Source organism: Hesperophylax consimilis, chromosome 19 (genome assembly GCF_061612785.1).
Source record: "Hesperophylax consimilis isolate HC1 chromosome 19, BYU_Hcon_1.0, whole genome shotgun sequence".
NCBI lineage: Eukaryota > Metazoa > Arthropoda > Insecta > Trichoptera > Limnephilidae > Hesperophylax > Hesperophylax consimilis.
The window spans coordinates 3,344,038-3,416,126 of NC_142854.1; the positions used below are offsets into that span (position 1 = coordinate 3,344,038).

Below are 72,089 nucleotides of genomic sequence, written 5' to 3' on the forward strand. Positions count from 1 at the left end.
AATTAGGTGAAATATGGAGGGTGGGAAGACGAAATTGAATGAAATTGACAAATTTCATAATTATGTGGAAGATTGAAGTCAAGTTCAGACTTACCAGAGATTAGATGTTGAATGGAGGGGAGGCAAAACTGTATAAGAATTTTTCTATCAGTCGCTCAATATGTTTGAATATGTATTTATTTTACTTGTATAAATTGCTATAGGAAAGTTTTTCAGGGGTACAATAATAAGTGTGTAGAACACAGCACAATGAAGTGAGAACAAATGATATAAGCGGGCACAATTCAAGTTATCACAGAGAGTTCTATTGAACAAAGGAGTTCAATAATTGTAATAATAGGATTGATAGAAGAGAGGATATTGGTTTAGAGAAGAACAACAATTTTTTGTTCCCACTTCTAGACCACAGAAATATAATGTCCTATTCTTATTCGAATAAGCGGGGTAATTTCTTAGCCTGGAAAAAATGGGAAATTTTTGGAACCATGGTTTTATTTATTTATTTTCAACGCCCTACTGGGCTTTTACACAAAGATCACAACATAAATTTAAAACCACAGTATAACACAAATAATAAAGCATAAAATACAGTAAACTTAAGTTAAGTTTTTATCACAATTAACTTTAAAAGAAACTCTTTAAATTTAAATACGTGTAATACAAAATAAAAAGGTATTATGTAGATTTAAATAAGCATATTATGGTTAAATTATGATTACCTACTCGTTATTTACATGATCCGAAAATTGCTGAACTGATTTGGATTTGTACGGGTCTATTAGAAAAAAAATATCAGCGACATCCATAAACTCATTGCCCAACCTATGTACCATCTCGATAACTGAATTGAATACAAAGTTATTGTTGTGAAATAAAATATTCAATCTAGTATGTTTTGGAGGTTCATGTAGTGACAGCAAACTTATAATTTCAGGGATGATGATTTTGATGGGATTTTGTAAAAATATTGTGTTTCGAGTTCCACAAAAGTCGGAGCGTATTAATGATTCAGTTCCACGAGTTGTATTATTCAGATTTAGTGGACTGATAATTCCACACAATTTATATCATAATAATATAATTTAATTTAATCAAATTGGCCCAGCAACCTTACAAAATGTTTCTTACAAATTGTATTTGTGGTTCCGCAAAAGTTGGAGGATATAAATGATTCAGTTCCATGAAGTGTATTATTCAGATTTGTGGAACTGCTGCAGTTAAAGAATCGACACAAATTCGACGTAATTTATATCGTGATAATATAATTTAATTTGATCAAATTGGCCCAATAACTTCACTTTACCTTACAAAATATTGTATTTGGATTCCACAAGAGTCAGAGCGCATTAATGATTCAGTTCCACAAGGTGCTATTATTCAGATTTAGTGGAACCGCCGCAATGTCCACACTCGGCACTCCATACATTCCGGGTAATTGTTTCAGGGCGTTCTGTGTCACGGTGGAGCGGGTCTCGGCATTTCAATAACTTGTGGAAGTGCGTGCTTCCACTTGCGGGCAATTAGGGGAATTGGCGGAATTTCGTGGAACTGCGCTTCTCAAAGGGTTAACCAAGAGAAATAAATAAATTTGATAAATCTATCTAACCATCACGCCGTTTCTGAAGGGTTAGGCTGATGGGATGGATCACTCCTCAATCCTTACTTCACTTACATTAATAAATCCTCTCAAACAGGCATTCAATTTCGTGTCTACACTCCTTTCTTTGTTGTTGTTTTTTGTTTTGTAATTTTGTACGACAAAATCATTAATTTACATTCATTGTCGTGCTATGCTTGTAACGGGATAAATTAAGTACCCGTTGATTTACATTATTTGGTGTGGATGTCCGACAACTGGCGACACCATGAGAGAAGGTTCGGTGTTTGGCTGACAGAACAAAAGGAGCTTCGTCTTCAGTATTCGGGTGGCGGATCCAGCAATCACACGTACGGGGAAGAAAGGACTCTTCGCGGATGGCGGTCAACACGAAATCGGGAAGTTTTTAGTTTATCATTATGCATTTCAATTTTCAATATTCATTTCAATATTCATTTCAAATATTCAATATTTAGTTTCTTTCTGTTTGCAATATTGGTTTACTATAAATTAATAAATTTTGTTCTATCGTTATATGGAACTGGCGCCCTTGATATTTATAGTAATGATATTTAAAATTATAATTCATTTTACTACCTACAATGTAGCATAACTTTCAATCACCATGTTAATTATTTTTACGTAATAATATACCGACCTACTAACGTTTCTTCGAGGTTAGTCGCACCCTGAGATTATTATATTGAAATTATTCTTTGAGTCTCTTGCTATGTTTTTGTTTTACAATAAATTATATTCTCTAAGTATGAATCTTTTTATTTAAGATTTTCATCTCCTTATTATAACATATATTCTTATTAATTCTCATACGTTACATTTGGCGCCCAACGTGGGGCCCGGGTTTTTTTTGTTGTTTTATGGTGATTTAATGTGCTGTTGTGGGTAGTTTGAATAGTTTCATGTTAATTTCATGTATTTTTTTAAATTTTTGAGTAATGAAATGCATAAATGAAGCTTCACGAGTTCGTGTTGATTCGCGAGAGTTTTTTGTTCTTCCGTCGTTATCATTGCAATCGGGGGTTTAATTTTAATTTGAACATTTTTTTGCAGTCCGCCACCCGAATACTTTTTGCAGTCCGCCACCAAATACTCAGAACGCCAAGCGTTCATTTTATTTCTTTGTGACGTAAAATTCTAAATCGTCATATATTTTATTTTAATTGTTACCGTTTTGAATCCGTGACGTATTTAGTAAGGCGTCATCGCATTATTTAAAACATTCTGAATCAGAATACTTGATTCACTGGCAAATATTATTATTTAAATATGTATAATGATTGTGTGTGGGTAAACTAATTATTATTTTATTTCCTCAGTGCACCGGTAGTTTATTTTTTTCACAATATTCGTGAACAACATGCGTCGCAATTTTGGTGACTATTTATTGCAACAAAACTAATTGATCAAACGAAGTAAGTTACATTCTTATTGTTATAATGGATTTTTTTCTTCTCACAAATGTATAATAATAATGATTATTACTTTTATTATTTCATTTATATAGCGCCGTTTTGTGCTAAATTCCCTCAAGATATATTAATATTCCTTTTCAGGTTATGTTGAATTACATTTGCATACCATTTCACATCCTGTATAATTGGAATAATAACATTATAATATGATACTTCTTTGTCATTTTCATTTCAATTGACATAGACTTAAATCTTCCTGTTATAAGGCATACATAGAAATTATTTTTAAATTAATAATTTATTTATTTTTGAAATATATTTTCCTGTTATAGGAAATAATTAAACTTTCCATCAATGACAAAAGGGAGTTATTTTTATTTATTTTTCGATAAGATAATGAAATATATAAATGTGAATTTCAGATTTCTACATCAATGCAGTCAAGTATCACGGGATCGCTTGCTGGTAGTTTTGGAGGAGACGTCTTTCATCACTGCGGCAGACGACTCCTGTATATTGCGGTTTGCCTGTATAAGCATTGCATAAAGAGGTTATATTGTTTGTTTATTTTGTTGATTTTCTTTGGGGCTATGCGAGGTGATATAATGATATCTTCTAGGAAGGATTTAAAGTCATTTTATCGGTTCAATTGGTTTCGTTGGAGTTGACTCAAGTAAAAACAAAAACAAAAATTTTTCTCAATAATTATTTTTTTAACTGTGAAACCTTTAATTTTTATTGTGGGTACTTTAAATTTATAATTGGTATTGCATCATCTGGGATTAATTGATAGTCAATGTTACATGCTTAATTTAGATCATGACATGGAAGTCCATTAGAATTTCGATATAATTAACTTATTGCTATATTGTGGATGTAACACATAGTTTGCCTAGTTTGATATTTTGAATTTTCTGAAGAATTTTTTTCTTGAAGTCAGACATTTAATTTTGCGTTATTTTATTTCTAAAGGAGATTATTAAATGATTAATATAAAATCACTTTTTTAATTAGAATGGTTCTTTTAACATTTTACATACAGAACAATGTTTCATATTTATTCGAGGAAAGATTTATAATGTCAATATTATCTATAAAAAAAAAAAAGTAACGTCACACACACACACAATTATTATTTCATGCATATTTTTTTTTCTTTCACAACACATATTTGATGTTGATGATTTTTTTCAAGTAAAATTTACTAAAATACACTTGAATATTTTACTACAACATGGTAAAATAATGTTGTCTATCTAACTATAAATATTTATATTATTCGTTCTTAACAAGTTCTCGTAATCGTTTGAACGCCACAAACGAGAAATGACAATTTGATCGCTTACATTTGATGCGTAAACGTAACGCGTATGTTTACACATTAAATGTATGTTTTGTTTTAGTCTTGTTCAGTGTCTTGTCATAATGTCAAGTTTTGTTTGGGTAGGTCTTAACGTTTGATTTTCAATTTAAAAAAAAAATATATATATATAAATATATAAAAATATTAGCCTGTATCTTACAGTGGGAATGTCACTTCATGCTTGGGTAGCCTCTGAAAGTGAATTTTTCTTTTACATTGCACATGTTTTTTAAATAAAACCGCTGAGGCTTTGTACAGCTCGTAAGGGTTGACTGTAAGGGTGGGGATGATGTACATATTTACATCTTATGTCCACAGGGCATAGAGGGCCTGTAGCGTGTAGATGTTTTGCCTACATGAGACAGGAGTACTATGTGCTATGTGATATAGTGAAAGCAATTGGCTTTTGTTGCAATTTTTCTCGGGAGAAATGTACTACATGCTTTTTAGCCTCTGAGAGTACATTTTCTTTAATGCCGCCATGCTTTTATAAGCCTCTGAGTGTGCACCTGATGAAATAGTAGATAGTGTTTTGGGCACTTTTTTTTGGAAGGTGATAATTTTTAAAAATGGAAAATCATAACGTTAATTTCCTTGTGAGAGCGTGTTTTTGTTTTGTGTTTTCTTTTTGTTTTTTTTTTAAATTAAAGGATTAAATTGTTCAAATGCTAATTTCCATCTCTATTGCAGAGGATATGTTGGTTATTATTTGACAATTTTATTTTTTTTATTGCTGTAAATTCAGTAAATCTTAGACAATTCTTGCTATTTTCCATCTCTATTACAGAGGATATATAAGATATTATTTGGCAATTTCTTTTTCAATTGCTGTAAATTCAGTAATTCATACTATTTCCATCTCTTATAGAGGATTTGTTGGAAACTCATAAACAGTGTTTTTATGTTTAATTGTCCATTGTTTTGAATTTTTTTTATAAATTCGGACTATTTTGGTCATTTTTCTTCTCCATTATAGAGGATTTATCGGAAACTTTGTTTTTGGATTTCAAAAGTAATTAATAACGTAATATGGTTATTATTATTTACATAATAATATTCCTGAGATATTCATATCAGGTAGAAACAAATACAATCGAATTTGTTATTTTAAAATAAGTTCAATTTGATGGCAATCGAAGTACAATTTTATACAATCTATCAGTAATTTTGAGTTCTTGAGCTCGTGCAGTTTATTTAAAATAAAATTAAATTTAATATTCAACTTACATTTTCATTCATCGATAATAATTAATGATGATTTAAATAGTAATTTTAAATTCATACATAAATGATCTCGTATTCGAATTTTACAGGGTAGCTCAAATATGACAACATTTATCGCTTGACTTAACAGTAAAGTTATTTTGGTCTTTATTTCAACTTATAGATACATAATATAGGAACTTATGATGTAATCTTTACACATTTTCACACTTTAGATTTGTGATTTTCATAATTATTATTTTGAAATTTAATAATATTAACTGCCATCTTTTGGAAATTGTTCTAAACTTCGAGCTCACTTTTAACTAAAAGGTTCGCATCTTGGATAGGATGTTGACATTAATTGATATTAATATTGGTTATATATTTTTTTTAGAAAATACCATTGAATTTTAAATAGGTGTTTAATTCTATTTTACACTGTTTACCTAATTTTTTTAAATGTTCGTACATAAGTAGAACTAATTGACACATTTAGTTTTTCTATAATAACTGGCATTGCAGTTTGATCGCTTCAGATGCTCATAAATTTTCTATTTTTTTTTTGGAAATTTAGGAAATTCCATATAATTGGTTATGACAATTTCATTATATCATGATTATTGGGGCCAGTATGTTTCAATCAAAATTATAACTTTTGGTTAGTGTTTATCATCACTTCTATTTTTTATGATTATATTATTAATATGATTAATTATAATTTCTTTTGCCTTTCTTTGTAAAGTAAACCAATTAGTTAGGGGTTAGATAATAGGGGACTTTAAGAAGACTTGAAAAAAAGAAGCGGAACCAAGGATCTCAACATAGAAGCAATTGACTACTACAGAGGCTATGAACATCGCATGGCTTTACTTCGCATCTCCTACGGGCAATCTCATCATCAAGACGTAAACTACTTGGATTCTTCTCAACCCCACATTCAACGACTATCAGCCTTCTACTTCATAAGGAACTATATACCCTTTGGCATTCATCTCAGAAGAAATTATGGAATAGCCTGGCTCTAAAGGCTTCATGCGGAGTTGGATCTTCTCTACAAACTTCTTATAACCGGAGTGCTGCACTATACCCAAAATGGACTTTAAGGAAGTGCCAGGAGGCACTACAAAAAAAAAAAAAAATTATAATACAACATAAACATAATTTTTTTTCTCAACGGAAAGGGGTAATGTAACGGGATAAATTAAGTACCCGTTGATTTACATTATTTGGTGTGGATGTCCGACAACTGGCGACACCATGAGAGAAGGTTCGGTGTTTGGCTGACAGAACAAAAGGAGCTTCGTCTTCAGTATTCGGGTGGCGGATCCAGCAATCACACGTACGGGGAAGAAAGGACTCTTCGCGGATGGCGGTCAACACGAAATCGGGAAGTTTTTAGTTTATCATTATGCATTTCAATTTTCAATATTCATTTCAATATTCATTTCAAATATTCAATATTTAGTTTCTTTCTGTTTGCAATATTGGTTTACTATAAATTAATAAATTTTGTTCTATCGTTATATGGAACTGGCGCCCTTGATATTTATAGTAATGATATTTAAAATTATAATTCATTTTACTACCTACAATGTAGCATAACTTTCAATCACCATGTTAATTATTTTTACGTAATAATATACCGACCTACTAACGTTTCTTCGAGGTTAGTCGCACCCTGAGATTATTATATTGAAATTATTCTTTGAGTCTCTTGCTATGTTTTTGTTTTACAATAAATTATATTCTCTAAGTATGAATCTTTTTATTTAAGATTTTCATCTCCTTATTATAACATATATTCTTATTAATTCTCATACGTTACATGCTGCGCTAGAACATTGTTCTGCCGAGTGGTATCTTAAACAAGTTGGAGTAAGGATTTCGACAGAAGTTTTCAGGCACGTATAATTCATAGAATTCCTTTTATTGCATTCCTTATGTCTCACTGCCTCCATACATCAGGGTTGGACTCGGGACTCTATTGTGGACTGTTAGCCACGCTTCTCAGGACAACTATTGATTAACGAATCCATTTGGAGTTTTCTGCATTCATTAAAGTTTCGTTATGTGTGTTAAAACTAGTTGTTCTGTGAACAAATATATTTTTTCTAACATCTTCAGGCAGCTAGGCAGGTATGCGAATAAGAAATTCCACTTAAACACAACGATTTCACACTTAAATTATCTTTACTGAACCTTTAAAATGTCCACCATCTTGAAACGGAACCGGAACGTACGGAAAATTTTACATAGGGACGAAATTCAATACTCAGTCAGGGCTCGCTGTGTGCAGATCCGATTGGAGCAGTCCGCTCCGGGCGCCGACTTGATATCGCACTGATAATACCCAACAATAAAACTGTGGGAAGAAACGCAAAACACAGATTTAAGGGTGCACAGTTTGAGAATCGTGCAAATGGTTATTTGTTAACAAAACCGTAACATTAGGGCCGATTTTTCCGTTTTTATTGCGACTAGAGCGAAATGACTTTCCGCCCCGATCGCACGCGATATATAAATTAGCAACGCGTTCACATTATAGTCTTTCTCCTAAACATACCATTTTTAAAACCAAAACACGCCATAATAACCCTAATGCGTACTATAAATAAGTAGTATTTTTTTTGCGACGAATTTCACGCAGATAAGACGTTTTGGTTTTGTGGGGGTGTGTGTGCGCATGCGCTTTGTATGAAAATATGGCGGAAATCACATCCTGTATTTTTTTTTTATTATTACCCTCAAAAGGTTATTGTAGTAAAATAGTTTAATATGAGACGTTATACATGTTTAAATATCTTTGTTTGGGTACTTCAAATCATTGCGCATTGCCAGGCAAAACTACTTTCATAATGTATATCCACTGGAGAGCCAATATATTTACGATAAGTTTGTAAGTTTTATAAAAAAAATCGTTAAATTCTCAAAAGCGTGAAATTCGGGGTTTGCAAATTGGCCAAAATGTGGCCAAATAAGCTCCAATAGATAATAATCTGTAATCTAACTCTGTCTATTTCTAAATAAATACAAAATAGAGGATGCAATGAAATATTTCAATAGACACAAAACAGCTAAATGTCTGATTGTACCAAGAAATTAAAGCTCTCGAAATGAGATTTGTTATCATCTGGGATTTATTTTAAATTATAGAAACAAACAGTAAATTGGTTGAGTATACCTACAATGTTTCCCTGTATTGTATTATTATGTGTATTGTATAGGTTTGTGTATGTATGTGTATATGCATGGAACATTTTATATCATTAAAATGAAACTCCTTTTAAATATGCGCAGTGAATCCGAAAAAATGTCGATGTTAGAGTTTAGAGAAATATAATTGAAGAGCTCGATTAATTGGCGAGTTAGATTCTGCATTTGTTTTGTAATTAAGCGTGTGGAATAGCACTGTATGTCGTGTACGTCTCAAAAGTATGTTAAAATTAATTAGGGACAGAATATAATAAGTTATTGTTTAAAATTTATGAATGTATGAATGTTAAATCAGTCGCTGCTCGCCTTGTGTGCCTTGAATGTGTGTAAGGTCTATGTGAGATATCATATATCATCGTTCGTAAACTTTAGGGTGTGCTTCACAAAAAAGATCGCTTATTTACAAGCCTAGCTAAATTTAAAATACTTAAAATCAAAGCTTAGAGCGATTACGCAAAAATTAAGGTATGTGTATATTTGTACCGTTTAATAGCCCAGTGGCTATTTATAATAACCCAGCCGTCTCGGGTTCAATTCAACAACCAACAACAGAAATTTTTTCATCAACCAATTTTCCGCTTGTAATACGATTTTCCGGGCACCGCGTACAATATAATATGATTTATGTGAAGGTACAAGTAAGTAGGTAGGTATATTATATGGGCGACATATAACCGATGGCATTTACACAGAAGTAGATAATATAAGGCTTTATGTAAATGTTTTACAAACTTGTATGATTGCTGACTGTGCAATATGAGATTATTTTAAGTCTAAGTAAACAGGGTCGCACTCTATTTCATTATTATTTTATTTAGACTTGGTTTATATTTAGAGGTAAACAAACAGAACACGCTTGATATAACGGATCACTGAAAAAACATAACAGTGATAATAATACATAACAATGAAAGAAACAAACAGTTTTATAAAGTTTTTTTTTTTAAAGTAAATAAAAACATTATTTTTATAATCGAATAATAAGATTCTATTAATTTGATAGCTAAGAACCAAGTTCAAAGAATCAAATTTCACCGTTAATATTGAAGTACCTATTGCAAAATTCCCTTTCAAGTTCTGTTATTATAACATTATGGCTTGTTGCTTATTGCCTGTTATTACATATATCGTTATTAGTTGCTCCACATAACTGAAATAATAACAGAACTTGAATAGAATTTTCAAAAAATTTGAAACTCAAGGAATTCGAGGAAATGTTAAAATCCTGTGAAACAACCCATCCTTAATATTGTGTTCATTTATTAATGAAATTATTAATTAAAATTTGTGTTTTGTTATTTTTCTTCAGTGCTCTATGATATTTATATTGATTTATCACTGATCCATATTTATACAGGATGTAAAAAAGACGATAATCTGTTTTCGAAATTTTTTTCGCATAACAAATATTTTTCCATAGAAGACATTTATTTTTTTCTTGCAAACAATTTAAGTTTTGAAACTAAAAATTACCTTAAAACGTTGAAATTTCGAAACTTTAATTTAAATTGCATAATTGTATTGTCATGTAAAATCACTTCCCGAAGGCTGTGCACTTACCCCTTCGACACCCTGTATATATTTACGTTACCCGCTTCACTGATCAAAACATACACTGTCTAGTGTATGTTTTGATACCATAGAATAAATAAAAAACTAGAAGTTACTTCAATACAAATTTGCTTGAAAATTATTCAAAATCACTTACATTTGCACGAGATTGTAGAACTTCAACCCATTTGAATTTCATGAACAGTTTTGTATAGGAAATTGGCCTGATTTGAAAAATATTTGCACCACGAAACACTTTCACAAGACATTTATTGTGTTTCTACATATGTCTGAGACTAATCATTCTGTTATTTGAACATGTTTTATTGAAGTAGTTACGTAAGGTAGAATGGAGAATGTTAAATAAATAAGAGGCCGATTTTCTCGAGTGTCCTGGCCTGGGTTGAGGTGGCTCTGCTTGGATATGCGAAGGTTAATAAAAATAAATTAAATTATATTCCCGCCCTCAGTCCAACCCTGTAAAACTATTCACATTATTATATTGTAAATATAACCTGGTAGCAATACAACTACATTGTTCACTTGGTTGTCTTTGTAAACTCTAATTACCTTCAGTTAACTCCGGTCAGTACCTAGGTAGGTACCTACCTAATCTACCTATTCCTCGGAGGTATCACCAACCCACACTTAGCGAAGACGTAAAAGATACGTGAACAATCTGCTGTAAAGGTTTTTGAACGTCAAAAAGTTTACTAATATACCTACCTAACTTTTAATAAATATATTTGTTTTTATTTCGTCTTTTATTGACGTATTGCTTGATACCCTAATATGAATGACATTATATAATTGACAGTATTTCAATATATACATATTTGGTATCAATAATAAATATTATATATATTCATCGACGTTAACGGGTACGACAAAAAGGAACTAGAGTTCCTTTTTTTATCAATTATGAACTTCTAACTTAAACACAAGGATATATTTTTTAATTGTTAAAAATAATTAAAATTATTTTTAATAGTTAATTTAATTTGGGTCTACCAAAGTCAACTTTTTTTTGAGTTGAAACATTTTTTTTCTTAATATTCTCGTCATTAATTCTATTGTATTGAACCAACGTGAAAAAATACATTCATACAAAATACGAAAGAAAAATATATCGTAGACCATAGATATATCACTTACGTAGACTGGTTGTGATGTCAAAATAATCAAATTCAGTCTTACCAACCAATTGTTTCAATTCAGTCTTACTAACGGTGTTTCCAATGGTGTTTTATTCGTTTTGAAATTACGATTTATAAATTCTACGTATAATAAAACTTATATATTCAGGATTAACATTTATTGATCTACAATATATTTTTAAGCGTATTATTTTTCACTGGAGTTTCTTAATAAAATGTCGTTAGTTTATCGAGCCCCTAGCTTCATAGATAGGCTTATTTAAATATTAAAAAAAACATTGCAGGTGAAATTTGGCGCGGATGTTAACTTACACATGCGACTTTTTAATTGACAGATTTGAACTTAGAGAAACAAAGTTTTAATCGTAAGTTATTCTTGATATCACGAGTAATGTAAGTATTGAGGACACAAACTTTTTAATAACCTTTTGAAAGCCGTAAAGGAAGCCGCAAGTCTCCGCACTTTTCCTAGGATATCTACTGAATATGTTAAAACATATTTATGATTAGCATACTTACCACGATTATTTTTAACTAAATAACTAACAAACCATTACGCCGTTTCACCGCAGTGGTAGGCAGAGAAGACGGACCCCCAAGCAACTCGGTCTTGGCACACACTCCTTGCCTCAACAACATTCATACCAGAGATGTGCAAAATGGGTACCCAAAACCATTTGAAATGCAAAATGGAAATGGGTCAAAACTTTTCCATTTGAAAATGCAAAATGCCAAATGGTTTTTAGAAAAGCATTTCAAATGCAAAATGCAAAATACATATTTTCAAAATGCATTGAAAATGCAAAATGGTTTCTCAGGTCAAACAATTAAAAAAATAATAGAATTTTTAAATAATTTTGTCATTTAATAATGGACATCAATGTAGAACAAACATTATACATGATGGTAAATCCAAAAACACCACGACTACAGATTATGAAACCACAAATAATTTGCGCGGGACTAATGTTGCCAACGTAAAAACATAGAAACTATATCTAACATTTAATATTACAGCGTCATGGCCCCATGTTCAGTATTTGAATCAGTATTTTTTGTAATGGTTTCACTCAATTGCCAGGGCTCCTACCAGGGAGCAACTTGACAGATGGAAATTATCTCTCATAGCGAGGTTGAGGACCGACTGATATTTGGGGCTTATGAAAAAAATATGAGTAGAGATAGTAGGAAGAATGTTGCAAAAAGCATTTAAAATGGAAAATGCATTGAGAAAAGCATTTAAAATGCAAAATGGTTTTTAGAAAAGCATTTAAAATGCAAAATGGAAAATACCCATTTTGCATTTTGCATTTCCATTTGAAATGGATTTATTTGAAATAAAGCACATCTCTGATTCATACATCTTCTAAGATCTGGTTCACTTGATCGTGTCATGTTTTCCAGGGATCCACGACTTCTTCGATCATTCACATTCGCGTCATATATTCTCTTACATGCCAAAACCATTTAAGCATCTTTGCTGATTATCCACATTTCTCAAACGACCATAGATACATGTTTTATCGCCTCAGGTATCTCATTTCTACAGCATTCAGTCTACTTCCATCCTTCCTCTGCCAGTTCCATACCACACTGCCACACATCAGGGTTGATACCAGCACTCCATTGTGGACTGCTATCTTCGCTATTATTTTTAATGACTTTATATCTGATTTTTATTGCAATGACTTATGTTAATAACTTTTGAAGGCTATATATATGTTATATTTAGCCGAGTGGTTAGAAGCGTTCTCCCGGTAAGACAGAAATCCTGGGTTCGATTCCCTTTTTATTTTTCTGTTTTTTGTTCTGTTTCATATTTCGTATCGATTTATTAGTATTATTTTCTTCTTTAATTATGTTTACACCTATTTATCTGTATCTTAAAATACATGAAATCAACCTACTTCCCGACATCCGATTGAGCTGAAACTCGTCGGTCAGGCTCGGGACATCGATAATCAAACATCAACAGATCATTTTATCTTACCGATAGTGCCTAGTTATCGATATAGCAGTGTTAGGTTAGGTTCAGTTATAAATCAAACGATAAACATAAATGTAGCTAAGCAAGCTTATCCGGCTCGGTACACTCGCAGTATTTTAGTCGATCGCAACTGTCAAACGTCGACAAATAACACAAAAGTGTCCATGTTGATTTTCATGGAAACCAAATCGGGTTGGCAATGTATTCATCTCACTGTAGCTATTTACTTGAATCACCTATTCAATAACTTGAGGAATTCACACACGAAGCACACACAGACACACAGTAGGTACTCACACACGGTGTGGGCAAAGCAGCCATGGGTAATATATAATATCCTATGGTAGATTATACCACAACGTTCGTGTGAAGCCTTACAAATACCTCTTTGCTCAACCAGCCGTTAAAGTTAAAGACGGGAACAAAACAACCTCACTGGTGTCAACGTAATATAATTATAAAAAATAATCATTTCGGTGGTGTGTCTGCGTGTAACTCCATTTAAACCATTACACCTGGTATTTTCTTTGATTCTCAAAATTGGAACTGATAAGCGATAAAGTAGGTATGTAACAAATATATTTGAAATAGTATTTCTTTTGCTGAAATTTTTTTGACAGATACGTGATTTTTATGATTACTAACGGTGTTCATTCGAAAAGTATATTTCTGCTCGTCTCTAAAATTGACAACGTTTGTTTTTGAATATGAGGCAAACATTTATTTAATAATAATAATACATGTTTACTATTCCATTTTTTGTAATAGAGATAGTGATATCCTCACTGGGATCTCTCGTGCTGAGGATTTCATTTAAGTGTTTTTAAAATTTAGTACTACGGATTATTTGAAGAAATTATAAATATAGTGTTTTTCTGAAATAAGTGTAAATATATTAAATGGTGTTTTTTAGTTCAGTTGAGTAGTTTTGGTTTGGTGTTAGAATATTTTCTATTTTTGATCTCCCTATGCTTTGTATCCAGCATTTTATTAAGATTTAAATGTTATAATATTGTTGTGAGTTTTGAATGAGAGTGGGATTTTGTTGTAGAGTTTAGCACCTACCTAGTAAAGAAAGCGTTTTTACCCAAATGTTGTACTTGTAGTTGTTTTTTGCATATGTTTTTGACCCTGAGATCTAGTGTTTCTAATATACTTGTTAGTTGTTATTTCTTGTGTTTAGTTTTTAAGAATATAAAGGAGTATTGTTTTAGAATAGAATTGTTTAACTGACATGATGACTTTAAGAACAATTTTCATTATGGCTTTTTTGGGTTTTAATTAGTGATTCTTGATATTGTCATTTGCACTGCCGCATCAGATAATATCGTATTCTAACAGTGATTGGCAGAGATCTTCATTAAGCCTTTTTAATGAGGACATTCCTGGTGGTTTTCAAAAAATAACTTGGTTTTTAATTTAATTATTTAAAACGTAATATGCACAACCCATTTTAAATTTTTATCAGTTTAAGCTCCTAGCACATATGCTCTCATAGAGCATCGTGTCGAAATCTATGATACAGAATAATACATATTCACAATCAGTAATAAACACATGTTATAGTCTTATTTTTACAATATTATATTAAATATAAAACGAAATAAACACGCAACGTTTCCACATAATATAGTTAACATAAGTAAAACAATGACAGTCAAATAATATCTGCCATCTAAATGGGTATTTACCAAAACAAAACTTTATTTTTTCATTCGTATTTGTTTATTGTGTTGTATATGTATCATAGATAATAGAAACAGGAGAGACTCGCACGAGAAACCGCGCTCATAATTCATGTCGCCAACATCGTTGAACCATACTACTGCTGCTCCTTTTTTTCCACCTACACTTTAATGCATAACGTTTATTGTATATCCGCTAATTCAGTCTGTGTGTTTTGGACACGTTTCAATGCCATATCTCCATGGTTTTTATTATCTTTGTCTATTTTCTCTACTAATATCACTGCCACGCATCTGGGATGGTTTGGGTTAGGTTGGGTGAGGTTATGTTAGGTTCTGTTAGGTTAGTTTGGGTTCCATGCCATATCTACTATTGTTTCCATTATTTATGCTTATTTACTCCGCCATGCATCAGTGTTAGGTAAGGTTAGGTTAGTTTATCTTAAGTTATATACCAACAACTAAAATACAATAACCTGCGATTGAAGGGTTAACATCTTATCCAGTAACTTAGCCGGGGATCGAACCGACGAACCGTGACTGTGTCCTCGACCACAAGGACGCCACATCCGCCCACCCCGAACACGTGTCTCGTCTAATGTCAGACGATACGCAAACAAACCACTGAGCCAAGAAATCGGACGAACTAGACAGTGTAACCAAAATGAATATATTGGACAATGCAATACTAGTAGTTCTGTAAACACTAGTAGTTCTGTAAACTTTAGTAGTTCTGTAAACACTAGTATTTCTGTAGACACTAGTAGTTCTGTAGACACTAATAGTTATGTAAACACTAGTAGTTCTGTAAACACTAGTAGTTCTGTAAACACTAGTAGTTCTGTTAACACTAGTAGTTCTGTAAACACTAGTAGTTCTATAAACACAAGTAGTTCTGTAAACTTTAGTAGTTCTGTAAACTTTAGTAGTTCTGTTAACACTAGTAGTTCTATAAACACAAGTAGTTCTGTAAACTTTAGTAGTTCTGTAAACTTTAGTAGTTCTGTTAACACTAGTAGTTCTGTAAACAAAAGAAGCAGATAGTGCAACACGGCATAATACCCCAAAAATAAATCACTATACATAATACTTTTGCGAGTGTAATCTCAAATCAAACCTACCTAGTTAATTGAAAACCATAAATATATTATGAAATTTTTTTTAAATAAGGAATTCATTATACAATTAGTCTAAAAAACGTCAACCTCGCAATGACAATTTTGTCAATTCACGATTGAAGATTTCACATTAAAAAAAATCTTTACAGAACAACTATTAAAATGGCCACCATCTTGTAAATGAAATCCTCAGCATGGGAGATCCCAATGAGGATATCATTATCTCTATTTGTTTCAAAAAAGTAAGATACTATAGCATCTATTTTAATTATTATTACTATTGAAAACTCACCCTAAGTTAGAATAAAAATATCAATTCTCCATTTTTCCCTTGAAATACCTCCTTCGTGTCAGCCCTATTATGAAAAATCACTTCCAATATGTACTCACACTTGAGCATGTAATTTCTCCCCTCTTCAATAACGCTTCAATATTGACACTGTAAACCAATATGTCAAACATTGACATGAAACTGTCAACCAAGCTTCAAACGAGTGTCAATTTGTAGCTGTCAATCAAGCTAGACTACTTGGTTTTTGATTAGTCGATATTAAATTGATAAAAAAATTGTAAATTTTAAAATTATTTTTTTATGAATTCACTAGGAAAGGTAGGTGTAATTACAACCCTGCTTCACCCGTGTTAAAACACATTTTAAACAATCAATATTCAGTACAATATCCAGAGTGGTACTTAGAATCTAAAAGTTGCTTGAAATGGTTTTTGCCGTATTTGGTGACCAGATGACTGCATCCTGGGTTGTGTGGTTATGATCCTTGGCCACGAATCCGGAATTTAATTTGTTTTATTTCATAATTCATTAATTAAAAATAATACATATATTACCTGTATAAGGCACGCTCCTTGGTAGTAAATGATTAGTGAAGAGATCTGATTTCTTTTTTTATCCCACCTCTTTCCTTTCCCTACTATCTTCAGCCTCATAACATGCACTAATAGTCTCACTAGCTCCAGACGGCTGGGAGCAGTTGGGACTCTTGTACCTAATCGGGTGCCAAAGCGTCGGGTCATCCCTCAGTGTGATATCCGCGTAGCAAATATTGCAAAAGATGATAATGTGTAAGTTTGCTCGATCTGTGTAATAAATGATTTAATTTGAACGGTGGCTGCTCAAACAAAACGAAGTGACGCCGAATCACATTACGAGATGAAAGATAGCTTAGACTCGTTCCACACAATGGACCATTGAAAAACAAACAATCATCTCCAGACCTCACAAACTTCAGTTAAACTTCCAATCTATCGCTTTAAAGGTTTTGTCTGAAGAAAAAATAAATTAATAACCGATCGTCTATAGGTGGTCTTTCTAGGAGCCACTAGAACTTAATCGATTTGGAAAAAAATCTGATTCTCCATCTCCGCTGTTTTTTGATGGTTTGCTCTCGTAAAGAAAGTCAATTTCACGCGTATAATGATGAATTGTTATTCTAAATGCCTGTTTGAATAAGGCTTCACCTGAAGTAGATCCTTCAGTGGCGTACCAGACGCTGGGCAGAAAGGGAAGTCGCTGTGGGAAACAATGAAAACACTCTCAGGTTACGAATAACCTGATTAACTAACGAACTAAGTGGTCGGGGAGTAAAGCTATCGACCAACAATCCTTTCAAATTAAAACATTATTTAATTAATTTTGTGTTTTGGGGAGACTCTTTGACCTCTCCAACTGTTCTCTCGACCCATCGCCTTGCGCCCCATTGGAAGAGAAATATTTTTTCGTCCGTCAATTCTCGACGTACTGATCCCTAGATTCATACCCACCCCCATACTTTTTTTCCTTCCTAGAACTTCCTCTCCTTCCTTTTCTTAAACAGACCTTCTACACAGCATTCCCAAAGATGGCATAGGCCATGAAGCAAAATATTTTCCTCGGAGTTGGGTTAATATAAACATTAATTTTTAATTAATTAATTTTTTAATTTATTTTTAAAAGAAATACAAACATTCCCGGGTTACGAATAACCTGACAATATTTGAAAATCTCCTATTACCACCACAGTAAGCGGAAAATGTTGCTTGTTTTGTGATGGAGGACTTAGCCAGCCGAGGAATTGAACACACTACGCCTGGGTGAGACCCAAGCACGATGTCAACTCGGCCACCGACCGGTCTAAAATATATAATATATGTGTTTTTTATTTTTTTATTTAAAATTATATATAGTATATTTGCGGCACGTTCCAGAGCAGAAGATACTGTAAAGCCCAGAAAATTCAAATGTAATATTGTCATCAATGGCCACTCAACGCCATTTTGTTTTTTGTTTTTTTACATTCTACGTTAAACGTTGATTCTAGATGCGTTTCAGCTTTCTATAAAATTGTAATAAGTTGACAAGCTTAACAAAATGAATGCTGGCCTATTCTGCTGATCACAATTTTTTCAACAGCTGAAACAGCTGAAATCGGCAAATTTAACGAACTGGCGTTGAATTTGAAATTTCTCAACATAACATATACTATCGGTCAATTCAGCTACTAGTTATTATCTTGATAATATTAATAGCCATTGACTTTTTGTTAATTACCCAATTTGTTTCACTTTCTGTTCAAGCCACGGTATTTTTTTTTGCCTAGGCGCTCATAAGTTTTGACAGTACGCCACTGCAAATCAGTGTCATGCACGGAACAATAATCGCTGAGCTTATAAGTTAGGTGCCGTTTTTTCAGAGTACCTGATTTTAGAGATTTTTGTTACTTGTTGGTTAGTTGGGTCACCTACAGCCAATGGTGTAATGACATTCAAAACTGTCTTCAACGTTTACCTAGTCTGTGTCTGAGTCCCAACTGCTCCCAACCGTCTAGAGCCACTGCGACTATGGCATTACCAATTGGAGTATGTTGTGAGGATGAAGTTAGTAGGGAGAGGAAGGAGATGGGGAAGAAAAAATCATTTCAAGCAACGTTTCAATTCTTTCAATGGTGGTTTACACCGGGGCGGTATTCAAAGTATCTTCCATATCATCTGATGAACTTATCAAGCAGAAATAATGAAATTTTGCGCGAAAGCACAAAAACACAAAATGTGCATTGTCGTGGCGAAGGTCAGCTTGCAGTGTAGCTCTCGTGTAAAGCATCGTGTGCATCTGTTGTACAGTTTTGCAGGCAGATGACATAACACTGGAAACAAAATATGTTATTGGAGATGTCCTTATTTGATCCTGATCGATGTTCCTTTTAAGGAGAGGGAAATCGACTTTTATGATGGATGGTATATACAGTTCAAGGTTTTGACCATACAAGCTATTACGTATAAATATCTCGGATTAAAATGCGATAAGCGGCAGGCGTAGACCGGATTCGGTAGTTTTAGTTAGAACGTTGGTAGCGTTGGAGGTAACTTGGAGACAAACAAGAGGAACCTATTTTTCGTTTCATATCTCATCTAAATATAATACATCAATGGTTTTGACACGAATTGTTAATTTATTAAAAAAAAATTAAATTTTTTTATTTTTTTATTGATAATTTTCTTTTGTTACATGCATAAAAATATAATCACAAAAATCAAGTATTACAAAACAAAGTATTACATTATTAAAATTATTATAGTATTACAATAAGCATTTCATTCACAGGTAAAGAAGGTACTATAAAAAATAAAAAAGGTAGCTTTAAGATAAGAAAAGTAAAATGATACAATTAAATAAATAAAAATTAATAGAATAGTATGCATATATACCAAAAAAAATCCCACATAGGCATCGCCAGTTCGTGGGTATACTTATTTTGTTTAGTGCAGTTTATAAAAAAAATAATTCCGTTTTTACAAAATTATAATAAAGAAAAAAAGGTTAAAAAATAGAAAAATTAAGGATTTGTAAATTTACAAAAGGTAGGATGTTATAGCAGGTAAGTATTTGTGTCAATGGTAGTGATCCAAGTCTTTATTACATTTTTGTATATGCTGTAAGACGATATATTTTTAGATCTAATTTCTATAGTCTGATAGAGTGCATTGTAGATTTTTGGGGCAATGACAAAAGCATGTCTCAGCGCAAGCCTAGTTTTGCATAGTGGAACCTCATATGCATTATTTACTCTACTGCTAGAACGATTTTCGTTTTTTGTAAAATGTACATTTCGTGAAAATATATATTTCAGACATTGCATAAAGAAATTTTTTCTTATTTCCAAGAGTTTAGCTTCTTGAAATAATTGCAAGGAGGGGTAGGTAACATCTTTTTGCAACATTATTTTTAGTATTAATTTTTGAATGTTTTGATACATAATATGTATTATTTAGCCAATACGTAAGCATATTATTCACATAATACCTTCATACTTTAACTTCATTGGCTTATAAAAAAACCTCCATTGGATACAATTTTCAAAACCTATTTTAAAAATTAGTTTATTATGCACTGAGAAAAGAACATTCATTCATTTTGTAAACTTAAATCAAGCCTAGGGGAGAAATTAAATATGTTTTTAACAAAGAAAGTTTATTCAAAGCCGTCGTCCCCACTTGAGAATGACACCTTTTATTACCTTTGTTGGATCTTGAAAGATAATTTTTTTTAAACATTTCGATATGACTTTGGAATAACTTAATTCAAATCTTTTAGGCTCCACCCTTATTTAAATAGGGGCGGCATTTAAAAAACTCTCAACGGAAATGGGCAAACTGAATTAATCTTCTTGCTTTGTTGGTGTGGGGGATCCTGAGAGATGTGATTGAGATGCTTGAAACGTATTTCACCTTACGAACTAACTAACAGTTACGCCACTTATAGCAGCTAATAAAAATTTGCATTAAAAAAGTGAAGATACTGTCAGTAGTTCTAATTCAAAGTATGATAAAGTTAATCATGTTCCTTAACAAATATTTTATTTCTTATTCCAGGTGGCAAAGAAGATTCCGACGACGTAGGCTCTGCCAGCAAGGGTTGCCAAGGAGGCTCTTTATCTAAAAAGCAAAGGAAAGCCCGGACGGCTTTTACCGACCATCAACTGCAGACCCTCGAGAAGTCCTTCGAAAGGCAGAAATACCTGAGCGTTCAGGATAGGATGGAGTTGGCCGCGAAGCTGGGACTAACGGACACGCAAGTGAAGACGTGGTACCAAAATAGAAGGTAGGCTTTCAATATTTCGTCGAATCACAACCAAAGTTTACGAATATATTTTTAGAAAGGATCCCAAAAGCCGACCTTGTGGCATGTCGTTAATATGTGCCAAAATGTATTTTAGGCATCCCACAAGGACGCTTCTTGATTCCTCTTCTTTTCATAATTGTACATTAACGTGCGCATGCAAGTTTTTATGTGAAGGTTATATAGTTTTTATTATTTTTAGGTGTCTTTAATGCATTTTTTCTCTAATGGGACAGTGTGGTGTAAGTTAAGAAGGTTATTTCCCTTCTCATCATGCTTTATTTCACCATATTTTATTACCTTGTTAGCTGAAGTCTCCGGCGGGTTCCCGGGCTTTTTTTCGAAATTAGATGTTGATAATGATCTTCCTCTTATTTTGAAAGTTAAATGTGCAACATTTCATCAATCTCGAAATAAAGCTGTTGATTTGCGTAAAATCAAACCCACTCTAATCCACATCTTTATATAAACAGATTTTATATTCACTATCCTTTTCTAACATGAATTCTTTATTTATCAATATTTTGATTTTGATCTTATTATCAATTTTCATATTATTAAATTGAATTATTTTAACATTGACGCCATGCGGAGAACGCTTGATTATTTTTGGTTCCCACAGATTATGAATTAATTTGAAAAATGTACCAACTAGCAAGAAGCCTTAATGACGTTGATTGTTTATACAGCGTGTGTAGGTATATAAATAAATAAGTATACACGAGTTAAAGAGTTAATTATTGAAGAACAAAGCTAAAATAACGCAACATCTTGGATGTTACTTTTAGTAAACCTACAAATAGATAGTGTTTCACGTCACATGTGATTTAATTTTATTCAACAAGATTAATATTAACTTACATTCCAACAGCAGCAAATTATTTCAGCCCCAACATTTCGCAGAATTTCCATCATTTAATAATCTAGTCTCCTTTAATAATCACAAATTGCAACAAAAACTTTTAGTAATCCTATTAGCAATATGATGTAACAAATAACAAATAATGCAGTATAATCCCCGCGAATCTAAAAGCTTGTAAAAAACCATCAAACGGAGCAAAATCAATTAGAATATTATTATTTTTAGATTTCACGATTTACGATTTACCGGACGGAGCATGGCACTATATTGCAACGCTAATTTGTACATTTTTCAGCGATGATTCGGACAAATTATCCACCGAATCGAAATTTTGATGTAATAGCGGGATTTTTATCCTAATATTCAGTAAATTAAGTAATTTGGATTTAGAACTAACATCTGTCGAATGACAAAACACTTTTTAATGCTTTTTTTAACGCCATCTGTCTAAGACTGAAGAGGCTGTGTGATTTATACAATAGCAAATGTATAATTCATCGTCCGTCATGTTTATTAGAATCATTTATAAGTAATTAATATACGTAATGTGTTGAAGAAATAAACATAATTGTTGTTGGTTAATTTATAATAATTAAGACGATGATTTTATTATGACTACTTACAAAGTCTAAGGTGATAGATTACTGTCCATACCTCAAGAATAAATTTATACGTAGGCCTTATGGCGTTCAGCTTTGCCCATAATCTAACATAAAATATATTCTTACAAAAGTCCTGTCAACAATCCGAAGCCATTATGTTCGATTAGTATTGTCAAGTTATATTGTCTGACCTGACAATTGTGTTGACCTGACAAGTCTGCACAGGAGGAAGATTCTTTAAACACTATCTCACCGGATTTGTGATCTTCTCTGCCAATAATAGTATCGCTATTTATTTTTACCGGAATTACGGCTTCCTCTTCATACAGGGTTTTCCAATAAGAGGTGATATTTTGAATAGCCCGCTATTTCGGTAGATGTTACTTTTGAAGCTGTATTTTTTAATATTTCACAAGTAGAAACTACGTCATTAATAAAAATGGAACGATACACGCTTCAACAATGCAGTGAAATTATTAAAATTCACTTGAGTGAATCAAATGCAAATCATCTTGAGTGATGAGGCCCATTTCCACCTCTGTGGCTTCGTCAACAAGCAAAATCGTCGCATCTGGGGATCGGAAAACCCAAGAGTTATTGTTTAAAAGCCTCTCTATCCTCAACATGTGACTTTTTGGTGCGGTTTATGGTCCGGCGGAGTCATTGGACCTTACTTTTTCGAAAATGAGGCTGGAGCAACAGTTACGGTGAATGGATTGCGCTATCGAGAGATAATTAATGATTTTTTATGGTCGGAATTGGATGGTATTAATCTGGACAACGTTTAGTTTCAACAAAACGGCGCTAAGCGTCACACAAGCAACGAAACCATTGATCTTTTACGTTTGAATATCAAAATAACACCTCTCATTGGAAACCATGGAGGACAAAGCTAATAGGGCTGTTTTTTTAATACTAACCTCTTTGTGGATGCCATGTGGATGATTTTTGAAGGAAACGAAGGAGAGAAGGTTTTGGAAAAGAAACAGGTATGCATGGGTAGAAATCCGGTGCCAATGTGTCCAGGAGTGACAGGCGTATGAATCCATCTTCCCACCATGGTGCAAAGCGTTGCATTGAAAGAATTAAAACGTATCTCTCAACCGGCCTCTCCCGATCCGGCAGCAATAGGTGGGCAGACGCATATAACAAACCTCACCCCATGGCCCCGGGCAAACGTAGCGAACCACTTGAGGTGACCTCCGGCAGGCACGAATTGGCTAAAGAAGCAGGAAGCGAATTTCACAAAAACACAACCACCACAACAATTAGACTGAATGCTCGTCTTCCCTAGATTCGTCTACCGCATCTTTAAGCCATCACTTCATTGTATCCAATTTAGTGGTCCATCAGTGTTCGTAGTCCGGTCCATTAGCCATACAGTAGCCGGTAGTGACCGAGACATTAAACATCTCCCATTGAGCAAATAGGCGGCTTTATAGTGCCAGAGTCAGTGGCGCGTCGGCTTCTCGCTTACCCACAGGTCGGGCGGCGGCGCTTGTGTCGGGGGCACGGCAGTAATTAGACCGAGTAGGGTTCGGGGGCGGGCAGGAGAAAAAGACCCACCGGACCTGCTGGAAGAAAAAAAATGCCAAAGTGCGAAGTCATCGCGCTCTGGCGCCATCGAGATTCAGAGGAATAATGAGACAACTGAAATATTGAAAATAAATTAATATGGAATTAATGACAACAGACTCACAATTGCTTCCTGCTATCCGTAGCCAATTTAATGAATGATGATGTTTTTTACATTAACTCCACGCAGGAGGCCCTGAAAATATTTTTGCTTTAGGGTCTGTGTTATCTTTGGGGACGCTGTGTAGATGATCTTATTGTGGAGTAAAACCGGGTTTTGAAGAGACCCATGTTGTAGAAGGGAGGAAAGGCAAGTCAAGAACGAGTCGTTCTCGAGTTAAACGGTGACAAATGTGAAATGTTTACAATTGTTGGGCGCGCATCGGTGCCGAAAGAATCAATGACGCTGGTTGCTCGGAGCATCTTCCATTGAAATACCGGTAGAACAAGGACAGAATTTCTATTATATATTCTCTAAATATTGCAATCCGTTTGTTAAAATAGGCAAAACGGACCGCCCGTTTCTGCACAATTTGCAAAATGGTCAATTTAATTATTATGTTCGTTTAATTCAATATATTTAAAAAATATTTCATTTTATGTCAAAAAGTGGGGTTAAATCGTTAAATGGTTATACCAGTTTTCAAATTGAATTTTATTGTATAAATTTTATAATAATTTCATGAAAGTGGTGTTTTTTCATAACATAAATGCCTAATGCATTTGTTGATAAACTTGTATCCCTTAAATAAACATTTAATGAATATATAGGACATTCAAAATACCTTGGAAAAATTGAGAAATACGACCCACCTTTGGCTGTACGAACAATGTAAATCTTTCCATTAACTGTTATGGCTGTTAAATGTTCAATTTAAATTTTCTAACGTACGGTTGTTTATAAATTGTTTAAGATATCCACGACGTTTATTAGTAAAGCTGATATAAATCTTACCTATGATAATAACTTGGTAAGACTACATATCATATACAGGTTAATTTACCATTTATTTATTTCTGTCTACCTTTATGTTTTGTTATTTCAGACTTACCTCGCTTTTGTTCTGTCCTGTCACGCCTTCTATCGGCTCACACTCTGTATTTACTTTTAAAGTTTTTTAATGTTTAAACTCTTGATCTGGCGTACTATTCGCTTTGTCTACCAATATGCCGCTACTCAAACTGCTTATTATATCACTTCTCTACACAAGTAAGTGGTATTGGCCAACTGCCGATAGGATAAGGCATATGACTACAGATAATAGTAACAAAGGAGATGGGCCACTGTTCATCCACAACACTGCAAGTTGCATCAAAGCACGAGCAAGTTTTATAAATTTTAAATTAAATATCCCTGTCGAAGACTTAAAATACAATTTCTTATTAAATACTCTTAAAAATACATACATTAAAAGATAGACGTAAAATAAACGATTTAACGTTCTTATTCAAAATACTTTACTCTACATTCGACTGCTGTGAACTCCTGCAACTTATAAACATACATACACCCACAGTAACAACACGACAAAATACAATATTCTACAGCAGCACACATAAGCGTAACTACATTGCCCACTCTCCGATACAACGACTTCACACCATGGGAAATCATTACTTGGGTGATGTTGACATATTCAATACTAACTTGGCAAGTTTTGTGGATCATTTAAAACATTTATTTCAACAATACTCCTAAACACATCATGTAAACCTACAAATAGCTGTAATTTTCTGTTTTTGTTTCTTGTGTTTGTATGACTTGTTGCATAGCTTTTATCCAATGTAATTTTATTATTATTTTTTATGTTTCAAAGTATCTATCAAATTAAAACTATACTACCAACCATGTAAAAGCCCTCTGGGCGTTAAATAAATTCATAAATAAAATAAATAAATATAGCGCCGAGGAGCCTTAGGCGTATAAACAGAAGAAAAAAACCGCGAGCCGTAAAACGAATTACTAAAAAGGAACGAAGTTTCCCATAATTCGTGTTTCGCTGTTTTTTCTCCTGTTTATACGCATCATTTTTAACTGGCGATGAATCGGCAATCATGTTTGTATTGCCGTTCAAACAACAAATTCGCGTTGCATTGCATGATACACTTCATGTTACATTGCTTACGTCTGCATTGACGCGTACCTCTTCATTGATTTTAACCCTATCGCGACAAGCGCAAAAATAGATACTTACCCGCTACCAATTTCAAGGTCATGCCAGAATATGCATCACATTAAAATACCCAATCCTTCTATCTGCTAACTGTCGGCATAAACTTCATAGTGCTTATTCATCGGGCGGCACAAACCTACCCTTTTTTCTAAGTCATTATTTCGTTAATTTGATCGCTGGCATCTAAGCATGAGAATGAGTACCATACTATCTGCTTCTGAGTACCAATGATATTTAGATGACTCTGCACTTAGCAGATGATGTAGACTGTAGTCCTATGGCGGTGTCCGAAACGGGTGCATGATTTAAATGGTCAATGATTATTATACTAAATGGACCCAGGGTTTGAGGATCATCACCTCTTTTATGAGAGTTGCCGAACGAAGTGAGAAATATCATTTGTTAGAACGATAACCGGTAGAAATAGAACGCAATCAAACAGAACAGTCGTGAAATAGAAACAGAACATTTGTGAAATAGAAACAGAACAGTAGTGAAATAAAAACAGAACAGTGGTGAAATAGAAGCAGAACAGTGGTGAAATAGAAACAGAACAGTGGTGAAATAGAAACAGAACAGTGGTGAAATAGCCAGTCCGGAGCCAGTGAGACTATAGCATCCACAATTGGGGTATGTTGTGAGGCTGGAGTTAGCGGGAGGCGGGAAAGTAGATGTGGAGAGGAAGGTAGGAAAGTACCTGGCTATTCAGATCTGATCACCAAACTCTGAAACGCGTCGCAAATATATTATAAATAATTTTAAATGATTAAATTAATCAAAATTTGATTGCGCACGCCGGGATTTGAACCCGTGACCTCTGGCTTGCTAGTTGAGAGCCTTGGAGGTCGGCATTGTATGCTCCGAAAGCGAGGAGTTCGAGAACAGATTCCGCATTGACCATCGACATTCTCAGCATCACTTACAGACCGTTCAGCAACTATCATTTAACGCATGTAATAAAATAGTAAAACTGCCCCGAAACCTTTTTATACTTACATTTACCTCAAATTTGTAATCTTCTCTGTAAAAGTGTGAATTATAACTAGATTATTATTGGCCATTGCTCCGTTCCCTCTCATCTTCTGAAAATTCAATTTGTTTTCCCGGATTGTGCACACTTTTAGTGGTCTAGAAGTAAAAAATTTAGATTACTTAATTGTTTGTTATATATTATCTTAATTAAAAATATCCTATTTTGTAACAAGCCTTATCTCATATTGTCTCCCCTCTATTTAACACTACATATATAGGTCTGAACTCGACTTGACTTGAAGGGTGGAAGCAAAAACATTATTTTTTGTTCCCGTTCCGATCCTGCATCTCCACAATAATGCAAATATAATGCGATTTTAATAAGAGCTGCCCTACTGCTCGATCGCCACGAATATGGCAACACTGGCACGAGAAAGTAGAAAAAAATAATGGCAATAATGAGTCCGACTGGCCGAACTTACCCCACTAATCATAGGGGAGAAATAGTCTTAGACAAAACAGTGCCCACAAAATAGCTTCAGAAAAACTATCCTTCGATAAAATTTGTCGTGAAAAGCAATCCTAGTTTTATGAATCTTGTTATTCTTTTTAAAAATGTATTTATTTTTAAAAAAATGAAATAATGTAACAAAAGAGAATAGTCCCAATAAACTACTTTTTAGTAGTTTGTCAATTGGCGCTTTTAGTTATTATTTTAAGTTAGTTTAAAGGTAGATATGTTCAATTATGACCGCTCTTAAAACAATTAAGTATTCAGACCACTAGCAAAAGAGTGGTCTAAAACCACATTTGCACAACGGAGCGATTAAAAATTTGAAATTTATTTCAACTTTGAAAATATACACTTTTTCGAAGGGTTGAGATATTTTGAAGATAATGTATGTTTTTGTGATTTTTTAAAATAATTTTTTGAAACAATTGAAATTATCATATTTACTATGGTCATGCCACTATCAAAATGTCTGTGTTACAGCAAAATATTTCCAAGTAAAAGCTTGATCGATGTCCACCTAAAAATTCTTTCACCTTAAGTTGTTAAGACCACTTTTTCGATTATGAGTACATGCAAATTTCTTTTTTTAATCATTTTGTGCATTATTTAGATTTCTAGCTATTAAAAAATTTATATTGTTCTTGATGCAGACAAAAGATCTTTCAAACGGGGAGTTCTGGAACTGTAAAACTACAACTTTACTCTCTTGAAATTTTTGTAAAACAACTGACAACTCAATTTTTACTTTAAATACCTAACCATTAATCTGTTTTAAGACACAACGATTTCGGAAAATTGTTTGCATTATAATTGTGTGTGTTTTTTTAAAGTTTGTATACTGTTGGAAAATTATCCATAAATTTAGTTTTTACAAAGTTTAACAGTATATACAAGATTCAAAAGATGCAAATTTTATTTAATTGACAAAAGTCAGGGGAAATATTGAACAAAATTCATAAAATTTTATAAATACTTATAGAATAATCTTCGAAAATCAGTGGAATCTCCAAACTGTGAGGAGTTGTTCTTTACGATCAAACTGAACGTCTTCAGAAAATGGCAGTTTGTTGAATCATTTACATTTGGGATGGTAGGTTTAAAAATATACCGCGTTTCGCAACACGCAGATCTACAGAACTTTTATTATTCACACAATTATTGTAACTCTCCAGATTGCAATCCGTAACAAAGTGGAAAAGGTAAATATAAAGTACATTTAGATATCTTTTCTGTAACACTAAAAAACACGTGAATAGCTAAGCTAGTCTGAAATCGTTAAATGAATTTGATAACACTAGGAGGAGACTTGGTAAAACAAGCAGATATGACGATTTTATTTTGCACATTTAAAAAAAAAATCGCAAGAATTATAAAAATTATTACTACTACTAAAATGTGTAATTACACATTCAATAAGATATTGAAACCAAGAAGTAGGCAAGCAGTAACTACTTCTAATATATAAAATAGATTTATTAATAGGCTATTTTGCCGAAGCCATTTCTTCAGAAAGATATTTTCCTGCTATTTTGTCATTCGTTCTATTTAGTAGCGGCTATTTTGACCCAGCAATTAGGCCTGTGTGTCGATAATGGCCTCACGGTTGCTACCGGACTAAAATGCGTTGAGAATTAATGTAAATTTATACGCAAAAGCGTGAAACACAACGGTTAAGTGTTTTTTCTTCCCCTATCCACGCTCGTTTTGTGTGCTTTATTTTATTCTGATTCCCATTTAGAAATCAACTTAGTTTTTATTTGTTTTACCGCGGAAAGCCCAATTTGGGTGTGGGTGCTGGGATTTTTTGTAGCTAATAACTGGCTGACTCATTGAATGCTAGAAAAATAAGATCGAAGAAGAAAAGTATTAAAAGTTAAAGTGTTTAATGTTTGAAAGTTTGATGGTTTGAATAATTCGATGTTTGAAAGTTTGACGGTTTAAATTTAAATGATTCGATGTTTTAAAGTTTGATGGTTAGAATAATTCGATGTTTGAAAGTTTGATACTTTGAATAATTCGATGTTTGAATGTTTGATGGTTTGAATGATTCGATGTTTGAATATTTGAATGATTGAAGGATTACTCCACTCTTCTCTCTCTCAAGGCTCCGTAGAAAGCGTTAAAAAATAAGAAGAATATGATTTGAAAGGAAGATATGTAAACAGGAATGTTAGAGGGAGCACTCTAATGTAAAAAAAACTATTATGATTAATAGGCGTAAGCGAAAATATTTGATAAATCATTACTTATTCAAAATAGAAAAAAAATCTCTCGATTTGGAATCAGGCCGCTAACAATCTCACTCCTTATATATTGATTAAGTTTAAATTCCTACTGAACATCGGCCGCCTCTTTTGATTTATGCCAGAAAAAAACATCGACAAAAATTTATTATATTTTCTAAACGACTTAATTTGCCACATTATACAAAAAACCATAACCGTAAGTAGAAAAATTTGAACTTTAAATCAGTTTTTAAAGGCCTGATGCTTTCTAGGCTTATAAAAAGACATCAAAATATACTCCATTGTTGTGCGGTCAAATTTTTAAATTAAAAAATACACGATTTTGTAAGTTTTTTATTACTTCGAATTGCACCGCCTTAAGAAGCATTTAAAGAAACACGGTGAATTGGTTCATGCCAAATACATGTTCAATAACAGAACCAGATGTGTTTTGTTATAATTTACGAAGTATACTGTACATTTTTTTCTATCCAGTGACTTTTTTATACCTTATTACTTTTCAACTGGACAAATTTTTAAAGTTTATCTTCAAAAGTAACGTTTTTTGAGAGCTTAAAAAGTTTTCCAGGGAAGTATGTTATGATATTATATTTTGGGTGTCATAAACCTACTGGCTCCGTCCAGCAAGACTCTTAATTGCTATTATAAACAAAAACAAAAACATTTCCAAGCAAGCAGATGCATAATAAAAACTGAAATCTAATAGATGATGAAATAGAAACACAGCTGCAAATTCCAGATAGAAAAAAAAATAATTTCTGGTGTTCGTCACATTATTGTCACTATATTTATACGAATTGGTATTACGGGGTCATTAGAGTTATTGTCAGTGGGGTTACAATTGACAGTTGACATTTAAATTTGGTGTCAACGTTCGTGACATCTGTCATCTAATGTGCGCCACTAATGATTTAGTCGCTACTTCGGTAGGAACTTGTAAAAGGGGTTAGTTTATGGGGTATTTTACATTCATTTTCAACAAATTCCCCATAAATGTGATTACATTCTATTACCTACTTAACTTTAATTATATTACCGAAAACCTCTCATTATTAATGCGACAATAAAGAAAAATATTAGAAATGTTATATATAATATGCAAACATTAAAAAAACTAACATTCATCACAAGAGAATTGACACAGGGATTGCTTCATTTACATTTATATATACCCATATATTATTCTGACTCTTAACATGCAAAGACACGTCGCGCGTCGGGTCATGACCCGACTGCAGTATATAATTCTCTTGATCTCTTGTCTTTTTGGCCGTTCTCTGCCGACTTCTTGTACCATTCATATTCGCTTCATATATTTTCCGTACACTCCTTTCTTCATCCTATCACTTAACATGCCCAAACCATTATTTCCTCCTGGGGTAAAAATAATCTGGTCGAATTTAATGTTACAAAGACCCAATCCTGTCTAATGACGTCTAAAAGGGATCCAAATGATAATCTAGTCTCCTTCAACGGAAGCAATCTTCCGAACAGGCCTTCCATTGATATGCTTGGTGTAACTATAAGTGACCAGCTCAGGTACGGGGGCTCCATCGAAGCCAGAGTAAAGTTGGCCTCTCAGAAGCTGGGCGTACTGTACAGGGCCCGCAGATACTTTAATAGTACACAACTGCTGACCCTGTACAAATCGCAAGTGCGCCCTACTGTCGAATTTGGCAGCCATCTCTGGTCCGGAGCCTCTAAATACCTGAAAAAAACCCTTGACTCTGTGCGAAAACGGGCGGTCCGTTTGATAGATTCCCCAATCTTAACAAACGGACTGCAATCTTTACAGCACAGGCGTCAGGTAGGTATGCTGTCCTTGTTCTATCGGTATTACAATGGAAGATGCTCTGAGGAACTAGCGTCATTGATTCCTTCGGCACCATTTTACACGGTTGACGTTTGTCACATGAGAACGGGTCGCTTCTACGATTCGTTCTTAAGTTCAACAGCTCGGCTGTGGAACGAACTGCCGGCCTCTGTGTTTCCTCCCTCCTACAACATGGGACTCTTCAAGACCCATGTTCACTCCTTCCTCTCCACCAAAAGACCCTCCACACAGCATCCCCAAAGATGACATAGGCCCTGAGGGAAATTATTTTCTTCAGGGCCTCCTGTGTGGAGTTAATATAAAAAAAAAACCTCTAATTTTCCCTTTCTTAATCTTATTCATTACACGGAGTAAAATGATTATTGCTAATTTATTAAAAAGCTCTTCGTATTATTCATAATTGATAATCCTATTAAAAACGATATTTCGACCGTGTCCTGATAAACGTTGAGTAAATTCCTAACACATCGGAACACGTATTCATTCACCTGTATTTGCCTTGATATACTATGACGAAATGCGGAAATAATAGGAGTATTGTGAACAGTAGTTTTTATGTTCGTATTTTACTAAAACGATTATTTTGAAATCAATCAATTCATTCGTTAATGGCCTGCAATCCCGTTTTTAACAAAATTAAGAATAATTTGAAGAGATTCTTAGTAAATTATCAATATTCAATATATATTATATTGGTAATATTTCTCCGGGTAAGATTATATCAAGCATGTATTCTTTGCAAAATCTCCAAATTTCGAAGACAAAGTGGATAACTTAATATTGCCGTAGGAAAGTTATTTGTTGCCAGACTGTAATATTTTTAGATACTTTACACGATGTGCTAATCATTTTTTTATATCATCTCATTCCAAAAATAATTTGATAAAAGGACATCAAAACCATATTAGGCTGTAACATAAATTTCATCCTATCAAAAAGCAATTACTTTTCTACGATTGGTTAACTCCAACACATGTGAATTATCACACGAAGGACTATTAATCATTAAAACTACGCGAAACCTTAAAAGCAAATGATGATCTAATGCAGTAATGAACAACGCGCGACCCGCGGGCCGTTTGTGGCCCGCGAGGCCATTCCGTAATGACCTCGAACTTTTTCGTACTTGGCAAAATAAAATAATAAATGGAGTATTTGCGGAAAACTTTAAATGGAGTCTTTTGAATTAGCCGCTCAAAATAATAAGCCTTTTTTACATAATATTCTTAAAAAGTTAAAACATCGTGGTTCGACCAATAATGACAGGGTAGCAGGCACGATCAATTGATTCAGATGCTTGAGTCGTGCAATGTCAAGAGTCAGAATAATAAAATAGTGAGACGATGTATGAATGTGAATAAGGCAAGGAATGCGTGTCAAGACCGAGTTGTTTGGCGGTCCGTCCTCTCTGCCTACCCCTGCAGAACGACGTGATGGATAATTAGTTAGTTACAATTATTTTATAAAGTTTTCACCAATTATAATTTTTTTTTTACTTTTCGAGCGATAAAAATCATCAGCACTTAGTGATTTCACCTTGAACTTGGCAAAAAAATTGCCTGCGGTGCTTTACTTGTGCATGGGTTGATTGATATTTTGCATGAGTTTAAAATAAAGATAAAATATTTAACGTTTTCAAAATCCGTGCTACAAAAATAAATACGAATGTTTGTTTACATTTTGAATCAGCCTCCCAAAATGGCATGTATTTTTTATGTTTCTTAATATTTCAGAAAGATTCAAATCGAATGCATTTATTGGTTTACCTTCGAAAGATGAATTTTCTGTCTGTGGCGCTTTACAAAGTTACAGTTTTACGATTTTTAAATAGGTTTTAAAACGACCGCAAAGTTGTCAACTGTATCAAGCTGCGGCCCGCAAACAAATTCAAGATGAATAAATTGCCCCATTCGATTAAAAAGGTTGGTCATCACTGAAGTAACGCTCATATCTCAGAATTCTGTTGTAACCTCTCTTTCTTCCGCACGCATGGTTAATATGAAAAATAGAGAGGTCACACCAGAACTATCAGCGGTGCGGCTATAGTGGCTATACCTTACTTGTGTTAAATTGGTGGTCACATATCCAATTGATTTATTACTAGTGTCACTAATGACAGGTCTATTGGGGTAATTTTTATTGCCTTTTTAAGTTTATTAGTGCTGAGTATGATGGGGTTACTTTGTAAAGGGTTACTTTGACTTTTTTGATGAAATTATTTGAAACACGACATGATTTTAAGGTGGTCTACAAAACTGACAGAAATTAAACAAAGAACATTTTATTCAAATGTATCATTTAAGGGATGAAGGAAGTAAGGAGGAGAAGGAGATTGGCAAGGGGAAGATTGGAAAATTCTGAATAAATTTTCGTCTCTCGTCATTCAAAGCCATGCAGCTCTTGTGAAGGGTAGTTTATTTTAAGGGTAGGTATTTCATCTGAATCTTCACTCAAGTGAGACCACACCTGGCAGGACCTGAAGATGGGGAAGAGAAAGGTAGAGAAGTACCTGCTAAGTGAGCTGAAGGTAGTGGGAAAGGGAAGGAGATGTTGATGAGAAAGGTTTCCGAAAGAAAGCCGTTTCAAGGAACGCATTTTTTCGATTATGAATGATGGTCTTACACCAGGGCTGTGATAAATTTGATTTAATTGCAATAAAAAATTTTAATGTCTTTTTTATTAAAAAAATAAATGCTTATTCATAAAAGATGGCGTCTATCTGTATTATTTCGTAAAATATTAAATATAAAGATTCAGAAATATTAATTACAATTTAAAAGATTTTGAATGTCACGTCAAAAAAACAGTGAATACCATGACATGTTTATTATAAACAAACAAATAGCGATAGTATCATAATAACACCCCTCCCCCCTCCAAACACAAAAACCCAAGTAATTAAGGAGGGTACATCTTATATATTATATTACACAAAATTATTATTACATTTTATTTACTATTTTTTGTAAATTATGTAACATTACTTTTTCGACTAAACATAATATTTAATATTAAGCATACATTAATAAAAATTATTTGTTTAAGGCAAAAGTTTTCCATACATGTCTTGATGTAGTTTCCATATGGGAAGAGGTACGAAAAAAAATCATCGTGTAAAACAATCATTATGTTAGAGTGAACAAATTAAGGCCACACAAGACTCTAATAATGAGGGTTCACTCGAGGCTCACATTTTAATTAATTCCAACAAGTTCGTAACGATAACATAATTTTTTTAAAGTTATTTACATTTAAAATTAACAAAAACAATACTATACCATTAAAATATTTTATGTAAAACTGTTTTAGAACTACAAAATTAGCGATAAGCACCAGATTTTATTTTTCTAGACGTTGAATTAGTAACTTCCCAATGGATCCCTCTAGAAAAATCTGCGAATTTAGTAATACGTTCAACAGAAATAATTAGTAATTAATAAATAGTTATTAATAATTAGTTTATATATTTATTGCTACAAAGTATTATTTGCTTTCTTCGATAAGAAATAATATAAACCCGACGGAAAGATGTATTTTCTAGGCCTGCTAGAACAAATTAGACCGTATGTCCGACCATTACGCCTGGACTCGCGCCGAATATTGTTTTACACGACTTATCACTTATTTCGTTAAGATTCTCACTTTATTTTAGAGCTTTGCTAGGGAAAAATCAACCGCAGATCTGTCACCAGGGCCGTCGCATATTTCTGTGCGTGGATTCTCCACTTATGATTCCGACTTTATTTTATGTTATTGTCTCGCCTTAAGCCCTCGCATATCCAATTTCTACCGATTTATAACAAGTTTCTTGTAAACTCTTTAAGTTTTTAAGTTCAAAAAAAAAAAATTATTTTTTAGGATAATACCTATACATTTGTTATGCCGTAACGTTAACTATATTAAATTCCCTCGATAGAAAAAAATCGCAAAGTAAGCGCCGAAAATTATTTAAAACACGTATTTTCCGTTATTTTATATGTTATAGACATGAAAAAAATCGCAGTGTATCTTTAAATGCAACTAAAGCATTTGTCGTGAGATTTTTGATTTATTTCAAACAAGTCATGTTTAATTTACGTAAGCGCCCTCCCTCTAACATTCGTGTTTACATATCTCCCTTTCAAAATGATATGTGTCTGCTTAACTTGCAGATTTCTGTGTTGGGAACTCTTTGATAAAGTAAAAGGTTCTTTTACTATAATTGTGTTTATTTACGTAACGATTAATAAGTCTGGATTTAGCTACACTGTTCATTACCCGAGGGTTGGTAATTCTCTGTTTCTAGAAGCTTGTTGTCTGTCAATAATATCCCACAGGCAATTGTTACACTCTAGCGACATCTGTCGGACTCTGGAGTAAGCTTTATGACTAGTGCCATCTATCGCTTGAATACCCAACTTATTACCATACATCACAGTGTCTAGCCATATTTTTGATATGTGTAGTGTAAGTATGTTTGTGTCTGTTATGTCTCTGCTTTACCTGCAGATTTCTGTGTTGGGAACTCTTTGATAAAGTAAAAGGTTCTTTTACTATAATTGTGTTTATTTACGTAACGATTAATAAGTCTGGATTTAGCTACACTGTTCATTACCCGAGGGTTGGTAATTCTCTGTTTCTAGAAGCTTGTTGTCTGTCAATAATATCCCACAGGCAATTGCTACACTCTAGCGACATCTGTCGGACTCTGGAGTAAGCTTTATGACTAGTGCCATCTATCGCTTGAATACCCAACTTATTACCATACATCACAGTGTCTAGCCATATTTTTGATATGTGTAGTGTAAGTATGTTTGTGTCTGTTATGTCTCTGCTTTACCTGCAGATTTCTGTGTTGGGAACTCTTTGATAAAGTAAAAGGTTATTTTACTATAATTGTGTTTATTTACGTTACAATAAATAAGTCTGTATTTAGCTACACTGTTCATTACGCGAGGGTTGGTAATTCTCTGTTTCTAGAAGCTTGTTGTTTGTCAATAATATCCCACAGGCAATTGCAACACTCTAGCGACATCTGTCGGACTATGGAGAAAGCTTTATGACTACTACCATCTATCGCTTGAATACCCAACTTATTACCATACATCACATAAACCATCTTTGAACGCTTACTACGGGGCCTTAACATCACATGCGTCGGGAACTAGGGTTGCCTTGGCCCTCCATGCAGCACAGGACCGCAAGGACTGGAGAAGCATTGACAACAAGAGAAATTGAATTGCCATTGAACAACGAGGAAACAACCAAAAAAGAAGCCTCATTCCTTCACACAACGTTTTATTAGAGATTAAAATGATCCCGACTCACTTATTCTGATATCAAGTTGCATGTTTTGAAACGCTCCCGGATCACTGCCAGTATGCAGCCGTGATTACACCGGAGATATCGCGTTGCTGCATAACTGCATACCCCGGTCGGGAGCCGAGCAACGTGCATTATTTCATTGGCGAATAGTGCACCGCAACGTGTAAGTATTATTGCATCACGAACCCGTTTAGGAGCGTTTAAACTGCATAATTTGAGCAGGAAAATGCATTTTGTACGGACACGCAATACTGGGAGGGATTCTCTAACTAAAGAAAATGGGTTTTTCAAGAAAAAATTATTTAAAAAAAATACTAATGTACAGTGGAATCTAGTTAAAGCAAACGTTACGTGTACCCGGCGTCGCTAGGGGTTATCCTTAGGAGACATCTCATAAGGTTTAACCAGCGTTAGCAATGTAGTTCTCGAAAAAATATTTTAACCACTTGATTATAAAACATCGACTTTTCTCTACTTTCTATAAACACAATATTTATGTTTCTTATATGTAAACCTTCCGAAAGAAATTCTCTAAATGATGCGCAAATTCTATCAATATACGTTGAGTAGTTTAAAAGAACTAAGCGCCCAAACAGACAGATGCGGATAGGGACTTTATTTTATTCAGGGTTTTCCAATAAGAGGTGTTATTTTAAATAGCCCGCTATTTCGGTAGATGTTACTTTTGAAGCTGTCAAAATGGAACGATACACGCTTCAACAACGCAATGAAATTATTAAAATTCACTTGAGTGAATCAAATGCAAATCATCTTGAGTGATGAGGCCCATTTCCACCTCGGTGGCTTCGTCAACAAGCAAAATTGTCGCATCTGGGGGTCGGAAAACCCAAGAGTTATTGTTGAAAAGCCTCTCTATCCTCAACGTGTGACTGTTCGGTGCGGTTTAAGGTCCGCCGGAGTCATTGGACCTTACTTTTTAGAAAATGAGGCTGGAGCAACAGTTACGGTGAATGGATTGCGCTATCGAGAGATGATTACTAGTTTACAAAAATGGTATTGAATTCCAATAAAATACATTGTGTGTGGCTACGTCTTTTGGATTTAAAATTATTGAAAATGCCTTAATTCAACCCTTCTTCAACAGTAGGTACATCTCGTTCTAGCATGCAAATTACCACTTACACAAAACAGAGCTTTTCTTTGCGGTACAGTCGATCGAATAGCGTTGAAAAATCTTTGTGTTTTTACTTTAGTAATGCAACTCGACATTTGCATGACCTTAAGTGCAGACTAATTAATATTTTTGCATGACTAATTATGTTTTACAAAATGACCTAACGACCTTTAGATTGGAAGTAATTCTAGTAAATGACCGTGGTGGACAAAATATATTACTGATTTTTATGTGATACCGGATTAGAGGCCCAGTTACGTAGAGTTAGTGGACTATGTCATCCGCCTTATTGAGAAATATCGTGTGAAGAATACTGAACTTATCCTAGAATTAATTGTGAAATAACACAAATTAATGAAATAAAATTTATTTGCGTACGCCAGGATTTTAATCCGCCTTTATTTCTACCTAAACTTTCATTGTAAAGCCGCTTTGATAGTCGGCACGCTTTCAAGACATATCTTCCATAAAATAGTTACTTTGGGCACATAGACACGCCCCCAATTCAATTTAGCTTATTTATTCAGTGCCCCTGAGAGGAAAGAAGATTCCAAAGATTCGTAAAATTTTGCAACATGTGAATTTCCTTCAAACGATTTTCCGTCCGTGCTACGGCATACAATGCATGTCTATATACAGCTTACAGGGTAGTTTGAGGGTGAATTTAGGGTGTCTCAAAGCTAGGGGATGTACAGGGGGAGGTAATTATGCTAATTTAATATAGAATACGGTTAACTGCGGGGGTTGATGAGAATAATACCATAATACTACAAAGACATAAGTGGATTGATGAATTACTAAAACTCGCTGTTCCTAATACCAATAAAGAGTGGAACATCATTATTTGTGTTTGAAATAAAATTATTATAATACGTGCTGCTACTGCAGTGCGCTTGCGTAGTTTCTGCGAATGTGGCATTACGAATTAGAGTAGAGAGAGACGCTTTATTCGCTTCACGTGACGATCGGATTTTGAATAAATGATTTTTTTAAATATTACTGTTTGATTTAAGTACTTCAAACTTTTGAATAAAAAAAATATTAAATACTCTGTACATACGGTTATCTGGAAACAAAAGCAAGCGGGCAACCAAATTTTTGAATGTGGTTCGAAAAATATTTAGTAGATACAGTTCAAGATATTGCTTACGAAGACGCTGGGACTATGGAGTCCCTAATTGGGGTATGTTGTGAGGCTGAAGGGATGGGAAAGAGAAAGGTTGGGAAGTGGCTGGTTATTCAGATCTGGTCTCCAATAATGGATCAGGACATTTCAAGCAAAGTAAATAGACAATGTTGTCTTTCTACGGTAAAATTAATTCCGTACCGTCCTGTCTGTCGTCTTTCGGGATACTTTTTGGAGGGTCTCTTTCAGGAGAGGAAGTAGTGGAGAGACTTGAAGAGACCCATGTTGTAAGAGAGAGTTGATTTTGGGCTCGTGTTTTGCGTGTTTTCCGACTATGCAACGATGCTGAAGGGCTCATTGACGGACCGTCGGTTTCTGCACAGGTTCAAGTGTAAGTACTTATCTAAAATGTCCGGAACCCGTGGGATTAAGACATTTTACTAAGAGAATAATGTTTGGGGAGTACAAGGATATTCAAACTTAACCAAACACGGTTAAAGTCAATACAAGCAACGTTTGAAACGACGTTTAGATTCAATAATTCTGAATGAAGGCCTTTCATATTTTTACAGGCCAAACCCCCTTCATACATTCTCCATTACAAATCACATTAAATAAATTAATAAAATTCGTTTTTTTATACCAAACGCTTCGCCGACCGCAAACTAAGTGCATCTTCAATGATAATTTTAAAAATTAGGGTTGGCAAGATGACAATGATGGTTGTACTGCAATTTGTTAATGTCCTCACGGTCGGGCGAGCTCGTACAGAACGGAAGACAAATTATAGTATTATAGTTCTCATAGTAATTTAATAAATAGTGCTGAAGTGGTCGATTTAGGCAAGGGATGGTTCTAAAGCTTTTATTATGGAATTAGACAACCCTGTTTTGTGGAATGGGGTGGTTCAATAAATTTCATAGACGGCTGTAAATATCGAAGATAGTTGTAGACAGTTTTCAAACGATCTATGGACGCAAATCAATCCCTTGTCTGGTCAATGAAATTTCAATTTAAATGTTTAGAAAGTTTTTATTAGTATATTCTCAACTAAGGAAAAACTTACCTTACTTTGGCCATAAGAGACAAGCTCAAAAAACATTTTTATCGGTTCATCTTTTCGGTAGTTTTTTCGTGTTGGTGTAGACAAATACTTGACGATCAAAATAGGAGGAACTTAATACTGGTTTACACGAGAATTACTGTATATATCTGATTTCTAAAAACTCTGTGCAAAGCCCTAGCAACTTTATCGACTGGGCTCCGATTACACTCTCCTGTTCTCTTAACATCCTAGATTTCGTTTATTATATACAATGTAAATGGTAGGGTGATTTAGTCAATAAACCAATAAAGATCCTTCTGATTTTAGTTGAAAAAATTTCACAGATCAGAGCGGCACTAAGATAAAGAACGTCTTCATACCACCAGCGCCGGGCGGTAACTAAATACAAAAGCGTGAAACCCTTACGTAGACGGCATTGAGTTTATTTCACAATCTCAAATTCAATGTTTACCTTCCCGAAAATCGATCAATATTCGTGTAAAAATAAACAACGCGAAAATGCATATTTTGTGAAGTTCTGGTACATATATGAAAATGTTCTCCGATAATCGAATAAAAAAATGAATTTCCCACATTATACAATTAAAAAAAAATCCGAAAATGGGTTTGTAAATGGAATATTTTGCACTAGACAGTTTTTTTTTAGGCCTGATACTTTATTTTTTTCTAGGCTTATAAAAGGTCTTATCAAAAAAATAATCGTTTGCTGACAAGCCCAAGATGTGTTCTACTTGCAGTATTTAATTAAAGCATCTGTAGTATTTCTAAGCAATCAAATTTTCAAACCAAAAACATATGATTTTGCATTTCTTTGTATTGGATCGCCTTAAGTGGAATGTTTGGCAGAAATTAAAATATAACATTGTCATCAAAAATCATCGCCATTTCACATCTATTATAGTTCCGTTTCAGATTACGAACAAATTGTGTTATTTTGGCTTGGATTTGGCTTGATGGCAATTTTAATCTTATTTAAGATAACAGGAATATTCTTATGCATGTATTATTATCTTACTTTTTTATTTATTTTTTTCTACTTTTCAAAAATATATTTTTTTCGAAATCTATTTTTATTTTTATTGTGGTTCATATGTTTTGTTTTGTTTTTTGTTTCTACGTAACTAATTAGCCATCACGCCATTTTCCTGTAGGGGTGGGCAGAGAGGATTGACCGCCCAAACAATACTTGCTTCATTCACATTCATACATACTCTTCAGTTATTCTAACTCTTAACATGGCCCGAATTAAGTATCTTGTTCACTTGATCGTGCCATGTCTTCATCGGACGTCCCTGACTTTTTTTAACATTAACATTGGCGTCATGTATTCTCCTTGCACATCTTTCTTCGTGCATTTACTCTGCATGCCCAAACCAAATAAGCCTCCCTCTCTCAATCTTAGTCATTAAGCTTTTACTCACATATCTCACAAGATTATATGTGGTTTTACCACACATACTCAACGGGGATCTCATTTCAACAGTATTCCGTTACTATAGTTATTACGTCGTAATTAATGCACGACTACCATGATACGGATCATAGCCTAGTATGGTAGTCAAGAGAACATTATTGATTTGTAGTACCAAAAAAAGTTCAATTAAAAGCTTTGAATTTCTGTGAAACCGTAGCCGTATTTTAAGTAAATTTTCGAACTTTTTAAAACTTGTTTTCGAACCACCCCAATCGTAATACAAGGGATGTTGTAGTTAACATAACAAGGGGATGGTAGACTTGCTCGGTGCGCGTGTTATATTGATGATAATTTTATTGGTTCGCCGAAAAAACTAACAATGCATCTCAATGATAAATGTCACTGGATGTACACCGTACAGCGGGGAACTAACAACTAAATAAGGGTTGAACACCGCGATTTTAAATTGCTAATAAACTTTGTATCTTGTGTGACGTTTCCATTACTAAAGGTACTATACAAGTATTGCTTTGTGGATATTTGTGTAAGATAGAAGCACCCATATCATCAATTATGACATCAAAGTTTCTTCGTACATTTTGTAAAAAATTCCATTGAATGTAAAGCGCTTTGAGCTTACTAGTAAATTTATTTCTTAACTGCATTCTTCATTAGCAGTGAAATTTACTTAAAACTGTTTATTTATGTATTTGTTCACGCCTTTAATTTTTATATGTATACATTGTTAAACGTAAGTTGTTTAGGAGTACAATAATAAGTGTATAGTACATAATCTTTTAAGCTGAGTATGTACAATATAAGCAGGTACAATATAAGCTACCGTGGAGAGTTCTTTGCACAAAGGAGTCCAATAATTGTACATATATAAAAACAAGAGTACAAAATAAGTACTTCAGGTACTATGAAAGCAATTTAAGAGCAAGGTGTAGTAAATTTGTAATGTTGCTTATAAAAATAAATATGAACAAATAAAACAAGTAAAAATTAATGTAATAAGCATTAATTTTTGATTGAAGTACTAGTACATATTGAATTATTTGGCGTGTTGGGAATAAGCCGTCGTTGCTCAGTAGTCCAGAGCACCTGACCGGACATCAAAAGGTGCGGGTTCAATTCCCGTCGGCGGCATTTATTTTTACTCGGACGATATTTTCATTTTTGCATGGATATTTCATGCGACTAATTATTGCTATTATAATCATTTGTTATCTTTTGTGCTTTTTTTTTTTTTTTTTTTTTTTGGAATTATTTTTTATTTTTAATAATAAGTTTACATGGTACATAATTCATTTTACATCTTGGGTTTTTTTACTACTCTTCCATTGAAAGCATTTGCTTGTGTATGGAAGGGGAGTGTACATAAATGTTGTTGTTAGTTAGTACTTAGATAATTCATTGTACATAAATGTATGTTTGCTGTAGTATTTTTTTTTGATAGTAGTGAAGGATAATATATTAATATAATAAATTTTAATAAAGAAAGAAAGTTATGGAAAACTAAGGATATTTGTGAGATTAATTAAGTGACAGTAGTTTTTTTTTTCAGAATATTTTTAAAGTGTCTCTTGACAGAGAGCAGTATTTGGGTTTTATCATTAATGCTTCTGATTTCTTCTGGTAGACGATTGAAAAAAGTTCTTCCCTGGTAAGTATAATGATGTTGTGCAAAAGACGTATTTAGTTTTGGGCATAGAAAAACATGTCTAAGTCGCGTTCTGTTTTCATTTAAAAATTGATATTTATCTTTTTCTTTTATAATTTGCTATGCATAAAACATAATATACATGAACAGTTTATTGTAAAGCATGTTTGTATTTAGCAAACATTCATTACGTCAGATTGGGTGTTCTAAAAAACATAACAAAATTAATACAGCGATAAAAAGTGCACGGGAAAAAAAATGAAATATATAAAGATATATCGAAAATGTTCGGCAAAAGGAAAAAAAGTAAAAAAAGAAAAAGGAAACAAAGGAAATTTTGTGCAATGTATGATTTAATCAACGATATGCCTTATAATTCGTCTAAAATGTAGGAATACAGCAATGTCGCCTTGGACTTCAGATTCCTGATCCTTTTTCCTTCCCGGAACTTCCCTCCCTTCTTTTCCTTAAAAATACCCTCCACACAGCATCCCCAAAGATGTCATAGAACCCGAGGTATCTACAATATAAGTATATACGCTCTTAAGTTTAAGTATTGACTTACGGAATTCAATACTTCGTTTGTGTGAAAGCACTATAAAACAATTAAAATTGTAAAAATATTAAACAACTAAATATTTTTGTATTATTTGATTTCTGTTATAATATATGTTTATTCGCTAAATATAAACCAACATTAAAACGAATATTTAAATATTTATTTAATTTAGTCGGCAAACATATTCTATATGTGGTAGGTACACAACTAATATAAATTAGATTTACTAATCTGTGAGAACTCTATTTTATTTTATCAAAGTAGCATTGTTGCACGTTTGGTTTTTGATCATAAATCTTCAATCAAATTAAATTTTTCGCAACACTTTTACATTACTTTCGTCACTAGAAGGTGATGAGGGCCGTTTGAATTATTGGTACACATCTGTATTTTGACGGCATTCCGGAGTCCGCGGGTTCAAATCCCAGCGTACGCAAGATGTTCCAGAGTATCTTCCTGGTGTAAGACCACCATCCTGAATTGAAATTTTGCTTGTAATGAGTTTAAAAAATAATTTAAAAACAAACATTAACATAACAAATAAATAAACTCGCAGTGATTCCACCAGATCACTTTACGACTGGGTTAACATGCGTTTCAAGTGTCTCATTGTGTCCGGCCCTCCCCTCTTTCCATACAAGCTACGCAGCGGCAATACTTCGTCCGATACAAAAATTCAGGGGAAGCCGGGGCGATTCGTTGCATTCGCCCCATTATCATTTTCAATTACACAAATAAATCACGTTCAATAATAGCAAGAGACTTATTTGGGGAGGGGTAATTTGGCGCGGTTACAGCCTAATTCGGTTCTAAATGCGTTTGCGGATGGAAAAAATGATTTTCGTGCGAATCTAATGCGTAATGGAGCGCGCAGAGAGCTTTTAGATGCATTTGAAACTAATGCGGAACGTTTTAGTATTAAGTATTGATATGTGACATTGTTCGAAAGTCACGTGTTAAGTGAATATTGATTTATTATTGAAAGAAATCGATATTTTGGGATAAGCGTCAGCTGATACGAAATTCGAATACGTGAGAGAAAAAAACGACCGGTGAAAGCTGTGCGAATTTGAAGCAAAAATGCGTGCTTTAGAATATTTTACCATGTAGAGTAATGATCCTACATCTATACACGTAGTTCGCTGTAGGTTACGAGTTCGTTTCCAAATAATAACTATAACCTAAGTATTCTTAGGGTCACCTTTTCCTATCGGTGGTTGACTATCATCTGGCTAGTCTTTACCTTACACACTGTAGCCTGGAACAATTCTGTGAAACACAACAATAATTGACTTAGCGAAGTTTAGAGTTCTGTTTTAACTCCACCGTTTTGCATTTCTTCTGTCTGCAAATTAGTTTTGTGCGTTCCGTTTCTGCTTTCGGAAATCTGCATCCACTGTAGTATTCAAACCAAGTCTGAGTTTTGACTAGATGGCTCATTAAAGATAATTTTTCAAATGTTAAATCGTCGTATTTTTTTGAAATTTCTTTTTTGCACGTTTTCAATATTGAGGTACCTATCTGCCAAATGAAAGTTTGATAAAAATATCATTTAGATAGTGACGTTTCTAAGCACTAATTGTATAATTTCACATGAAATAAAAAAAAAAATTTTTGGTTTTGATTTATTGAATAAAAGAAAATTTGAAAAATTATGCTAGTAATTGATCCAGCAGTATCGTACAGACGAGACAAAACGCTTTCTGCATAATGCGTTGGATTGTATCCAGTGGCAAAATTGTGTGGAATCTTTTGATTTTATTTATTTATTAACGGACATCGTCCAAATTACAAAACGAATACGGTAAAATGAAAAATACAGGAGTAGACAAAGGTACATGAAAGCAAAGACATATGGTAGATATAATATAAGAAAATAAAGTGATAAGTCGAATCAAGTCAAGACTACGCCGTGGGTCAGGACCACAGGACACTTATAATATTCCGTTACTTGTTTAGCGACCGGCAAAAATCATTCAGACTTATCCCAAAAAAGTTAAGGTTTTGACTTGTAGTCCAGTCAGTGGGGGATAAAAAAGGGCTCCACCTTGCAAAAGGTTAGGTAGTAGCGATTTTCACATATGTTGTTAAGATTGGGACTCTAAAGAAAAAAAAAAGTTTTCGACCTTGGGGGGGTCGAGCTCGATCCGCCATCTTGGATTGAAGGTGCCAAAATTTGGTTTTTTCAAAATAATTATGAAGTGGTTGATTTTACAACCAAATTGTTGAAGGCAAACTTAAAGACAACTAAATTACCTACATTTTTTGTAAAAGGTATTTTTTTGTAAATCTAATATGTAACGAGTTACAGCGGTTGAAAGAAGAAAATTTTGACAAAAAATTGTAAAACTCCAGTTTTCTTGATAAATTTTGTACGAACATATTACACAATATCATTTTAACGTATTTCTACGTTACAATATACTTATATAGCATCATCCGTGTACTCGATGACGTTGATTTGTTATAGTGGGATCCTAGTCTACAGCTGATATGGCAACACTGATTGAGTCCTGGTTACAGGACGTTGCCTGGATGCTCATGTCTGCAGATGTTCTTTTCGATGAAACAATGCCAGTTCAAGTTTCACAAGAACGATTTTTAGCCAATGAAAATAACAAAGTCCGTCTGATTTCGATGCTTACAAAGCAATTTATACAGGATGATTTTACAGTTAAGCAGGCTGAAGAAGATGCTGATGAGTTGATTGTCAATACTGCGATTTCCTAGTGTTCATCATATGACGCTGTTTTCATTATTGGCGAAGACGTTGATCTCCTAGTTCTGCTGACAGCATTAGCACCACCCAACAGTAGTATATATCTTCGCAAACCCGGGAGAGGCAAAACTTTTGAAAGACTGTGTTCCGCGAATAGTGTGAAATACAAAGAGGCGGCTGAGAATATTCTGTTTCTTCATGGCATTTAAGGCATTTAGCGGCTGCGATACAACATCGTCCTTCTTCAACCAAGGAAAAACAAAATTTTGTTCGCTTGTGCAAAACGACACAAGACTCAATGCCATGATAGGAATCTTCAAACAACATGATGCAACACCAGAAGACATAGCAGTTGCAAGAACACGCTTTCTTGTTGCTTTGTACGGGGGTGACATGGATTAGGAAACCTTGGAAGAAGTCCGCTACAAACGTTTCGCAAAGTCGACAACAAAAAGCAAATTCAATCTTGCCTCTTTGCCACCAACGAACGACGCTGCACGGTACCATGCATTAAGAACGTACCATCAGGTCCAAAAATGGTATGGAATCCAAAAAAATCCAGAAACTGGGGCTGGAAACGTGACACCAACGGGCTTGTTCCAGTAAGAATGACAAAGAAACCAGCACCCGAGACTTTATTAAAATTTATTTCATGTAATTGTAAAAAAGGATGCGGAGTTGCATGTAGCTGCACGAAAGCTGGATTGAAGTGTTCTATTGTATGTGGGTGCTGTAATGGTCAAACATGCTGAAATTCGCTAGAGGTTCACATCGATGTCGAGGACAAAGAAGAAGAGATTTTGTCAATGAAACCCCAGAATCTCAGTATCGCAGGCAATGAGTTAGATGATGACATTGGTGACGAAGACTGTTATTAAGTAACATAATTTATAGTAACATAATTCATAGTAATGTAACATAATTTCGAAATCTACCATCGCTGGTATATCTGTGGAGTAGACCTACTGGAGAAACCAAAATAAAAAATGCGCCATGTTCTATACCTCACGGTGGTGTGGAAATGAGTTTACGAAGTTGGGAATTTCATCATTTTTTAGAAAAATATTCACATTTCCGCCACTGTAACTCGTTACCTATTAGACTTACAAAAAAATACCATTTTCAAAAAATGTAGGTAATTTAGTTGTCTTTAAGTTTGCCTTCAACAATTTGGTTGTAAAAACGACCACTTCACAATTATTTTGAAAAAAACAAATTTTGGCACCTTCAATCCAAGATGGCGGGTCGAGCTCGACCCTCCCAAGGTCGAAAACTTTTTTTTTTCCTTAGAGTCCCAATCTTAACAACATATATCAAAATCGCTACTACCTAACCTTTTGCAAGGTAAAACTCCCCACTGACTGGACTATTGAGTTCACCAGTCTACACATTCTGGACAATGGTGAATAATATCCATAATTTGTCGAATGATGGTTAAGGAAGAGCAGTTCATTATTTCTGAGTCTTTGCGAGGGGATATTGAAGGGAATGAGTTGCAGTAGAGTAGGTGAATCAATAATACAATTTATAATTTTGAATAAGCAAATGAGGTCATTTCTTTCCCGACGGACTTCCAAAGGAGAGAGGTTTAAAGTTAGTTCAATTTCATCATATGAGTATTTGCCTTTTTCTAATCCTAGCCTCCTAGCAATCCCTCTTAAGAACCGATGTTGAACAGATTCAATGCGTTGAATGTGGACAGCATAAAAAGGAGACCAGATAACACAAGCATATTCAAGATGGGGGCGAACGAATTTTAATCGAAGTTGACGTCCACATTTTTTACTCCAAAAAATATAATTAATCGTTGGTTAAAATCTGTTGGGTACGACCTGAACATCCTGTATATTTTGTTTGTATTAACTGTATACGAAAAAATAGCTGAGGATCTTATCGCACGAACAGAAAGGTCATCGTGATTGTGATAGTTCGAGATACGATACATAGATGACTGTAGTGTAGATAGATCATAGAGGTTATAGAGTTATCCGACAGATACCGGTAGCGTATAGGCAGTACGCAGATGAGTACCAAGTTACGGGGAGACTGTAAGAGAGGTTTCGCGAAGCAGAGAAATTTTGAGGCCATTAATAGAGAGGACGTTGGCTTCCAGGCCAACCTACACACTGTAAGAGTTATTAGTCTAAAAAAGGCGAAAATGTGAAGAAGGAATTATTAACGTTACCAAGTATAGAAGTTTTTTTTAGTAGATTTAGAAGAAAATCGAATCCTGTGTCTACGCGTGTTCTAACACGTGAAGAAAATTGAGTATCGCTGATTTATTAAAATCCTGTTAAGGCGATGCACTACGTAGTAATGCAAAATCATGTGTTTTTGGTTTGAAAATTTGGTCGCCTAAAAATGTTTCAGATGCTTTAATTAAATACTGCGAGTAGAATACATCTTGGCCTTTCAAATAATCGAGTATTTTTTAGATAAGTCTTTTTATAAGCCCAGAAAAAAAATTATGTATAATGCCAATGAAAACTGCTTTAAAGTTCAAAATCTCCTACTTACGAACCCATTTTCAGTTATGATTTTGTTGTATAATGTGGCAAATTAAGTTATTTATAAAATGATCGGAAAAATATTTAATATTTATCCCTGAACATCCACAAAATAAAATAAAAGGCACATTTTGGCCATGTTTTTTTCTCGCATAAATCAAAACATGCGGATGGTGTTAAGCGGGAATTTAAACCTTATCGCCATCTACGTAAGAGGTGTTATTGATGGCGGCTCGATTTAAAATATTACACGTCGTAGTGCATCGCCTTAAAATGTGATGCCATGCCATTTCCTAAAAAATATTAGTACTTTCATCGTATATCGGAAAAAGTGTTCATGCAGGTACGTTTATCCTGTTATTATATCCGAAAAAATTAGAATTTTTATGAACACGTGTTCCGAAATCTGTTCTGAAATTTGACGAGATTGTTGATATAATTTAATTAATAATGTTCGTCCTTTTTATTTATTTTTGTTGTTGATACAATAATATCATGCATTACTCGTTGGGTATTTTTCCTGTTCTGATGCCCGAGCAACGTCTTTATACGAGTAACATCTCAACGAATTGATTTTATATTATCTGGTTTTAAACCCACCCTTATTTCAAGCCACAGAACCTTCAGACAGAAAGCAAGATCTCTCCGCCCCGAGGGTCGCCACGGCTCAATAAATTACCAATTAGCGACCCATCCGAGCGGATATATTCTAGGCGGAGAATAGGATATAATGGATTATCCACTGTACCGTTGCCGTTTTAGTTGTTAACAACGAAGTTGTTGATGATAATGCTTTCGAGAAGCGTTGATAATCGCGTTGAGAAGTGACAACGAATTTTATTAGATGTTATAATGAAAGTATCTTTAAATTAATTTGATTTTAAGTGTTTAATCATTATTAAAAAATTGAAATTCGGCATGGTAAAGTTTTGGTAAAAGAGTTGATAATTTATTATTATTTACTGGCGTATACAAAACAAAATCATATCATCAAATATTGCCGCTTGATATTCAATTTCAAATAGATTAGCTTTTTTCTAACGTATCCCAAAATTAAATACTGTATTTGAAAGCAGGTGTAGGCCGATTTTGATTTTAAAATATTAATATTTAGAACGCATATTATATTGGCTATTACAACTTCACTTTTTTAAGATTAATATTTCAACAAATTATGTATTCAAAAATGGGCAAACCTGGTGAACTGTTTGCCAGTTTTCTGTTTTAAAATAATTAATAGATATTCGTGTACCCTTAGTGATGTGTTATGTGTGCGGCTCCATACCAATAATGGTTAATAACCCATCTCTATTTTTTCTAAGCGACGCGGTGCAGCTTTCGACGACTACTCTTCAAATAAATTTTCCTATTATCCTATAAGAGTATTACAAATTTCGCTTCTTGTGACGAGACATGGACCCTCAACCTAATCATTTTTTTCTGTTTATTCCAGAACGAAATGGAAGCGCCAGACTGCAGTGGGGCTGGAACTTCTGGCTGAGGCGGGCAACTACGCCGCGTTCCAACGCCTGTATGGCGGCGGGGGCTACGCAGCCTGCTGGGGCTACGCCCCTGGTGGTCAACCTGGGGGCCCGGGAGCAGCCCCGCCGCCGGCCAGCGCTGCCGACCTGTATTACAGGCAGGCGGCAGCGGCGGCTGCGGCAGTCACCCTGCAGAAACCGTTGCCGTATAGGTAAGGTTTAAATTAATCCTAATTAACCACTTTTTGATTTTACTGTTTTTTATTTAATTTATAAGATACATGTTCAGTTTTATATGTTAACTTTAGTAGATATTGTTTGTGATTTATAAATAATACTTCAAAAATAGTACAGGTCTAGATGTTTGATAGTATTTAATAGTAGAGGACCAAGATGCGAGCCCTGAAATACGCCACTTGTAGCTTCAAAAGTATGCTATTGCAGAAACCGCAATTGAGGATACCATAGTCTCTCACTAGCTCAAGACAGTCGCAAAAAGGTCTTGCTAATTTCTCACTAATTCCTGCAATATTAATATAATGTATTTTTGTTGCAGATTGTACCCCCCGTCCCTCGGCTCCCTCGGCATGCCCCTCGGCATGGGTCTTGCGGGGCCCTCCGCCCCTCTGGGATCCCTGGGCCCCCTCGGGCTGTACGGGTCCCCCCACCGCGCGGCGCGGAGCCCTAGTCCCGACCTGGACCCGGGTTCCCCCCCGGCGCCCCAAAGACCCCAAACGGGCTCCGATACAGAAGACGAACCCATCCACGTCTGAACACATAGATAATAAAAAATAATATATATATTATTACAATAACTGTGTAAATTCGAAAGCTGTTAGTGTAAATATTTAAAAAATACGTTTTTGTTTATGAATTAGTTGGAGTCGGCATCATCATAGGTTGAAAAAATAATTTGGTATGATATGTTATTAGTGTAAATATTCGACGATACACATTACATTTTTCTTCCAAGTATAGATTGAATCAAATACCCTATAATATTAATAATACGTACAACTCCAATAAAATATTGGCAGTATCAACAACGCTGACCGCTAGAGGCGCTACTGTAACATATTGACATTGACATTCCTTTCAATGGCGGTAAATTGAATTTATTTAGTTCTTCATGGCAGTGTTTTACGCTTTATGATTTGTATTTTGAAAATATTTGATTAAAAAGTACCACAACGTAGGTTCTGTGTGTGCAGTTTACGAATGTTATAACTACAAACAACAAAAACACTCTTGATTACGTAAAATGTTCATGATTACATAAAAATATTCTTGGTTACGTAAAAAGGTTTTTGATTACGTAAAATGTTGATGATTACGTAAAATGTTCATGATAACGTTAAATTTTTCTTGATTGCGTAAAAATTTTGTTGATTACGTAAAATGTTCTTGATTAGGTAAAAATGTTCTTGATTACATAAAAATGTTCTTGATTACGTAAATAGTGTCTAGAAATAAGAAATTATAAAAATTTGCTCACAATTATACAAGTATTTTATTGCCTTATTAAATCATCAAAAACAGAATTATAGCCGCTTTTTATGTATGACCAAAAAATGCAGTAATTTTTTATTTTGATTTCTATAATTTATGAATGTAAAATTAATAATATATTTAACATTAAATCCAAGAAAGAAAACCAAGGCTCACAACTCACGCCGCTAGGAGGCGCTAGTGTAGTAGGTTGCCATCAGAATGCATGGAAAATGTCAGTAGTCGGAAGAATTATTATTATAGGGTATTTGATAAAATCTATACTTGCATACAATAAAGAGATGAAAAAAATATATGTACCTTCGTTTGTATATTTACAATAACAAATAATTTGATATTATTTGTTATTGTAAATATCGAAAGGGTAATTTTTTTAATGAATTTGTAGAGGTCAGGGCACATCGTTGAATACTTTTATTGATGATATTTGACTTTTGATATCTGTTCACGTTGTGTAGGCACCTACTTGAAACCTACTGTTTTAGTGTAAATATTAACGAATATTGGGAATTGTAATGTGGAAGGTTCCAAGGACTTTGTAATAATAGGTATATATTATGAGTATATAATATTTTAAGAATAATAAATTGGGAGTGTAAATATTAAAAGGATTAAAATTTAGAGTGATTTGGGTAGCTAATGCACTTGAAATAATGTGACCAGTTTAATGACTGTTGATTGGCTATGTAGGTACATTAGGGTGAAGTGAAATATAATCGTTTTACGACTAGGTACAGCAATTTTATAGGCATATTTAAAATATGTTTTTTTTAATGTTTCCGATCCACTAACTTCGTAAAATTACATTATCCGTATAAAAATACAAAAAATAATAGACAAAATTCGAAAAACTTTTGTAACATTACAAAATCTGTGTAAAATTACAAAATCTGTGTAAAATTACAAAACTGCTAAATTTCAACTGAGAAAAATGAACATTGCTAATTTATTAAAAATCTCGCTTTAAATTATTGGTAATACCGTTAAAAACGAGATTTCAAGGCCATTCCCTCATAAACTTTAAGTTAATTCCTAATACATTGGAACGCGTGTTCATGCACCTGCATTTGTCTTGATAACAATGACGAAATGCGGAAATATTAGATTTGTTCCTTCATCTTAATATATGTTCGTATTTTACTAAAAGTTTATCAATTTATTCGTTAAGGGCCTGCAATCCCGTTTTAACCGCATTACGAAAAAATTGAAGAGATTCTTAATAAATAAGCAATATTTGCCTCTGGATTATTGCCTTTCAATTGACCTTACGAATGTTTTTTTTATTATTTTTTTTTTATTTCTTGCTAGAGCAATACCGATGAGTTACAAAACTCATTGTAGGACGAGAGGAACCTACAATACATAGTTGGGAGTCAATTACAGGTATAATTTTATATTGGTGATTTATTCGTTAAGGGACTGCAATCCTATTTTTAATCAAATTGCGAATAGTTTGAAAAGATTCTTAATAATGTAGCAATACTCCATGTACCTAGTTGCATTGTGAAAATAAATGATTGTTTTTTATTTTATTTTTACACAGTCGATGGTGCAAAATTATTGCCATAATAAAAGTGACATTTCTATCGCACACTAATGTACCTACATAAAAATTTCGCATGTATATAAATGCTTTGTTTGTTTCCTGAAAGCTTTTTATAGCTATAGATAACTCATATATAAATGTGTGCGTAAAAATATACTATTTTTAATAAGAAGTGGAGCACTTCAATGTAAAATAAATGTACCTACCTATTATTCTTTATTTAAAAATTAGACTACGAAATCAATGTTATTCAAAGAGTGATTAGATTTTTAAAAACTATTTGTTAATATTATGTATGATGTTTTTGTAAATATATTTGAATGAAAATGACAAATATGTATGTTTCTACAATATGAACATAGAAACCAGATTTTTTTGTATTTAAAGCAATTTTAAATTAAAATAATGAGAAAAAACGTTACGAAAATAAATTATTAAATGCCGTACTATCCTATGCAAGTTTTGTTTTCAAATAATATATTTAACCAAGAGAAAATGGCAAAATTTTGGCATTCAAATTTTAGATTGTGACATGGCTAATTTTGTAAAAATAAAGACGAACTTTTCCCATTATTATTTAACGGATTTTATTAAATAACAAATTAGTTATACTTGCATATTTTTAATTGATTAACATACTTAAATGTATAAAATATTCGTGATATTAAATATTGTAACATGATGAATGTAAGTGATTGTTCAATGCTTTGTGTAGTAATAGTTTATATTTGAGGTTTGCAAGTAATTAATATTATTGCAAATGATATCTTTAAACAGTATTAAATATGAGAAATTGATGTTACAGAGATTTGTATAATGCAGTCTAAATATTAATTTATCATAGCAACAAAATATTTAAAACATACGATGCTAAAGTTCGCCTCGAATAATTTTTCACAAATTTATTTAATTATTTCATTTGGAAATACTGTTCAGACTTCACTTTTGTAAGCGTCCTTGATTTTAGTAGGTACCTACCTATTTGAATTATGATTTGTTTTTTTTTTCCAACGCTATTTGGAACAAAATAACTCATTTTTTTACCCACATAATTCAAGACAGATTTAAAGACTATTTTTGGACTTACAACAATCTTTGGATTGGATCTATTTCCATAAATAAATAACTCTTTATTCAATATTCACAGAAATAGTTCACTAATTTAATTCGTGGATTTAAACATTCTCTACAAACGCTGGGTCAAGAAGGGAACAAGTCAGTTGAACGGAGAACACGTGTTCTTTTCCTGATAAATTTCATGACGGAATACGACAACATTTCAAAATCAATATCTGTATTAGTATGAACACGTATTCTACCGTCCATATAAAACACTCGCTTTTAACTGATTCTTTCGCTCCGAACTCAATTAATTCATTCTTTAAAGGCCTACAGTCCCGTTTTTAACAGGAAAAATTAAAAAATAATAATTTTAAGAAATTGATAGAGTATTTTATATCAGTAAGTTTTCTCCGTGTATTTCTTTTTGAATTTATATGGTAGCCGTACCTGCTTTGTTTTATTTGTTTATAGGTACCTACTTGTGTATAAAAATATATCATAAATTCTCTTATTTTGAATTGTATCTGTCTTGAAATAGTGTATAATTTAAAAATTGTAACAAGGTACCATGGCTTATTTATTTAATATTTGTGTTTTCTGCCACAGTCTAAAAGGTTTTTCCTTTTCAAACAACTACCTTAAAATCTAGGAAACTAAAATTTTCAATCCGAGTTGGTACCCACTCAGTATTTTTAAATAAATTTTTTAAACGAATGTTTTTCCTCTCAGTAATACAATAATTAAATATTATGTTTTTTAAAATGATGATTAAATTATCTAGGTACCTACTCAAAATACATAATAATTTTAGGCAGATATACCTACCCACCTTAGGTACTGCCTAATTTAGACCCCAGGTACAGGAAAATCACTTTGAAGATGACACATTTGGATGTATTTGTGCATACCGATCCCAGTCCCCTCTTACCCTACAAATTCCCAGTTGCTGGGTGCTTAGCGACGTTAATTAATTCCGTTTAAATTAAGACTCTTGAACAATTCGACAATGCTCGATTAATGTTTTTTCTTTTAATTTTTCAAATTCATACCAAAATATAAAATTATTATTTATTTAAATCATTTGAATTCCTTCAGTACACCACTACACTAGAAAGGTTCTCTTTAAAAAGATTTATCTGTACCTACCTACTTAAAATACTTTTTTGTTTTATTTATTCCGTAGACAGCAAATAATTATTTTGGTTCTTCCAACAAATTCCGCTCAAACTGTACTTAACTTTTCTTTAGAGCGTAATCACTAAACCACCAAAAATTCAAAAATGTCTAACTGTGGTTAATACTTAATTATATCAATGGATTGCTTTATTTGTACTTAATACACCAAAATAAAACATTTTGCTGAAGCTCATACAAGGCAACAAAGATAGACGATACACAGTGGTAATTCACCATGTACATAGAGACAGATTGGACTATTATAATGCGTAGGTTGTCCACTAAGCATGGCTTGTAAATAACGATAAATTGTAGTGACTTATTGTACGAATAGTAATGATAATATATGAATGTGTAAAAAACGACATATTAAACAAATCAAATGTAATTTACAATGTTTTTTTATTCATTTTTCCTGATATTCCGTTTAAGGCATAGATAAAAGAGAAAGGGGAGATATGCATAGGAAGCGTAGAAACGGATTATCAAAGCGACTGAGCTAAATAATGTTATGCTATTAAATAAACAAATTGTCGGAGACATTCAGACTATGGCATCCTCAATTCGGTAATGTTGTGGGACTAGAGTGTAAAGAGGAAGTAGACATGAAAGAGGAAGGTTAAGAAATAACTGGCCATTCATATCTGATCATCAGACACAGCAAAAGCCATTTCATGCAACATTTCTATTATGATTGGTGGTATTCTATGTATCTACCATTCTGGAACGTGCCGAATAGACTATACATGGTGTCCAGAAACTAGTGGTAGAAGGGGAAATCGTAAATCAGCATCACTTTGAAGTTTATTTTATGGTAAGTGGGTAACTTATTTTTGATTTGAGCATTTTTTTTAATGTGATCAATTTTAGTGTTAAATTTATTTTTAAATGTGTCGAAACTTAGATCCAACTCAAAAGTTCTGAATTCTTTGTAAGTAAAAAAAAAAAGTTTTTTTTAAATTTATTATTTCTCAATGTAATATGGAAGTTTACCGCTTGTATCAATTTCTGATACCATGTATATTATTTTCTATTTAAAAATGTGAAATAACAATAAATAAATTTTCTTAACACACTCTACTGGATTCACAGTCGAGGATCTTAATCACCCAACTAGGCGAAAAAATAGTATTGCTGATTTATTAAAAATCTTCTTAAATTATTGGTAATCCGATTAATTAACGGGATTTGCAGACCTTTTCCTTGTAAACTTTGAATAAATTCGTGATACATCGGAACAGGTGCTCATGCACCTGCTTTGATAATATGTAATGACAAATACGAAAATATTAGGAAAATATCACGTGTTCCGACATCGTGATAATACACTCATACCTCTTTTACATAAAGTTTAACGGGAAACCTATCAATTCATTCGTTAAGAGCCTGCAATCCTGTTTTTAACTGGATTACAAATAATTTCATTAATAAATTAGCGATATTGTTCTTTCTCCATGTGGAAGATATTTAATTGAAAATACATCGATAACAACAACAAAAATAGATATTTTGTCTCTAAGCTACAAAGTATCTAAAAAAAATCCATTACATAATAAGCTGCAAAACACACATTTCCATTAAATCTCACCAAAAACCCTTTTCAATCATTCAAAAATCCAACCCGGGTCACAGAAGTTGTGACAAGGGTGCGGCGCGCCGCCGGGTCGCGAGGCTATCGCCCTGACACTCACGTAGCTGGGGGGGCGGTAGGCGGTAGGCGGTACGTACCTACCCAAATCTCCGCACAATCCCCAGGCTTGGCTTCCCGGGAAGTCGCGGGATAAGTGAGACTTATCATTTATCCCGGGGATTTTAAAACGTGTTCCTAATGGAAAGGTTAACATGTCATATGTTTATGACACATCAGATCTAAATTACGCGTGTGTAGAATATTATTTCACATTATAATTTTAATAAATGTTTTAACGTTTTAATAGTGATTTATTTTTATAGCGTTAGGCATAAGCCGTGTTGCGCTAACTCCTTCTTTAGCCAACGTTTCGGACAGCGTTACAGTGTCCATCATCAGGGCAGATGTCCGATCCGATATCACATCTGTCAAACGTTGACTAAAGGACGAGAAAGTGCAACGCGGCATAATAACCTGAAAATTAAACACAAAAAAAAATAAAATTATACGTGATTAAATTGATTGAAAGTGAATTTATTTTATTTTATGCGATTACCGCACTAGAGTCCCAACGGCTCCCAAATGTATAGCATCATCAATTGGCTCAAAAGTGTGGGGGAGAGAATGAGATGGAAATAGTAAATTAAGGAAACTGCCTGGCTATTCAGATCTGGTCACCAAACACGGCAAAAGCCATTTCAGGCAACGTTTCGGTGATTTAACTGAATGGTGGCATTTCACCAGGGTGATACTGTATTTATCTACAGTTTTGGAACGTGCAGCAAATATACTACATAATATTATTTTTAATTCATCACAAATTAATAATATAAAATTTACTTGCGCACGGCGGTATTTGAAACCGCGACCTCCGAATTCGTAGCTGAGGATCGTAACCATCGTAATAAGAGGCATAAAAAAGCAAAGATTGGGTACGTACCTAACAAATTAAGATGTTTTCATCGAATGGCCTAAAATTGTTAATTTGTACTACATAGGTATTTTTTTTATTTTTATTCTGTACAATATTTTTTAAATTAAGTTTTCCAGTAATGTAGGCCTCACTGGGTGGCTTGCCCGTGCTGAGGCCTTCATTTTATAATATGAAAATATAATCTACATAATACATTTAAACAGAAAATAATACATTTAAAAATAAAAATACATAATACCTACATAATAATATATTTAAAATTAAAAAATAATACATTGAAAATAATCTTGTGTGTTTGTGAGTGATGTGTGTTTATATTGGTTTTCTGTATTACGTGTAGGTTTTATTTTTATTTTATGCTATGACATTTTGGTAATATTGTCTATTTTGTTTTTTAATCCGTTTTGTAATTTTGTGTGTGAATTTATTTTTATTTTCCTCAATTTTAATTTCAAGTTTTACGCTGTTGAAAGCTTTTATAGCGTGGTATTGGTAGTGTCTTTGTCCAAAGCTTGAATTTACTGTAAAATATAAAAGTAATAAGATACCACGCCGCAGAACAAATGTTCTAGCGCAGCATAGATTGGCAAGATTATTATTATTTATTTTTATAATGTATTACAAAAAACATGGTAAGTAACACATTATTCCCAATGAGTTGAGATAAAACTCATTACGGGAAGTACAGACACATAAAATACATTTTACAAGGATATTACACTTTTAAAAAAATACTTTAAAACATATTGAAAAGGAAAAGAAAAATAAATAAAAAAGGAAAAAATACATTGTTAAGAATAGAGATTTTAGAAATACTGAGAGACATCTATACACATGAAACATAGTAAACCAACATATGAAAGCGAGCGAAAATTCACTGGTTTAAAAACATTTTCAGGAAATAATCTTTAAGCGTTTTAACTAATATTTTTTTGTTAGTTACTGATTGCTTTATTTCATTAGGTAATGCATTGTATTGTCTATATGCAATATATTGTAATGAGTTAATACCAAATTTTGTTGTGTGGGTAGACGATGCTAGGTGTATTAGATTTTGGGACCGTGTTTTGTGCTGGTGTATGTCTGAATTAAATGCTGGTTTGATGTTAGTGTGTGAGGATCTATGTATGATTTGTAATATTGTACAAGTGATATTGTATTTAGGTAGAACCGTAAAAGGAAGTATGTTTGTCTTTAAATATATAAAACGATGAATGGAGATATTGAATGAAAGTTCGAAAACAATAGACATATTTAATTGTACTTAAAATAACATTTTGTATACCTATCTTCCCAAATATTGAGATCAGAAATCTTGTATGAATAATCTGACTGAGAATAAAAAATAAATAAAATTATGACCGAAGAAAAATATAATATCCACATTTCTAAGGCATTCTATCGTTTGTATTAATGCTCTGTTTAATATCTTGGTTTTAATGCTGTACAGAATAACAGAAAATAACAACGATTCTTAAATTTTAGCTTACGAGCCGGCAGATATCACGGTACACCTTACAAATAATAATGAAGTCGTTGAAAACTCCATCCCTTAGCTGGGCACCCTTGTACGCATGCGCAATATAACGTAGACACGCCCCATCCCCAAGCTATGGGGTGTGCAGGGGTGTGGGGAGGATAAATGGGATTAGAAGAAGAAGAAGATGCATTATGTGGCAGGCAGTCGGGGTGAGACGGCGCTATGTGTAAGGTTGTGGTTTGAATGTAGAAGTATGATTGTGTTCAAGAGAGGGATGCTGAGATCTAACTGGGGGAGAAACGTGGGGGGAAGAAAACGAATAATCATTTCAGAGAAGACAATTTTGAAAACGGGAAAGGATTGAGAATTTTGCAAAATATGAAACATTCCCCTAATGTGTACAAAGATTAGTGAGTATTGTTGATTTAGTAAAAATCTCTTAAAATTATTCGTGATCCGGTTACTGTTAAACTTTTAGTACATTCCTAATATATCGACACGCGTTTTCATGCAACTGCACCATGCGTTAATACATTTCTATTTTACTAAAAGTTTAACAGGAAACCTATCAAAAAGATCGTTCGGCGGCCGAGTTGACATCGCGCTTGGGTAGTAGTCAGGCGTAGTGTGTTCAATTCCTCGGCTAGCTAAGTCCTCCATCACAACATAAGCAACATTTTCAGCTTACTGTGGTGGTAGTAGGAAATTTTCAAATATTGTCAGGTTATTCGTAACCCGGAAATGTTTGTCTTTATTTAAAAAAAAAAAATCATTCGTTAAGGACCTGCAGTCCCGTTTTAACGGGATTACGAAAAAAATTAAGAAATTCTTAATAAATAAGGAATATTTTCCTCGGGATCATTGCCTTTCAATTACCCTAACGAATGTTTTATTTATTATATTTCTTTTATTTCATGCTAGAGCAATCCCGATGAGTTACAAAACTCATTGTAGGACGAGAGGAACTTACAATAAATTGGTGTAAGTTAATATGTAGGTATTTTGATATCAATATTATTATAAGTTTCAGATACAAAACAGTACAAAAATAGAAAAAGGGAGTTTGAGTAGAACAAACAAGAAGAAACAAAAAAGGAAACGGAGTGGGAAATACTAAATAAAGGTAGGAATTTACAAGAAGGTACTTACCCACTAATACATTGGTAAAAATAGATTATGTTCGATTACAAATACATGGGGTAAAAAAGGAGACAGAAAGAAACAAGACAAAATACAACACGACAAGAATTACGTATTTTCGTTTTCATATATTTTTAAGAAATATTCTTTTAAAGCCTTACTTCGAATTTGTTGTATACGCTGGCTGTTTTTCTACATATCTGGAAGAGAGTTATAGAGTGTGTAGGAAATACATTTAATAAGTAAACTTGAAAAATTGCGACGTCTTCATACTAATCGAACAAAAATGTAAGAAAAGCACCGTTCACGAATGGGATAACCATCCAAATAAGAAGTGTATACATACGAATGAAATGTTTGTATATTATTCTTAACATATTAATAATTCAAAGATATTGTATGTTGTCTTACACGCTAGGAGTTCCCTGTGTCGTGTCGGTATTTTTCAAAGATAAATTATTAAATAATAACCGGACCTTGTTACAATGTATAAAAACGATGGACTTAAAATTAACAATTATTTTGTTATCTTATAAGTAAGATAAAATTATTAAAAAAATTATTGCACGAATTTTGAGATTTATCAAATTCTATCTTACCTATAATATCTCCCAAGGGCGAATTCTCGGCAATACAACAAGTTGTGGCGACGTCCCCAAGTATGCAAATAGGTTGATTTGTGCCAGAATCGCACTGTTCATGGCCATTGATTAAATTAAAAATATATATTTTAACACGAAACATCTATTCGTTTCTAGTCATACCTTAAATAAAATTATATGGACTCGTTCCATGAAGGCATGATCTAATGGCTTTAGCCGTGTTTGGTGACCAGATATGAATAGTCAGGTACCAAACTTCCTCTACCCCATCTCCTTCCCTTCCCCACTTAATTCAGCTTCACAACATGCCCAGATTGGGGGGGATATGATTTGAAATTTGTTTGGCTTCTTTCTTCTCTAGCCAACGTCAAGGACAGCGTTACAGTGTCCAATATAATGGCAGATTGTTGCAGAAACGTTGGGTAAAGAAGGAGAGAGAGCAACACGGCATTACAACTCAAAAATCAATCGTTATTCTGATAACACAAAGACATAACGAATGTAAATTATTATCATTATTTTTATCAGAGTAATTTTTAGACTGATAAAATCAACCAGTAAATACAATGTTTTTTACAATAACACATCAATTGTCAATTTTCTCAAATTTCATCTCTTGAGCCGGCTAGCAGCCTATTTCAATAAAAAAATTGTTTGTTGTTTTTATCTGACTGGATTGAACCTTCCACCCAAGAGATTGACTCTTAAACTAATGTGAACTGTTTAAAGTGTTTTTTAAACTTCATCCATGGGGACTTGAGTCAACCGTGCTAACAACTGCGCCAAATCTCGATTGGGTATTTCCGACTTTTATTTCGCATATTAAATGCTTTAAAGCATACAATTTCGCTATGCGTTTATGTCCACGTGTGTATGCGTGATTGCCACTAAATATAGATTAGAATATATTGTCATCGGCAACGAGTCTATCTGTCGAGTTTCAGCTTGATCGGATGTCGATAAATGGGTTAAATTCGGCTTCCGAGATTTCCGAGAATGTATGAATTTCAAGAGATGCATTAAAAAATTTGATCTTCTTTGAGGGACTTTAACAGATGAATAATAAAAAGAATACAGTATTTATTATACATAACTAATCTGCCTCAGTAACAATCATTATTATTAAGAAATAAATTGAAGATGTCCTCTGACTCGGTGTAATTATGTCCCTTCGTAAGTGTATTATGGTCAGGGGGGAATACGTACGGTAGTTAGTCCCAGAATTAAGAAATAAATCCCAACTTCTAGTATTAAGCAGTATTCTTGTATCCGAAAGCTTAGCAATGCAAGCAATTCTAGACTGAATTTAATACAGAAATACCAAGATTGTCAATTTGGCTGTTCTAAAACGGTAAATTCCCATTTGGACATTCTTATTTTAATTTTTTCCGACTTTCCGGGTTAAATATTCCCCACAGGAAAAACTAAACCCTTCCACACATTTTTCAACAAATGATCATCTAGTCAATCCACATTATGCAAGTGCATTATGTAAGCATAATACATTCAAAATGATACAAGAACAACACGTCAACTCACCAGAGATCAAATGGGAATATAATTCACCGACTCCAGATATTTTCATATCAGAGGGTTCGGCTCGGTAGAACTTCTAGTTGGACCTATAAATCCTACTGAACCCTCAATATAAATATTTAAAAAATCTTTCGTAATCCTACATGTATTTAAAATGACCGATTTTTGCATTTTTATATACAATTTTTTTGACAGATCTGAGAGAGCTAGGTACAATGCCAGTAGCCGAAATAACAAATGGTAATATTTTTATAGTCTGAGAACGCCAAATTCTTTATCTCATTTCCTAAATCTAGTGTATTTTCGTTTTTTTTCTAAAATCATTATTATTAATCTGTTAACTCTTATTGTAAAATATTAATGTAAAGGATAAAATGTTACATTCGCTCTCATTACAAATCTTTTATAAAACTCCACAACGTCTAAGCCCAGCTTAGGCTAAATAAAGGCTAGACCCGAGTATATAACGTTTTCAATTCACTGATTTGAAATCAATAGAGACCCCTAATTATCCCGAAATACCCTTTGGTTGCTGATTGGACTATCTAACTAGCCTTTTAACTCAAGGGTTGCCAGGTCCCACCTTCTACTGGTTGTAGGGGTATTAATTATATCGGGTAAGTGTGGGGGTACCTACCCCTAAACCCAGCGGAGGGGATATTATTTGATTATCGGGCAACACCATGCTTGGTGTAAGCTTGGCTTTATTGTTGATAGGTATTAGGAAATTGATTAGTTAATTTAAAGGGTTATATTAATGATAATACCTCTCTGGAAACTTTAAATCATTCAGTTGTTTTGGAGCTGCTTATAAGGACGTTTAGTTAGATGCCTACTTACTTAGGACATGGTAATTAAGAGAAATTATTTCATAAAACAGGACTTTTTTCAAACATAGCAAAAACATATTGATAAATATCTTAGGATGGGTTGTTTTATAAAATTTGAATAATTCATCAAATTTCAACTTTCATTTAGGGGTTCTGTGAAAATCTTATTCAAGTTTTGTTAATGTATCATTATAGGCCAGTTACTTGACATAACTGAAATTATAACAAAACTTGAAAAGAACTTTCACATAACTTGACAATTAAGTTTGAAATTTGAAGAATTGTTCAAATTCTCTGTAATAACCCGTGCTTAAGTATGAACGCTGTGAATTTTTCCGTATCTATAACATGGTAAATAACAGAACCAGATACATTTTTAATAATTTTCAGTACCTATTCCACTTCGGTTTTGGGTTTGAACCCGGCGTTACCGGTGTCATTCTTTTTCGAATTTTGTATTCTTCGGTGGCTTCACCGATTTGATGTAATTCTTGGTATACTTTTTATACTTGTTATACTTTGTATGCTTGTTGTATTTGTCACACTTTGTGTAATTGTTATACTTTGTATACTTGTTATAACTCACACATCGCGTCATTTAATTTCCAGTCTCGTATAAATTAGAGTTTTTGAGATCCATACTTGGAGCCCGAGTTGAAATGTAACAAATGCACTCCTCTTCATAACAACACTTGATTCACTCGGATCGGATCATTAGTCTCTGAGTTCAGAGATAATTAGACCATTTATGGACACGTGTCGAATCCGGAAAGTCGAAAAGTAGTTTCCCTCTGAGCGTCCGCAGTTCACAATATCTTTAAAACTAGACTAAGACGGTAGCGATGTCAATTTTTAACGTTGTTACACGGAGAAAACCAACTGATATAAAATATTCCTAATTTATTTAAAAATCTCGCAAAATTGTTGTTAAAAATGGGACTGCAGGCCTTTAACGAATTAATTGACAGGTTTCCTAGCAAACTGTCGGTATAACATGTTATTAGGATGCCGGAACAAGTGCTCATAAAAATTTTAATATTGTTGCATTTCGTCATTTCTGAATGGACTAATATTTTATAAGGAAATTGATTGCAATCGAGTTTTTAACAGGATTTTTATAAATCAACCATACTCATAAACTTATTTGGGCACGATAATTTTTTTTTAAAGACAATCATTTCCGTGTTACGAATAACCTGACAATGTTTGAAAATCTCCTACTACCACCACAGTAAGCGGAAAATGTTGCTTGTGTTGTGATGGAGTCGAGGAATTGAACACACTACGCCTGGGTGGGACCCGATGTCAATTCAGCCACTCATCCACACAACCGGTATCTATACGATGTTTTCACGTCAAAAGCATTCAGTTACATTTCTAGTTTTCAACTAGTAGGTACGCAGGATCTGTACTATTTTTCTCCGGCAGATTTCTACTATATAATTTATCAGTGAAATCTCTTTCACTGCATACCCCGGGGGAGACGTCTGAAGCGCGTAGCATTGTTAAGTTTATGATGACGTATGCCTTTCATACGTTTCAATTTCCATTTAAAATTCCAAGATGGCGTTAAATCATTTATGCAATCTGTATTCCAGCATCTTGTAACTCTTTCACTCCCGTTGCTTCGATGTATCGCTCTGGTTCGCTCGCTCCTTTATTATTCCGTTCGATTTTCGAATAATAGTTTCGGAAGCCGCCGCCTCCTGTTTGAAAAAGGAATTCCAATTTCCAATTTGGAATAATCAAATATTCCCGTAACGTTTATTTCGATGATCGGGTCATTACGGCTATCGCGGTCTCTTAAAGTTGGTGATCCCTGATCAGAACCATGCAACTGACATTTATAACATCGGTAAAATTAAATTAGAAGTTCTATCAATAGTAGACTTTTTCTAATTTTAATAAATAAAAACAAAAATATTCTTTGAAATCATGATGTTTTTATGCAGGTAGGTACTTGAATACCTACGCACTTATATTTTATGTTACATTCTTTTTCTAAATTTCAATAAAGGAATCATAGAATTTGTCTAAAGAAACTTCACTATCTCTATATTTCAACTCCTTTTTTACACTATCCTCAGTCAGGTAGGTACTACGGTAAAAATGAAAAAAATGCTAATAAGATAGTGCAAATAAATACGTGATGATTTCACATTTCAAAAATTATCTTTACTGAACCTTTAAAACGGTCACCATCTTGAAACGGAAGCGGAACCTACAAAAAAAATATAGACGAAATGCAAAACGATCGGGTTAAAACTGGACTTCGCTGCGTCAATTTTCTGATGAGTAGAAAAAACTGGGGACGCCCAAGTGCGGGCTCAAATGGAGCAGTCCGCTCCGGGCGCCGAATTTTCAATCATAAACAGCGCTACACAAAAATACAAATCATCCGAATATTATTGATTACAGTAATCATCTACGTAGATGTAATGGCGAAGTTTTACTCAGGGCCAACCCTGATGACATGGCAAGATCAAGTCAATCAAATAATTAAGTCAACAGAATAACATAAGAGTATGTATGATACGATGTGTGATAGTGAACGAATCGAGGATTGTGAGCCAAGGCAGTGTTGTGTTTTCGGTTCATCCTCTCTGCCTAGCCCTGCAAGAAACTGCGTGATGGTTAGTTAAAAAGCTTAAATTTCGGAGGCTAAATTCAATACTAACTTAGTGTAATGGCTTTGCCTTTTGTAAAATTTCTGTGATATTGGGATAGCGGAATAACTGACTGTAATTAACACCACAATTATCTCGGATAACAGGTGATAATGAAGAGACATTGGACTACCTTGCACACACGGTGTCCGGAAACTTGTAGTACAAACTGGAAACTAGTGAGTCTACATCACATTTGGAGTTGACTCCATTCTATCTAAATCAATTTTGTGGTATTAGTTTTTTTTACTTAAGCTTTTGTCTTCGAGTAAACTGAGTCCAAAATAGGATTTCTTTTGGTTTGTTTTGCTGATATTTAAGCTGTTTAATGTATTCAAAAATGCATCGAATGAATCATTGACACCTTTGGGGATGCTGTGTAGTGGGTCTTTTTATGAAAAGGAAGGAGATGAAATTATGGAATGGAAAATGTATGAGGGGTGGTAAAAATCTGGGGGTCAAAGCGTCCAGGAGAGACGGACGCATGAATCCATCCCTCCCACTGCGGTGCAAGGCGGTGGATGGAAAGAGTCTTTCTGGAGAGGTCAAAAGATCTCCGAAACTCAGACTAAGACAAACCTCACCCCATGAACCCAGAAACACCTGCTAAGTCACCAAACGTAGCGAATTACTTGGGATGACCTTTGGCAGGGGTGTTGGTTATCCAATGTAAGGTTCCCGGGGCGGGGGTACCCATACCCGCCTCCCAAATTACACTTACTAAAAGAATTGCGATTTCTGAGACAGTAGGATACCACACAACTCTGTCTAGGCACACACTCTTTGCTTCATTCACATTCAATCATTGTCCCATCCATACCTACTCATTTGATTCACTTAGTTGTGCCGTGTCTTCTTCGGGCGTACCCGAGTCAAAAATATTTATAAAATAATCTACTTTTTATTAAATATGGCTTACGTTGGTTTGCTTTGCCACCGCAATTCAATATAACGATATGGCGTCAGGTCTGCCTTCATAATGTGATTCGGCATTATCCATCCTGATCTACCTCAAATCTTCTCGCCGAACTGGTAATGTTCACCACGGCGAAAAGGGGCTGATCATTTGGCTCCTTTATTTTATTTCTTGGTAGAAATGTCAAGAACTTTTTGGTGAACGGGTGGAAATTATTCAGTACGTGCTGGATAGATCGCTAGAATTTGCAATGTGGATGGACCATTATTCTATATCCGTTGACAGCTGGTTTTTCAATTGGTGTTTAAAATTTAAACAAAATCTAAAAAAAACACAAATGAAACAAAAATGAGATTTGAACACGTGGTCTCAAATAAAAAAAAAACATTTCGCTACAGATGTTACTACAAAACAATTTACATTATGAATACAAAAAAAATATGCTTATTAAAAATTGCAACTTTTCCTATCGTTTGTTTAAGAAACAACTGAAAAAAATACTGTTGATGGCCAAGATTATTTTTCACAGTTTACCTTGATCATGTTTTTTTTTTATTTTTTAAGAATGATTCACAAAATTAATTAAACCACTTTTGTACTTAAATTGACGATTTCTGGAAAAGCAATTTTTGCCCAACAATTTTTATGCCTATTACCTATATAAGTGGTGATATAAGACACACTAAGAATGTTATACTTGAAATATTTTTGGCTTGTGTATTCCTCTTAATTAGTATTCGTATTAATCGACCAAAATATACCATAGTCAATGCAGTTTATTCGTAGCCCGGCAACAGTCGAAAGGCTTTCATGCCATATCTCCGTTATTTCTGTTGATTATTGTTATTCTTCTGATTTTTATTCCGATAAGCAATCAAAGTTGAAGTATCTACGTTATCTTAGGTAACCCATAATAATCGAACGGTTACGATCAATAGGTCGCGGGTTCGTAATATTTTAATAAGATTTTTTTTTATTTATTAATTTTCGGGAAATCGACAGTTTTCATTTATTTCAGTTTGTACATAAGTATTATATAGCCAAAATAAAACCAATTATGGATTTTCTCCTTCTGACATTACCTCTACTGAGACAGCATTATAAGGAATAAGGATAATAAGTAAATTAAATTTGCAAAGAAAGGAATATGAATTCAAAAATTTACAAAACAAAACATTTACCAATACATTTATAGCCATGGCGAGAGGTTGTAGATAAAAATCAAATCATAATAGAAACATAAACAATAGAGACATAACACTATTCACAAACCATCAAAGAAATATTCTTTTATGGACATCTTGTAAGTTCGCAACTGAAAATATCCTCCTTGGATAATACGCTAGTCTGCTTATTATATCAAATAGATTGTAAAGCACTATCAGTGCTGCGCTAGTGGGAAAAAAACCATTCAGAATCAAAACGTTTATTTCAAAAGCTTAAACTAACCTCACCCAACTTTCCACTACCACATCTCCTTGGACTCCACACTACCTTCAGCCAGGGCCAGCTCTGAGCCAAACTTCAAGGGTGCTTTGTTATGCAATGTGTTAGTTAAATCAGCTTCTTGGAAAGTTGGATCCCGGAGCGGACTGCTCCAATTGAGCCTATACAGGACCTGCCCCGACTTCAGCTTGATTTACAGATTGGGGATGCCATATTCACACAGGTTGGGACACTTTTGCTGTTTTCACAAAAAAATTATAGCAAACTATCATTGATAAACCAGGCTCAAAACAATCCGATAATAGGATCTGCCCTGAAGAAGGGCATCGACTCGCGAAACTCTCTCATACTCCGTGCAATCATTCCTCATCCCCAACAATCATCCAACAATCCAGTTAGTAACCAGCCAACCTCATTTCTCCACTCGCCAATAATAGATAGACATTTACCAATCAGGTACTGGAGGGCTGTATTTTTATGCACTGTGATGACCACATGAGAGACTAACCACCCGGAGCCAGTGAGACTATGGCACCCTCACATTTTAATTCTCCACTTGCCAAAAATGACAAACTCTAAGGAATGGGTTGTTTCAGAGAATTTGAACAATTTTTCAAATTTCAAAGTTAATTTTCAAGTTCTTTTCACGTTCTGTTATTGTTTCAGTTCTGTCAAGTAAAGCGTCAAGTGTAAGTAGCGTAAAGTGTCAAGTAGGCATATAATAATATAATAACAGAACTGGAATAGGACTTTCATGGAAGCCAGAAATGAACGTTGAATTTTGATGAATTGTTCAAATTCTATGGAACAACCCATCCTTAATTTCTTATAAATTTCTAAAAGGAACCGCTCTGAAAAATGACGGTTCCTCAGAACCATTTCTAATTTAAACAACCAATGGATATATATTTTTAAATGTTGCTAAACTAAGCATTTATGATGGAAAAGGGCTCAAACGACGACCAACAACGCTGAAATATAACCTACAAATTTGGATTGGAGATGTTGGTCGTTAATTTTCAGGGGTATCTAAGATAACATAATATTTTGTTAATATTTCCTTGTTGTGGTGTTCCAAGGGGGACTATACCGGGACCTCTTGTATTTTAAGTTAGTGTATTGTATCAACTGAAATGTTTAAAAAAAACAAATAAAAATGTAGTGATAGAGAAAATAGCCCAAAATTCCATGGACAGCCAGTCATTAATGCATCCATTCTGGAAGTGCGAAGCATCCACGTTTTTGAAAAAAAACTTCCAAAACTGAGAATTCGAAGCAGGAAAAACTCATGGTCACTGGCAAAGTTGGGACAGAAGAGCAGGCGCAAATTATCGATGGGTTGTAATAACTATGATATTTAGGTAGATCGATGTCTTTGACTTTTTATGCAGCTCGGGACCGCGAGGAGTGAAGGAGCTTTGTCCACCGGGAAAATCAGAGCGGGGATCACGATCCTCAACAATAAGGAAACGTCTACAGAAGAATAAACTACGTTAATTGGAAGGTATGTGGAACTGGAGAGAGACATCAGTAGAATGGTACGAGTAGAAGTGGAAACTTTTCCTAAAGACAGGCAAGACTATCAAAAGATGGTGATGACGCTGGATTTATCGTTGTAGGTGTTGTAAAATGATTGATAGGTTTAAAGAACCTTAGAAGAAAGACTTCTTTGCTGTTGTACGGAACATAAGGTAGGGACATTAAAAGTCTTCGTGGCTTGTTACTCTTTTATCAATTACACGGCTTATTACTCTTGAACAAGATCACGGCTAGTTACTCCCTCTAAATCCGTATGATGTGAACTACTGCCAGTCTGCAAGAATTAACTTACGATTATAAAGCTCGTCTTGTATATAATATTCACGGTGTCCGGAAACTCGTAGTAAAATGAAAAATTTGAAAATTGAATTAAATTTTTTCTCTTCATCTCTCGGTATACTTTATTCTTATTTTGTATTGTTTGCTATTATTACTCATACATTAGTAAGGATTTAAGACATTTTAAGTACATACGTAATAGGTTATTAACATATAGTAAAATGTACTGTAAATTTTTAAATAAAAAGAAAAATAAAATATAAAGACAGTGGGAATTTAAGGAATCTACATTAAATAGGGAAAAGAAAAAAAATCGATTTTTTTTTTGAACACGCTAGCTCAAATCAAAAAATGTAACGCAGGATCTACAATTTCCTGCTTGTGCTACGATTTTTCGGGCACCGTTTATAAACAACCGTTTAGAACTAATGAGACTATGGAATCCCTAATTGGGGTAGGTATGTTGTAACGGTGAAGGTAGCTCGAAGGGAAATAGGTACCTGGCTTTTCAGATCTAGTCACCAAACTCACAAAAGCCATTTAAAGCAGCGTTTTGATTCTGAAAATCTTTCAGCAGAGCGATGGAAATAACACAAATGATTCAAATTAAATTTACTTCGCACGC

At 33.7% G+C, this 72,089-nt stretch overlaps 1 protein-coding gene across 1 annotated transcript; it reads left to right on the forward strand.

The window, feature by feature from the left end:
* Nucleotides 1-19,531: 19,531 nt before the first annotated feature.
* Nucleotides 19,532-51,946, forward strand: LOC149414659 (homeobox protein B-H1-like). Its single transcript, XM_089643369.1, has 4 exons — nt 19,532-19,538; nt 21,174-21,402; nt 51,146-51,385; nt 51,730-51,946. The coding sequence occupies exons 1-4, from the start codon at nt 19,532-19,534 to the stop codon at nt 51,944-51,946; spliced, it is 693 nt and encodes a 230-aa protein (XP_089499495.1).
* The last annotated feature ends 20,143 nt before the right edge of the window (nt 51,947-72,089 follow it).

Excerpts from the sequence above, each read along its gene's own strand:
- LOC149414659 (XM_089643369.1), top strand. Across the intron at positions 21,403-51,145 it reads ACGTGGTACCAAAATAGAAG|AACGAAATGGAAGCGCCAGA; the intron begins GTAGGCTTTCAA and ends TGTTTATTCCAG. Across the intron at positions 51,386-51,729 it reads CAGAAACCGTTGCCGTATAG|ATTGTACCCCCCGTCCCTCG; the intron begins GTAAGGTTTAAA and ends TTTTTGTTGCAG.